Below are 69,205 nucleotides of genomic sequence, written 5' to 3'. Positions count from 1 at the left end.
TGTTCTGAACTTTTTGCGTGTAACACCAGAGTCTAACATGTACTGAATCGATGTGTATTTCTCACGGGGGAAGATTTCAGTTCTCAAGAATCTTACTTCTGTATTTAAGAATAACTTTAATATCATGCTAGCAAATAACACTAGGAGAGTTTGTAGGCATAAAGTACTTGTCTAATCAAACGGCACAAACCATTTGAACTATGCGGTTGTTAAAACTATTAACATTTTAAAGGAAGCAAGAAATAAAGCCTGCTTACAAGTGGCTATAGACTATTTTATTCATCAAACCCTAATAGCAATCCCCAAATTTATGAAGCATTTTACTGACCCCCTAGCTACACAAGTGTGGTTAAGTAAGCCATGCTTTGGAGAACACTTTACTGGACATTTGGGTTTAGCAACAATGGCTTGTTTTAAAAAGTTAGTGTCAGTTATTCCGTTTATAGCCATGAGTATGATTCAGGTTTTTCTTCAAACTGGTTTAATGCTTGGACTGAATTCCCCTCTGAAGCACACCCTCAAAGTGAACTACATGATTTGTAGTTTGCTGGTTTAGATTTAAAAGAAATAATCTGTGACCTCCTGATCTAGTGGCCATCCTCAGCATGAAGTCAGCCCAGCCTTGTTTGTGCTCACAGCAGGTACAGTGAGTCTCTCTCACAGACTGTAAGAGGAAACTTGGGGGACTAACTTTGAGCAGACAGTAGATGTTTGGCGTGCTGAAGGGGAGTCTCAGCCCTGCAGGTGGGCTGCCTGGTCTTTTTGGTGTATAAGCAATTTGCAGCAGACATAGCCTACCACTCTCTATGTGTAGGAAGTTCGTTATAAAGGATCTTAATTTGGGGTTGTGCTAAGCATGCTAACAAGCAGCAATGCTACGATGGATATGGAATAGGAACCTGGCGATGTTCAAAATGCTCCTGTGAATGCGACCGGTCAAGCACTTTTCAGTGCTTGTGGTTGTCTTAGCTGTGGGTACTGAAAGCAGGTATGACCATCAGTCACTACCTGCCCTGAGCCTTCCATGGAACTCCTGTCTTATAGGATACAGGCCTTGGCATTTATATCTCATTTGGAACTAAAATTTGCGAATTAATTAATTCCTCTCTGTTGGGGAGACAGTGATTCACTGACTTTGTGACTCTGTGCTGTACGGAAGTAGCATATGCTAAGAGCAGATAACAAGTTTCCTTGCTGTCTGTGTAATGGCAGCAGTGTAGATTATTATGGCTATTAAATGCTTCTCATTGCATTTTTCTTTTAATTGAAAACATACAATATGGAAGACAGGTTAGCACAAAGTAATTTTGGAAGTTGCTGGCACATAAATGTCAGAGGAGAGATCTAAAATATTAGAGACACCTTGATTAAAAAAAGAAGGCAAAAAACCCCAGTGTGATAAATTCATACTAGGTGGAAATACTATAGCAGATAGCTGGGTTAGGCAGAAGGAATGCTCCCATTATTGATCCAGTTGGCTCTAATGTGTCTCTTACCACTAAGAGCAGCAAAAGTAGTCTGTGGGTAGAGACGGGTATTCATTTTCCTGTTAGCTTCCGATCCAGTAATTAGGGCCATGATGTAGCAGATGCCAAACATGAAGGTATCTAAACATAAGGTCACTATAAAGTTTGTTCTACCCACTTTTAAGCACCCTATCTCAGAACTATCTGTAAGCTGTTGTGCCTGGCTAAACCTTCTTCTGCCAGGCTCATGGGCATCCCATGGGAATTCCCCTTCAGGGCCTCCTGAGCTGTGCTCCTGCCCCATGCGTGGGCACGTGGGCAGGACTCCGACCAGTGCTGGTCACAGCAAAGGGATGTCTCCAGGGTCTTGGGTTCTCTGGGAGCCCCAAATGACCACATCTGGTAGAGCTGTGAGAACTTTCCAGGCTCTTCAATCCAGCTACTCAACAAGCAAATTGGTTGCCTCAGAATCAGATGTTCCTGGTTCAAGGACCAGAAGTGTCCTGAGTTAATTTTAGCAGGTTCCTTTTTGAAAGAATTTGCTTTACTTCACAGCTTATGTTAAGGAGCAGGATCTCTCATTATAATTTACTTTCCAGAATATTTTATAGGATATATTTTCTCTGTTTTCTTTTGCATACATTACCCTTTACAAAGAAAAACTTCAGTGCAAGACTGCAATCATTCTTGAGGATTACTCCCTCTCCCCTGTGATTTAAGAATGTCCCAAGATTTCTGTCTGCTTTTGAAATGTCTTTTTGTCTATATTCATTTCCATAACTAGAAAAATTCTCTAACTAATCTATTCTGTTACAGATTACAGTTTTATCAGTGTTGGACCAAGAAAAAAGAATAATCTACTTTTGCCAAATTTATTTCTCTGTTTCAAATCCTTGTTTCCTGTTTCCTACTGATCTTGAAGCTTAATTTTACAAACAAAGTATTTATTATTTTTTGTAAACTATCTTTTGCAAGCCTCTCAGAGATTCAGTAAACATAATGTATAATAAATGTAACTAAAGTAAAAAGTAAATTGTAAGCTTAGTCTGAGTACTACCAATACTATTAACTGTAGAAATATAAAGGATGGAAAACTAATTAAGTAGGAAAAAAAAATCAATGTTAAATTATATTTAAAAAAATAACATGATGTTAATTACTTAGAGTTTAAACAAGGAGGCAAGTATAAAATAATTATTGAACTGAAAGCAATCAACATGCTGTTTTGAGAAGATATGACTAACATATGACCTTTTCTTAGAACAGGTAACATTTCCAAGTTGTTTGCTCCCCTTTTTCAGTTTTAGTTTCAAATCAGGTAAAGCCAATGGTCTGATAATAGCATAGTTTTTCACATTGTCAAAATTGCATTTTAAATGGCCAGTGGCTGACATACTAATAAAATGGGTGCAAATGCAAATGGTCACTGTATGCAAAGTGGGTGCCAAGGACATGTCATACCTTTCTTATGACCTTTAGCTGCTTCCATGGCAGAAGAATGGCCACCAGCTTCGGCACTCCCTTGTCAGCCCTTACTTAGGGTGAAGCAGCTTTCCACTCCGTAGGGTTTCAGTGCAGCAGCACAGCCCTCCATAACTGGTGGTAAAAAGCTTATGAAGAAATGAATCAACACTTCTCTCAGTCGTGGCTTTTCTTCCCCAAGACTGCATCATACCAGCTGATTCAGAAAGGGAACAAGAAGGTAACGAAGATGCAGAAGACCTTTTGCTTTTTTTATTGGGCCACGCACATGTGTGACAGAATTGCAGAAAATTTGCACTCCCAAAGGCAGTAGGTCCAGGTGAAGAGTGGGAGATACCTCCTGACTCTGCCTCAAAACCGGACCTTGTTGGCTCATTAATGGAAAACAATGTTCTCTGCTCCAACAATAACAGGAGCAGTGGGCATTTCACACCTTTGGGCTCTCAATGAGCTGTTATGTGTCACAAATAGTGAACATCTCCTGGGGTCCATCCAGTGGCAAAAAGGCCACCCACAACTCATTTCTCCAGGCTTTGTCCCTGTGGCTCATTTTAATCTGCACCCAAAATAAAAAGTTGTAACCCACCTCTTTGGTTTCCACACACAGCTTTTATGCAAACCACCAACTTTGTAAGTGCTAATCCAGCCAGTAGATAACTAACAAAATAACACACCTGTCAAGGTATGACAAGATTTGCAAATTCAACTTCTTTCACTGGTAGTCCAAATAAGAGACTGACAGAGAAATGAGCTGATCTATGCTTAAGGAGATATACACTCGGGTGGCTTACTTTTCCTTAAAATAAATAAAAATTCTGGCCTCAGAAATGTCTGTGTGGTAATGAGGGTCTCGTTTTTCTGTCTTTAAAATGAAGAAAAGGCTCCTCATTCTGCTTTCTCATCTATTTAAAATCATTCATCTATGTGTCATAGACCATTGCTTATTTCCCAACGGCAGACACTGTTGCACTTGCTCTACTAACCAATCTTCTTCCAGAAAAAAAATAATGCATTTGTTTCTAAAACCCTGATCTTTTCCATAACTAATGTTTATTTTCTACCTAATTTTGACCTTTTCACTACGAGCCAGCATCTCCGTTCCTTCACTAAATGGGCATTGGCTGTCCTTCAATGCCCTTGCCTCATTTCAATGTAGCTGCAATATCTGAGGAAAGGATCTCTTTCTTTAGTAACCATAAATAAGGCCTGGATGCTGAAACTCCTTTCTTCCTCATAAATACTTTCATTTTTATGAAGAATGCTTGTGGTTTTCTTCCTTTCTTCTGGAAACTGATTTTTCTAAATAGGTTGTTTATATTGATCTTCATTGATTACAGGTAGCATGTTTTAATCTTACAAACCTTAGATAATTGATTTATATTGAACAAGCAGGTTTCATTACTAAACTAGACTTGGATGGGATAAAAATTAGGATCACAGAATCATAGAATGGTCTGGGTTGGAAGGCACCTCTAATGATCATCTAGTCCAACCCCCATGGGTGGTGGGGACATCTTTCACTAGACCAGGTTGCTCAAAGCCCTGTCCAATCTGACCTTGAACATTTCCAGGGAGGGGGCATCCACAGCCTCTCTGGGCAACCTGTGCCAGTGTCTCACCATCCTCAACATCAAAAATTTCTTAACTTTATGTCCAATCTAAACCTATTCTCTTTCAGTTTAAAACTGTTGCCCTTTGTCCTGTCACTACAGGCCCTAGTGAAAAGCCTTTCTCCATCCTTCTTACAAGCCCCTTTTAAGTACTAGAAGGCTGCTATAAGGTCTCCCTGGAATCTTCTCTTCTCCAGGCCGAACAACCCCAATTGTCCCAGCTTTTCTTCATATGAGAGATGTTCCACCCCTCTGACCATCTTCGTGGCCTTTCTCTGGACCTGCTCGAACAGGTCCATGTCCTTCTTGTAAAAAACTCCTGTTACAGATTTGTTGTCACATTATTTTTTGCTGACTTTTTTTCTCGTAACTGAGCTCATCTTCAAAGCCTTTATTCATTCCATGTTTTTTTCTTTTCCTCAGTGACTCTCCTTTTCCATTTTCCTTGCTCAGACATTTTTCATCTTTTGTGGCAGCTAATGTCATCTTCCTCTTCTGGCAGGTGGAAGCAGTGGATCAGAATTCATGTTGCAGTCTCTGTCATTACTTTGTACATATCAAGAAAACAGATTAGACAGTCATTGCTACAGTTCTTTCCTTCTGCTGTTGCTACAATCCAGATCTCCAGTGCATTCCACTACAGGGAGCCATTTTTCTGCATCACATTTATCTTGAAATGGGAGAAATTTCCATGCATGTTTAACTTCCCTGAAGCCAGTTCCTACTTATAAAATCTCAGCTCCATTGAAACTGGAAGGTAGGACACCACTGTTTTCAGAATGTTATCTTCTTTTTGTCTCCAACCATAGGAAACTGGTTAATTTTGAAAGTATGCCATGACTGGCAGCACCATAGTCTTATTGTGCTATATACAGAATGCCTACAATTCAGAAGGTATCAAATTGCATTACTTGTTTTTACGCAAAAAGAACAAAACTGTCACATGTATCTTTCTGTCTGTCTCTCCTAATGGCTTTTAAAGTCATTGGCCAATATTAACCCAGCTTGTCAACACAATAATCAAAAGGATTTAATATATGTGAGATGAGTTTAGTGAAATTGAATGGTTGGATGGAGAACAGAGCACACATTACAAGCCCCATATGAGGGAGAGGCTGCAGGAGGAGGTTTTAAACAGGACAGGAATTGTTTCAGTACTGCTAGGACAACTTATTTTATTTTTAAAGCATTTGTGAGTTCTTAAAGGTCTCCATGATGATCACTGACCTGGCTTGGCTTAGATTGGTTGTCTGGGGCACAGTGCCCTATTTCATTATTTATATCAGGAAAGTAGAAACTGACAGAAGTGATGTACACCTAATTCCTTCCAAAGCAAGTACACTTAAAAATGTACTATATGATGAAGTGTCTGATAAATTTGTGCTTTCCAAATGTTGGTTTGAGTATTATTTATCCACTTGGAACAATGCATTTTTGCCTGTCTATTACTGCCTCTAAGTCTGTGATTGAGTGGTTCTCTGGGAATAGCATGTTGATTAACTTCAGTAGCAACATGTTGTTCTGCATTTTTCTCTACAATGGTAGCATGTCATCTCTCTATAATATATATAAACTAGATAGACTATTATGCTGGTTTATAGTTTTGCATTCTGGATTAGCCATGAAGATTATGTTAGCCTCACTGCAAAATAAATGTTATCTGTACATTTTTTCTAGTATTAAAAAATACCACTTGATATCCATCCTTAGTCCCCCTTTCAAATATTACTTTATTTAATCATGTTCATAATCAAAACAGACTTGAAAATTAAAAAACCCTCACCTTTCATACTAAATGAATGTTATTTTTCCTTAGATATTTATGCATGGTGGTAAATTTATGTAGATTGAATTAGAAGCACTCAAATGCCTGTGTAACTGTCCTTCCAAATTCAGAATTTTTTATTAACAGCAAAGAAGCAATTCACCAAATTCTTCTTGTAAAAACTTATATGCAAGGTTTTTCACGTAAGAGCAAGGTGAAAAACTCTGTAAAGATTTTTAAAAAAGGAAGGGTATGCAGTTAGGAAGAATTCAGTGTAGAAAATGTCCAATTTCCATGTACTAAAATTTTCTTTTTCTACATTTATGAAAACTCACAAATACTAGAAATTACAGATACAGTCATGATGGTGAAGCAGTCAATGGGTGTTTTTCTGTTGACTGGAAAATGGTCAGGATTTTCCCCTCTATTTTTACTCTACCTTTTACAACCTCAGTTTTATTAGTCTTACTGGCTACTGGAAGTGACTATCTGGTTTACTGAAAATGAAGTAGTGTCTTTCTCCAGATACTTTCTTGGGCCAAAGACTGTAGAGTTTTGAGGGTAGAAAACTGGAAAGGAAAGACAGAGGACAGGGAAATAAGCCTTCAATCCAGGGTAGATTTTCTGCTGTTTTGAGCAAATCTTTGTTTTGCTCATGCCAAAAGAGAAGTTAATTTCACAGTGGTGGCACTGAAGGTATTCACGAGTAACAAATGTTTATCAAACCGATGGTTCTGCCTGAGACAGTGTACTCTCATGGCTGTAGAAGATTCTCCATATCAGACCACAGAAAAGCAGGTAACAAATAGGGTAACAAAATGACCCCACCAGATAACAAGGATAGTACCAGTTGCACTGCTGAGTATCTGCAGACATCGGGGCAGTGAAATAACTGAGAAATGGACTTCAGAGGATCCTTTTTTTTTAAGTCTAGTTTCAATTTATTTGGCCAATTTACTTCAAAGCATCTTTTTTTTTTTTTTAATAAACTTATTAAATATGATTGTAAAAGAGGTTAATTTTCTCATCCACATTGCAATGAGGTGGAAAATAAGTAATTTTATTATATTTCCTATGGAGTCCTGAAGTAAAAAGGCAACATGGAGGAAAGCAGGAACATAATTAGTGGATGCTTTTGCTTGGGAGTTGTCCTGCTGGACATTGCTTGTAGAAGAAAAGAATGAGCAGTAAGATAGACTGTAAAATGGTAGTAGTAGTAATTCCCTGTAGTAGTAATTCCCTGTAGGCTGACTTGGAAAGCCCTGAGACTTGGGTTTGCTCCAGGCCAGACAAACCAAAGCTTCTGAAAGTTACTACCCTGTGGCTGGATTCTGGAAAATCTTGGGGAGATATCAAATCTGTGCATTTTCAGCTGGATTTATTCTATGTTATTCAATTATTCGTGTGCTGACTGGATATGCTACAAAAGAAATGCTAAAGTGGAACAGGCAGAAAAAAGTATTAAACTGGTAAGAACTACAATGTTTACTGTCTCTGTTCACAAGCTAAAAAATAATCACAGGCTATTTTCCTAGACTGCACTTTCTCTACAGATGTTATAATTAAACCCCAGATTTTCCATGTAGTTTCTACAGTTATTATGTCTTGTTCTAAGTAAAGGTAGCAGGCCAACAGCCAGCTGCTTTTGTCCGCCTCTGCCTCTTTCTTTGTCCAGTCTCCCCATCCTTATAATCCTCCTTTCCTTCCTTTCCCTCCATGCGTCTCTTCCTTTTCCTCTTCACTGCCTCAGCACTGGGGCAGGACCTGATGAGCTGAGATTGCTGTGTTCAGTTGGAGTCAACCTGCTCAGGGCGAGCAGACTCTATGGAGCTGTCCCCTTCCTATGGTCTCACAAGACTCCTCAAGGCACTTACTAAGTGAGATTTTTCAAAAGCTTTCAACATAGCACCATTTGGGGAAATGTCCATATGATTAGTGCTCTTGTAGTTGAAGCGGGAAAATTCTGAAAAATATGAAGTCTTCCTGCTAAGATATGTTAGTACCAGAGGGCTTCAGCAAAAAGACAAGGTAAAACCAAACTGCCTAACCTTGTTATCCAAAGTGGCTGAATGCTCTTTGCCAATTTCTCTCAAAATCCTCAAGCTAAAGGCTGAAAGTTAGCATAAAGAAAAAAACCTAAACAGATCCAGTATTAAAAGTTTGTCTGAAAACTGAAAAATAGTGTCTCAGAGAGGACAGTGGTTGAGTGTTTCTACCTGCAGCAGCAGTAACTTCTTAAAGGCTGATTTAAAACCTTCTGGGAACAGCGCTCCACTGGGGGCTATGGGAAGGGGCAGGAGCAGACTTTCTTTGCTTGTTGTAGAGGAAGGTCACTCATTTTTCTCCAGGGATTGCTACTGATGCCTTTTCGTTGGCTGCTGTGGGGCAAGGCAGGTGGGGCTGCAAATTTGTGCTTATTTTGCTGAACTTGGTGATTCAGCAAAGTGGCTTAATTCTGCCAACTAATTGTAGCCATCAAAGTAATTTGGAACATTTTTCAATGGAGGCATATTTTTTCAATGTTTATTCTGTTTTTCCAATTTTCAGTGAAAGCATACTTAAGCCGTTAGGTTAAATATGCTTTTAAAATATTATTCATCCTGGAAGTATTCTCCTTGCTAGCCAGGCATTACCTGTCTTTTGTGAGTTTGATGATTTCTAACTACTGACAATTTGACTTTACATGCAAAGGGAAAAGATAGCCTTGGTAAAACTGTATAAACTCTCAGAAGATGTTTTATGTTGCCTCTCAGTGATTTTTTTATATATATATAACTGCATTTATGCTGCATAAATTAAATACTTGATGGGTGTAGAACATTTTTTTTTTTTTTTGAGGAAGAGTCGGTAAGATCATCAAATTAGGACAAATTTGGTATACCAGAAGATAAAAAAATCCAAATTTGAACTGGGGAAGCTATTATCCTACCTTATCTCATATTGTGTCTTCTACAAATGTCTATGTCTGTATCTCAAAAGACAAAGTAGGTATGTAGTGGAAGTTAAGTTTGGATCTCATGGTGAAGAGATTAGTAGTTATATATTCAGAATTTAGTTGCAGCAAAGTTGATTGAAAAGAAAATATTTCTTTTCTGCTGAGTGCAAAATGCAGAAAGACAAAGTAAAAAACTATCTTAAAAATAAGAATGGGAAAAATTTAATACCAGTGCAGTCTGGACAGATGATCATAGGAAGAAGTATATGTCCACCTATAGTATGTTAGGAGCAAAGATATGTGCATCTTCTATTGTAGAAGAAGAGCTATGGAGTCAACTATTTACCAGTGAATAAACTACTTTGGAGCCATTTTTCAATTTTGTTTTAATATCTGATAGCATTTTAAAGCCCCCAAACTTGAATCCTCCCCAAGAGGGGTAAATTATAATTTGACAGTTGTATTTCATATCTATGGTGGTTGCACCTTATAGATATATCAGTGTCAGAATTAAATGTATCATCTTTCTTATTTTCTGGTTTTCGTATTTCTTGGTTGCACTGAAAAGGTCATAAGGCTAAACCACTTAGAAGATTTGTTCTCTCTCATGTATCAATTCATATTTCCTAAGAGATCTTTTTCCAACCGCAAAGATGTACAAAGTCTTACCAAAATGTAGGTTTGATAAGATCATGTGCATTTCATTTACCTCCTGGGAAGTAAAACAAAACCTAGAAAGGCAAATGGCATATTTTGGTTTTTTATGGTTGTAATTAATTGTTGCTTATATCATTCAAAGGAAAGTGGCAATGCAAGTGTTAATTATCAATTATATATGTATTGAGTATATACTTTTATTTGTGGAAACAAGTTTTTTTTAAGAGTGGTGGCTGAGGCTTTAGTTAACTGCTAGTACTGCTGTTGCTTAGTTTCTGAAACTATTCTTGTGCACATTAATTAATAATTCTGTCATAAAGTTACAACACCAATAGGATATGGATTTTATACCAGTAAAATTCCTGTTGCTCCAGAGCTGAATGGCTCACATAATCCTCTTCCTTCTCCTGATTGGTAAAGAACCACATTCAGACAATGAAAGCAACCCATTTCCTGAATATGCAGGTAGTGTGAAATATTAAGGATAGATGTTTCCACACAATATGGTGTTAGGTGTGCTTTTATTTTCTATCCTCCTCATTGATCTGGAATAATAGAAAAATAATCCACTATTTTAAAAGGCCTGTCCTGTAGGACCTTATTAACAGGGCTAATTGGACCAAGTCCTGCCAGCCTTTAGTGGATAGCTTTTGATACAGATGGACTATTGGACTCACAGAGAGTTCACAGGTCTGATGCATAGTAGGACAGTGATATTAACACAAGGAAAAAGCTTGAGGAACAGGAATGACAGGAAAGCTTGCAGAAAGGCCAGGCAGATGATCTGGTAAAGGAAGAAAATAAGTAGAGGAAAAAAGAAGGGACTTTTGAGTCTGCTTCTGGCCCTCTTATTGATTCCTTCTGTATGTCTGGAAGCACAGTACAACCTTTATGTGTTTTCTCCATCTTACAGATGGTGAGCCTTTTTACTGTATATGCCTCACAGCAGTATTGCGGTCTTTAAGCAATTTCTAAAACAGTGCGTTACAATTAATCAGAATGCAAAAAATGCAGAAAGTTCCCATCAACAATGGCATTTCTCTTCTTCCTCCACTCAGGGCTGGTTCAGACAATTTTGCTGGCAGAATTTATTTAATCATGTCCAGTTATGCACAAAACAAGGCCCACAGGGAAATAAAAGAAGAGTTGGGGGATTTAAAAATCCTCTACCTACCTGGACATATCTTTATAATAAAAAATGTTTTAGTGGAGTGTATCCCCAAAATCCATTTAGTGCATTGCTATAAAGCAACATGGGGCAATCACGGAGGGAAAGCAGTAGCTGTGTGTATACACGGCACATAGGTTCAAAAATGTTGAACCTGGATCCTTTCCCACAAACACCTTCTCTCCAGGAGGAATTATTAATCTGGAAATGGTAAAGTCTTAATTATCCTTTCAAGTGACAAAATCTGCAAAAGAACAATATTCATGAACATGGTCTGCAAAATACTAAATAAAACTGGCCTTCAATTTGTTGAAATAAGTTGCTGCAGAAATGGTGCCTGTAGAAAGCTCACATTATATAGATAAGATTACTATTTCACCTGATAATCACTATCTTATTACCTTAGGTATGCAGAAATGGTTGAGTTATAACAGTTTATCGTTAAATATTTATTGTATTTCTGTAAGATTTTTTCCTTAGTATACAGTTGCTTGGCATAACATACTAACCCATAGGGGTCAACTAGCAGCTATGGAGTAGGAATTACAGAGAGAACGGGTGACCAGGAAAACCAGCAGTTTGAATGGAGGACTAACAAGTCAAGGCAAACCATAGGTGCATAGTACCAGTGTTAGCTGAAACACTCCATGGGTCTTAAGATTAATGACAGTGCTGAGGGACTGCAGGCTTTTTGAGCCAAACTGCCAGCTGGTGATTGCACAGTAAAGGCTTATCAGAGCTGAGTTGCTAAAAAGCTTCCATGGCAACATCTGTGAAAGAGGACCTTCACCTAAAAGCTGGCATGCCTGCATGAAGGAATTCCAGGGGCCGTGGGGCTGATCTTGCCTGCGGAGCTGGGCTGAACAGCAGGGATGACCATGAACTCTGAAGGTCCCTCGTTATTTTGTTGTCATAGACAAGCAAAAGAAGAGAAATCTAATTATAAGAAGGGTTTATCTGCTTTTTCCCCCAAGACACTTATAGAAGCTCAGGAATATAAATCTTCGCAGCAGACTTGGACTCATTTAAATTTTTTTTTCAGAGGCAACAAAGGTACAAGAGCAGAGGCCTCTGCTTGATTCTGCCTAATATCAAATGGTTCCTTGTATTGTCCAGACTAGATACAAAATTTAGAGTGTCACCTCCCTGTAGAAGAACAGCTCTTCTCTCATCTTTTATCCTGTTTGGTTCCTAGAAGCCAGTCCTGTATTTTTGGTATTTCTAATAATGGAGAGAAAGTTAATGACAAGAGGTATCCTGCATTGTTCTGAAAAGCGTAAAGAAGAACCCCTCATCATGATCCTTTGTACTCAGTAGACCTGCCTATAAAACCCAGACCCTCGTTTCCTTGGAACCAAGTTTCACTCCTGCAATTGTCTAAGACGATCTCTGAAACTCTCTTCTGATATGACATGTGTATGTTGTGACTTCTGAAACAATACTGTGTGGGTCACTGCCATACAGCATGAGAAGGATACAGATTTTGCAATGCTGCAATTAATATGTTAATCTCGTTACACTCGCCTGACTATTCCAGAACAGTAGGAAATAATTTATAAGTTTTTATTTATAACTTTTAGCCTCTTTCATATAAATTTTTAATATCATAAATAATAAACCTATCTTGCTAGAGGACCCATAATTGTGTCTGAATTTATTGCTGACTGCTAACATAATAATCTGAATAGCTTTTGAGGTTTTTCTGACCCTTCATCAATATAAGAGGTGGATTAAGTATTCTACAAGCATTATGTGGCTTTAAACTATACAACATACCATAAACACTCGGTAAAATTCAAGGTAAATATAACTCAAAATCTACAGTCAAAACTTCAGATCTGAATGACTGAAGTAAGACACCTAAAATACAGTGAGATTATTTTATAATTCATGTTGAAATATTGCAGGTTTATTACTAGAATTTACAGGTTAAATTGCTATTGGCAATTTAGATGTGAATGTTCCAGATGAAACCAAACACATTACTGGTGGAACCCAATAAGGACAGGCGCACTTGGCCAGCATGTGTGAGATCACCACAGTTATTATATCTGATTTGGAACAAGGAGGTGAGCCTTGGCTTTCTACATGTCTAGCAAGAGTTTTGGCTACTAGACTAGAGAGCAATCTGTCTTTCTCTGAATATTTGTTTATCTACAATGAACTGACTCCAAGAGGAAAGGCTAAAGCCTAAAGATGGGTTGTTTCTGTAACCCTAACCACCAACTCATCTGCCAGCCTCAGCTGCTGGAACTCCCTCTCTCTCACTCTCCTTGTATGTGTACATACACATCCATATTCCATCTTCAGCAGTAAGAAAGTGACATCAAAAAGATAGTTTCTACAAAAATTGTGTTCAAGAATGGGTTATTTGCAGATCTTGAGCTTTTCTGGCTTGAGGAAAACCTGCTATACAAGACAGCTGATCACAGGACAGTCTCAGGGAATTTGTCTGTTTGTTGTGCAAAATTACTCAGAGCCATTGGATGGCACACCTACAAAAAGAGTGTACATTCTGGTTTCCTATAAGTCAATTTTAGGAGTAACATTTGTTTTAGTTATGATGCAGATTTTCTTAGAAATTGCATATCTGCGTAAGAAACTTGTTGGTGGGCTCAGTCCCTCTAAAGTGAATATTTTTTTAGGAGAGTTTCTGCCTGTAGGATGCAAATGAGTCGAAGGGTTACATGTAGTCAGGAACATAACAGGCTGTATGCATGTCTTCTGTTTTTCAGAGCTAATCAGTGATTTGTTTGTGTCGTATGGAATAAGCACTTCTATGCATGTTTAATGCCTTGTCCTTAATAGCCTGTGTGGATAAAACCCAGATTGTTCCATCTTCCACAGCCAGCTGTGTAAAATGCCTGATTGGCCAACTCTCCCTGCTGGTAGAAAGCAGCAGTTTCTGCCACTTTGCATGACAGAGCAAGTAAGAATTCACAGGCAGTAAAGACACACTGGTGTCTTCACTTAAAGCATGTTATTGAAACAAGGAAAATAAAACCATTGGGCACTAAAATACTTTCTATTCTTGAGATTTCAAAAGATCTTTGCATTTACTAAAAAAACCCTTCAGTACACAGAGCAATTAGCAACCTAAAGCAATTAGTAATCTTCTTTTACCACAATTGAAAAGTACTTTGGAAAATTAGCTGGTATGGGATTCTAATTTATTCAAATAAAAAGGAACTGCCTTGGTGCCATTTACTTTATGAATATGCTGATAATTCGTAATAATAGGCAGTTATACTAAAAGAGGTGGAATCAGAAAAAAGATGAAGACAACCTAGTAACGGGGTATACTTCAGTGTAATGTCTAAGTCTTTCATGATTTTCTTTGTTCCCATGCCAAAGTCTTAATTTACACTTGGCGTTTCTTTTTGGTGTCACTTGCTCACACTAATGATACCTAGTCAACACTTTTTCCTTCTGTAGGTTTTGTTCAGCTTGGGTTGCTCTTCTCATTTTGTGTTATGCTTCTAGTAATTTCCTTTTTTTTTCCCCTTCTCCTTGTCTTTTAGAAATGGTATTTTTGCTCCATGAGCAGTATTACTGAATTTAGTGGCACTACACACAGAAAGTAATGGCAATAAAATTGGGCTTTCGTATTTTGTGTGACCCACTTAGTCACATAAAATACCCAAGTGAAGTATGAGTTTCTCAGTTTGATACCCACCTTGGCTGTAAGCAACTGACAAATTGATCCCAGACTAATTTTCTTCTTGCATTGCTTATTTAAACAAGTATCTCAAAAGGCACACTTCCATATGCTGCAAAACATTGGCACGAGTTTTCAGATTAATTTTCACACTTAGTAATCTGCAGTTTAGTAACAGCATCAAACAATACAGTGTAAAATGCCCGTTGTCCTCTTTGTGACATTTTATACATGAGCTTAAATGTCTTTTTGGCCATTATCTTCTAACAGATGTTGCTGCTTCATCCGCTGAAGCAAATGGCTGCAAAAGGCTTAAAATACGTGCCTTTCTGTGACACCGCGGAGTAATTATAAATATGATCAGGGGGAAAAAATGACTACGGTAGGTGACAGCGCCAGGCAGAGGGGAGAAGGGAGAGGGCTGCGAAGGGCCTGCGGCACCCCCCGGGGCCTGCGGCTCTCCCGCCCCGCACAGGGCGGCGGCAGCGCGGGAGCCCGGCCGGGACACCGACCCCGCTCCCGGGGGTGGGGAGCCGGGCCAGGCGGGAGGCAGGGCCCCAGGGGGCTGCAGCGCAGGCCGGTGAGGCGGCCACTGCAGGTGCTCGGCGCCGCCATGTCGGGGAACCGGCACCCTCTGGTGTTTGTGCTGAACACCGGGCGGAGGGCGGGCGGCGGCTCCTCCGCCCCTGGGCGCTCCGTCCCGCACAGGGCACGGGATGTTTTTCTCCGGGTGTGCTTTAGCTAAATGGGCTGTCTCTGCAGTTTGACAAGTTTTGGGCTTCTCCCTGAACCTCGTGTTTGAGGAATTGCTTGCCGGTTCTTAACCCGTTGTTCGGTGGTGCTCAAATAAACTCTAATAACCTCAAGTAAGTCAGGGTTTGTTTTGTAAGTATCGGTGATACGCGTGTATTTAAGTAGTCCCTCTTTCACTTCACTCCTGCTCTGAGGAGAGCTTTGTCCTCCAGGCCCGATTTTTTTTGCTACTCTTCCCTCTCAGCATCTCTATTAATGTGCTGTTGACCTCTGCGGCTCAGGTGGGTTCTCTGTGGCCCCAAATGAGGGACTCACAGGACTCGGTTAGAGGGGAAGAGGGAAGGGGGAACGGCTAAGGGGGCTGTAGCCTTCCCCACTCTACCTTGGAGTCAGCAGAGACTGGTACAACCCCTTATTCGGAGCGCTAAATTCACCCCTGTTTTATCAAAACACTGTTGTGTTTAAGCCATTAATTATGTATGAATGAAGATGCCAAAAACAGGAGGCAGAGGAGGTAGGAGGGACAAGGTTTAGGGTCTGCATGTGTAAAATTTACTTTTCTCTAGCTTCAGCTACATAATTTTTCAGTCTGATTATTCTGCCAGGCATCAGTAAAAGCGAACAACAATTCAAGTCTGAAGCAAAGAAGATTAAGATTTAGGTATCGTTGGCACATAATCAACACAATTCTTACCTCCTGAAAATGAATCATCTTTCTTTTCTTGTCAAAAAGGTAAAGAGAAGGTTCTGCAGGAGCTTGAGGTCTTTGGGGAAAAGCCAGTACTTATCCCACACAATCCACAGGGATTATCCTAAAATGAATCAACCAGGCTAATCTTAAACTGGCTTTTATTTATTCCCATAAAATTTAAACACCATCTTGTGTCTCAGAGCCCAAGCTGGGTGGCAGTTTGGATTGTGTTAGCTGATCCCCATTCCGTCCCTGGAGCAGCGTACCACCTACCAGCAGAACTGTGCTTCCACATGCTGGGAAGCCACCTTGCTGTGAAAGATGATTAGTGCCCCACCGGAGTGGGTTGTAAGTAATAATTAGAAAGACTTAATTGGGGTTTTTTTTAGTTAAGAAAAAAAAACTGTATCAGATGAGCTAGTCTGTAGCCCAGATACCTGTATCTGATCTATAGCTATCTGAAGAATACTACAATTTTTTCTTTTAAAGAGAAGCACTAAAAGTTGTTTTGTAGCTCACATTCAGCTGCTCTCAGCATCTTTGTGTCTCCTCCAGGAGTCACAGCTGTAGCCTGCTCCAGAAAAGTGGGAAGTTATAAAACTTCCAGCTGAGGACCTTGATGAAATGAAATGCAGGGAAGCTGGGAAAGTGGTGACCTGCACTGACAATTCTGCCTCTGCTCCAAGGCAGGTGCTGACCTGTGTGCCATGGTAGTGCTGCCGGAGGGAGGCAGAGCAACAGCAGAGCAGAGCAGCTGGCCTCCTGTTATGACCTGCTGCACTCCTTAATCCCAGCCACTGACCTCCTCACTGTCAGTTAGCTCTTGTCTGTACGACACCCCTCCTTTTTAAAGTCTGAGGGTCAGAAACCTTTCAATGCCTGCTCAGCACATTCCTGCAGTTTGAGGGTGCCTTGTCTCTCCATATGCTCCCAAGAACCTTCCTTTCATGGAAGGTGGACATGTCTTGGAACAGACCACACAGGCTGTCCTGTTGCTCAGGGTTTCATTGAGTTGGTTTCTGAAGATGACGAGATCTGTACTAGTAATTTATTTTAAAATGTAACACAAACTTCTGCCATCTACAAGTAAAAAAACAAAGCACAAGTTTTATGCTGAATATTTAGTCTGCTATGAGCAAAACGTGTACAAAAAACGTTTAGAAAGTATTACACATACTTTCCTGTCTCTCTTTTTTCCCTTCCTCTCCCTTGCTTGTCTTTGTAGAGGATAAAATACATCATATCCCGAGAGCTGCATTCACACAGAGCATTAACATTTCTGGATGCAGACAGACAGGAGAACTTTGTTTCCTTGGCAACTGAAGCCACCAGAAAGTGTTTCCAGCATCTCCTCCCTTTACTCATGTTCACTGTTATTGTAGCCTTTGGTCAATCAGGTAGTAAAACCAACTACGAACTAAAAAAGCATCTTGATAGTGTGCTCCACTTAACTCATCTGGCCTCCCTCCCCACCTCTAGAATAAAAAGTGACCTCTGCAAACAATCCTGTATCAAAGTATCCAGCATTACAATTCATGGCTGAACTTCAAGGTCTGCTCTATCCTTCACGTTTAACTTATACCTAGAAAGTGTCGTGGTCTTCTGGGAAACAATGTCGGCAACTAAGCAGCTTTCACTCAAAACCTGCATATGCTGGAGTGATGGAGTTGGGTCTCTGCTGCAGCACAGAGAGCGGGTGCTGCACAGAGTCGTGCCAGTGATTCAGTGCGGTTCATTCTTACCTCTGAGTCAGGGCTGAATTAATGTCCCAGCACATTGTTAAGGTTTTGAAGCAGTGTGCTGATGGAGGCAGCTCTTTACTTTAGCTTTTGGTAATAAAAAAGACAACGCTGAAGCCCTTCCCACCTGCTATTGTTAAATATCACATATCTCCCTCCCCCCATGGTCCTTATTCATTCAAAGAATTTCACTAGGATTGCTGAAGAAAACACTTTATAGATACAAAATTTCCAATTTATGGTTGACCTTCCACTTAAATGTAGCAATATTGTGTAGCTGATCTGTGAATGAGGCAGAGAGCCTGGGGAAAAAAGAAAGGTTGTGTAAATGCACATGTAGTACCTAGGTATTAGACAGCTGAATGTGGTATTTTTTTACCTTTGAGGACTAGAATTCACACTTAAACAATGTTCCCTAAATATAGAAATTGATATATAGTTTTGTATTTTTAATTAAAAATGTGTTGTGTTTCCCAAAGTCCAGTGAAGTTAACACTGGCTCTGCAGTATTATAGTGAAAAAATTGGGGGCATGTGAGCCACAGGTTTGTAACAACATGTCCTGGTTTAGCTAGGATAGGGTTAAGTTTCCCCAGCAGTGGGGGGAAGCTCTAGCCGGGTTATTCCACACCATGCTGACGTCACCTCCTGGTGCCCAAGCGCGGGAGCGCGGGAGAATCGGTGAACGCGTGTGTTATGTGATCTCTCTGCTCTCACTGCTGTATCGGTACATATCTTGCTCTGTTCATTGTTATTACTGTTATTGTTATTGTTATTGTTATTGTTGTTGTTTGTTGTGTTGCTGTTGCACTGTTGTATTAAACCTCTCCTTATCTCAGCCTTGGGGCTTTGTATTTCACTCCCTTTGTGGGGGAGGGGCAGCGGCCGCGTGGTCTCAGACCCCGGCAGGGCCTAAACCACCACACAACAGTGCTGGAGGAAATTTATAGCTGAGTGCTGAGACTGCATTTATGTTGTTTTTCTTACCTAAATCTTTCCCTGCTTTCCCTGGAAAGGACAGGGCCTTTTGTCTAATGTGAGCCCTCAGAGGGAACAGGGACTTCTAGCATCAGTGTGTGGACAGTCTGGGTTAGGTCACTTGCAAACCCTTTCTTTCTCTTCCCTCATGACTTCAGGAGACTCCTGTCCTTTTCTGCAGGACTACTGGGAAGGGCACAGAGGCACTGAATCGTTACGTGTTGAAGGAGAGGAAGATGGTGATGGAGTGTGGTGCGCCCTCTGCCCTTTGTTTTTCTTTGATATTGCAGGTGTTTCCAGTATCTGCGGTGAGACCAGTTACTGCTGATAATCCAGATATTAAAGTTTTCATCAAGAAAGCAAACACAAGAAAGGAAAATATTATTTTTAACAGTTTATATGAATTTGACGTTCAGAAGAAAAAGCATTTCTCTAGCCTAAGAACTTGCTTTCTATTGAATTGCAAAGGCCTACAGCAACAGAGAGTCAGAACTGAGTCTCCAACGTGGAGCACACACAGACAGAAGGCACCAGGCGACCTAAGTGTTGCTGCTATCTCACCCTATAATTTGCAGTGTTCTGGTTAAACTCCACCTCATTCCAGTCCCACACAGTTCCAATGCACACTCCATTAAGGGTCAGTGACTGTAGCTGTGAGCACATCTTTTTTGTGCTAGCTCTAAGATCACTAAAGAGTTTCAGCACAGAATTTAGCTAGAGAAAGAATAGCTTACTGTCCAACCACTGGTGCCTGAAAAAGCTTTGAGTCTCCTATTAATCCTACTGAGTTTTTTACATCATCTGTGCTTTAGATTTATGCAGAGCAATAATAGACTTCTCTTCCCCATATAGAAGTTTCTGATCTACCTGTAGCAACTGCAGAGTGACAAACTGTTGCTCCTTTCTCCCTCAGTTCAGCCTAACCCTTAGAATCCATGTTATTGATTATTTTGCAGCTCATATTTAAGATACTTATCCAAACAAAATGATTGCTCATAAGAGATAAATAATCAATGAATGCTGAAATATTGCTATCTTAAAGCTCTCCTGTATATTTTAATTCCAGAATGTGGAGAAAAGTTCAGGGAAGATGTTAACAAGAAGTTGAAAATTGCCAAGTAAAACTATGTATGAAAAGATGTAACAGTAGTAATTCCCTTCAGTACATCTGCAAGAGCCCATGGATTGTAGAGGTTAAATGCAGGATTGGGGTATATTTTATGTTACGCTCTCATTTTATCTTCCAAAAAATTATTATTGTCCCAGGTCTGTGTTCCATCCTTAAAATGCATTTGGCTCAGGGGTGTTTTTGTCACGTGTTTGCTATTTTGCATTTTTATCCATCTTCATTAAGGGTGAAACTTTTTGACAGCTCTATGCAGATGATAGTGAGCAGATGCTGATGTTCTGGAGAAAGCAGTGACCACAGTCAAAGACATCACCATGTTTGCACAAGCCTCTGCCTCTAAGAGAGGGGATTCTGTACCTTTGAAACCTCCTACATGACTTTTGATTCTACAGCTGACATAATTTCTCATCTTGATTATAGGTTTAGAAAAAAAATTGTTTTAGAAATAGAAACTGCAGCCTGATCACAGACACTCAAAAAGAGGAGCACAAAGTAAAGTTTCAACATTAGAAAATGATGAAGGAAACCCACAGGCCCTTTCCTGGCTGTCTAAGCTTGACCAAATGCACAGAGAGGCAGGGCAGTCTGCTGTTCCCTGCAGAGACCTGCTTTCCTGCTGCATGCTCTGAGATGCAGCCAACCTGGCTGTTCCCCACCTCTTCCAAGGCAGTGGGAGCAACTCAGAGTCTTGCCTCACGTCTCCCAGTTTGCCATTTAGAGGGACTCCTGGTGGGGATTTCAAGGTCTGTGTGCCAGTTAAGGGATATCTTGAACACAGATTGGTGCATTCCCAACCGCTGCTTGGTGGAATATATTAGGGATAAGATCTGATTTCTGCACACTCCATCACTCCATCCCTGGCTGCAGCTGGAGCCTAGGGAGAATGGAGCTCCGTCAGTGGTACAGGGAATTTTTGACTTCTCCCATGGTGTGGGACAGCTTAAATAAACTGGGGACAGCAGTCAGGGTGCCTCTCTCTGCTTTGATAGCTGTCTTCTGACTTTCCTCCAAGCTGCAGGTGTAAAGAAACAGGGGAACAGCCACCCAGTGAAAAGTGGTTTGGATGCACAATTGTGGATCTGAGGCATGAAAGAACTGATGGACTAGGCAAGGCATCTAAACTGAAAATTCCTGTTTTATTCAGCATCTACTAGTCTGTAAAAGCCTGTGAGATTCAATAAGGCAGAGAGGATCATTGCTTGAGGCCTGGGTGTGCAGACGGAATGAGGAAAGGCAACTTGGAAAAGTGTATTAAAAATAAGCATTCATTCATTGCAGAACTTATGTCTTGCTTTTCTTTTAATTTATCTGCCTCTCAGTGTTTAGACAGAAGTCATGTGAGCTTCTGAGCTGCAGGGACGGAGACAGAGGAGAACGTGTGCATCAGTGCAGAGTGCTGCTGGAGCCCTGGCAGAGTGAGAGGGAGGCAGAGGGAGCCTGAGAGGGAAAAGTGGTGGGAGCTGGAACAGCAGCAACTGCTGCTACCACGTTGCAGCTCATGCCCGGGAATCGGCTCTGCTGCCAGCACGCCTCTCTGAAGGTGCAGGTGCCTCAGGTTCAAAAGTCCTAGAAGGTCGGTGGTACTTTCAGGAGCCAAGTGGATCTGCTTTATTTTTTTCATTTCCTGCAAAGAACATCTGTTTGAGGACTCCGCTCCTTTTCCTGGACTGAAAGAGGTATTTTATGTCAATAATGTGTCTCTCCTTTGAAAGCAGGTATGAGATTGGGAAGAAAGTAACTCAGTGCAGGATGTCAAAGCAGATGTGCAGAGAGGTGGTGGGTTTCTGTCTCTCCCCCTTTATAGCAGAGCTTAGGCAGTAAGGGCCCCCTGTCATTAGGATATGGTTTGACTTAAAATATGGAGGATGGGAGAGACAGGGTTAAAGTGTGGGGGTGGATCTGAGCTGTTTCTCATCTGATTTGTTTCTCTGTGCAATCTCTGAAAGTGGAGGAAAACTTTGCTTGTGCATCTGGAGGAGCAGTGCTTGCCCATTACATAGCGAGGTGTAAAACTTGTAATTAAACTTGTAATTATTTAATACGAATGTGGTTTGCCTAAATCTCTGCTTGACAAATTACAGTTCCCATCACAGCAGAGCTCCCCTTAACACATACAGATTTCAGAAGTCTTAACATTCAGTGGCTGTGACAGCACTTCTGTTTCTTTCCCTCTCTTCCCCCTTTCCAGCGTAATTGCATCCTGCTGTCTGCACTCTCCTCCCCATCTCCCTCCTGCCTGTGGGAACTGTGCCCCAATGGATGCCCCCGTACAGATTTTCCGGGAGGAGCTGGACTCCACCTGTTCCCCAGGGCCCTGTCATCCCCCCAGCACCAGCAGCAGCTGGCTCCTGGGCTGGGGGGACTACGACAGCAACGCCACCGGGGCCTTCGGGGATGCCCAGCACAACCACACCAGCATCTCCCCCGCCATCCCCATCATCATCACTGCTGTCTACTCGGTGGTCTTCGTTGTCGGCTTGGTGGGAAACTCTCTGGTCATGTTTGTCATCATAAGGTAAGGGGCTTTGGAGTACCTGCTGGTACAAATGGCCATCCCTAAATTTGGGGAGGGGGTGGTTTATGGAAGCTCTCTGGGTGCGCATACATGAGGAGCTGGAAAAAAGCAACTGGAATGACTGAAACCTTTTCAGTCCCAGTGGTTTGACTGGACGTGCAGTTAGAGACCGAAGGGAGAACCTGGTTAAAAGAGATAATTCCTGCAGGCTGCGGGAAAGGCGCTTTGTGCCTCGGAGCTGCGTTCATCGGGTGCCCTCTAGGGATGAGAGGCTGCTCGCATCCCAGGGAAAGCTCAAGTCAAAGAAAGAAACTTCTGCAAGGCAGCTTTTTTCCCCTGTGAGGACACACCGAGGGACAGCTTGTGTCCAGTCATGTGGACATTGATACACTCCTGCCTTGTCAGCTGGTGGCTTGTTTAACAAGGTGGGGAAAAAAAAGGAAATGATAAAGATAGGTGGAAATGCTTACTGTAAAGCAAGGGATGTTTTTTCTCTGTCTAGTGGTGTTTAAATCCAGTTGTTGGTGCTGGATTGAAGAAAGCAAAGCAGATGCTGAAATACCTTTCCTATTCTTTTTCAGGAAGCAGGAGAAAGCTGTGTATCTGTGTTAGTTTTTCATATTAAACCACTTAATGAAATGCACCAATACTTACACTTGCACTTACACTTGTGTATTGTATATTTTAGCTTGTACTATGATTTCTCTCTGTTTCTGTCCTTTGCATTTGCAGTTTATAATAATGTTTGGACAGTGCAGATCAGCAGGGTGATAATGAGCAACGAAGGGACTGAAATCGTGCAACTTTTTGGACTCTTGCTTCACAGTTCATTTGAATCCTGCAAAAGATTCTGAAAAAAAAATTGTGGAGTATTAATTGCTCGAATGAAATCAGCTGTACACAGAAAGAAAAATGGAGGTATTTGAAAGGATCTTGTTAGCAAAGCGTGCATGATAAGGGTCAAACAATGGCAGGATGGTGAAATAACTGTCAGAGTTGATATAGGAGGAAGTTAACTAGCAGCAGTGAAGTTGTTGATGAGGTGCTTTATGAAAGATGAGTTATAACCAGGTGAATACTCTTGAATAATGGAAATAAAATCCCCTTTAATAGTCAGTGCAATAAATAAAGGTGCCTGTGGTCAATTTGGAGAAACTGGTTTGCTCCAGCTTTGTGATGCTGTAATTCTTATACCCCTGCATGCCCTTTTCCCTGTCATAGTAGAGATTTAATTTCTTTTTGTATTTCTCTTGCAAGAAGAGAGACATACACAGATGCAAAGGCAGAGATTTTCTAAGCCATCAGTCACTAACAATGATAGTTGATTATCTTGCCTGGACAGTGGAAATTCAAATTTAGCCAGAGCCCTAAATGTTAGCATGTATGAATTATACTGGTGTCTCTGTGTTTCCTTTTTTTTCTCCTTCTTTTACCCTCCTAAGATTATTTTTGTGAGGGTCTAGGTAGCTATGGTTCACTCTCCTACTAGTTCCTACATTAGCCTTTTGATTCAGTTTCTTCTTGCTCCATCTCTTGATTACATGATCAAAAAAATAAGTATGAGAAAACACCTGTTGGTTTTTCTTCTTTCTTTTTTTTTTTTCCCAGTATCCCCTTCTCCTGTTTTCTCTGTGACAACTGCTTTAACCATGACTAGAATCATTAGCTGAAGTGCATGTATACACAAACCTACAGTTTCAATAATTTCTTAGGATTTTGAAATATTCCAAATGTTCATGCAAGAGGTGTATTTTCTTCATTTTCATCCTAACCTCTCATCTCCCTCCCTCTCTCTTTCCCTCATACCCACTCTCTGCATGATTGCATCTCAGGATGGATTTTCATGACCTCTAGCCTGCAGTGATACCCTTTTTTTGTGGAAAGCCAAGGTCTGTGGGAAGTCTGTGAAAGAAGGTGGCAAGGGAGAGGGGGATTGTGTCCCCCAGCCATCCCATGTTGCCTCTCCTCCAGCTGCCACAACTCTAAAAGAGGATGAGGACAGACTGTAGCTTTTCTTTATTCTCCAGCTGAGCACAGGGTTTGTGTGAAGCCCCTCATTGCTGTTTCTCATCTCTCTGAATTCCAGATCTACTCTCCTCCTCCTAACCACCTCTTGACTGGCAGGCAAGGCAAGCACAGCTCCTCCTCCCTTTGCTCTTTTAAACAGCATCTAATATTGATAGAATAATTCAGTTTAAAGGGACCTACAGTGATCTAGTCCAACTGCCTGACCACTTCAGGGCTGACACTGAATCACTTTTTGCGTGATACAAACAAGATCCCTTATATTCTGAGTCTTTCAGTGAAACTGTTGAAGTGTCAGTGCTGTGGTAGATTCAGGAGACTCCAAATAGTATTGAGATGCCTCAGAAACAGGCTTAAATTCAGTCATAAGCTGTGGTGTAGGTAGGCCTTGGCCAATTCCTTGCTTTAATACCCCCACAGGGGTAGTTTTGCTACTTCTGCACAAGGACTGCTAAGGAAGTTCACGGACACCAGCGAGTCAGCATCCCAGCAGCCTGTGCATAGAGTGCTGGGTGTCCAAAATCTCGTTCAGGTGTGGTGGGGTGTGTTTCTGCTGAGAGGGAGAACCCTCTCAGAGTTCCCTCAGAGGGAAAAATAATAGGACAGCACTTCAATCACATGTACAAGCTCCTGAAAGAAAAGTAGCTGAGTTTGATATAGCTCCTTTAAATAGAGATTTGTGCTGAAGGCTGAGTGGGAATGGTACTTTAGTACAGTGATGGCAGCATGGCCTGTTAAACCATGTCTCAGGAGACCTGGATTCTTCTCCTGGTTTTACTACTGGGCTTCAACACTTTGTCCTGTCCTGACAAGGTCAATTCATGGCCCTGTGTCTTGGTTTCCTCACATGTAAAATGGAGATACTGGTATTCACTGTCTTTAAACACATAGCAGCTGTTAGTTTTAAAAGCCAAAGCCCAAACAAGAATCCTAACAGAGCACAACCAGGGCTATTGTAAGCACCCCAGGCTCCTCTGGCACATTGAGAGTGGTTATTTTTAATGTGCAGAAAGAGCTCTGTGTTGAGTACGCAGTGCAGCCTTCACTCTTTGCACGCCAGTTGCAGTTGGCTGTCACGGCGTGGGTGGTTTTCAGGACCTCTCCCTGTGTGTGGATCAGAGCTGTGAGGCACGTATACCAGCTCCGGGGGGTCTGCTGTCGGGCCAGCAGCCAGCCGGGTGGGCTGACAGTGCCTTGCTCACTCTGAGCCTTGACACACGGGATGTAACGCTCTCCTGTGGCTGCTGCTTTTCCTGGGAAGGGAGTAAGAGAGAAAGAGGGCATCGTGTTGCCTCTTGCAGTGGTGGGAAATGCAGATGCTGTGTGGGAAGCACAGTCCTCCCACTGTGGAGGAGGAGAGGAGGCATGAAATAGGTTTCTAGGAACCAAGTGGAATTATCTGGCCTCACCTGAGTGAAATTATACAGCTGTCTGTGTCTTGGCATGACCAAAATCTATCTCAACTCCAAACCTTTTATTTTGAGATTAGCTTTTCCTCTGAGGTCGTAGAAGATATTTCTGGAGGTGAAATAGTTGACTGAAGTTGATAAATAAAATTAATTGTCCTTGGAAACAAAAAGTCTTTTTCCTCTCTTCCTCCTTCCTCCCGACTTTATTTCTATAAAATTTAATGATGGCTTCAAAGAAAATGGTGCTTCCTTGTGACAGCTGGAGAGGAAGAAAAATGTCCTGACTTAAGTTACAACTTTAACTACAGATTTGCCCTTATCAAAACCATTAACATACTCTAGTAAAAACTCTTGGAAATACTTTCTCTTACCCACTCCAGAATCACTTTTTCAATGTATGTGCCTTACCCTCATTGTTCATGAAGTGATTTACTGAGAGCAGTTGCTATCATCAGTATCCTAAATAGCCAACCCTGTATTTCGTTTAACATTATCTTTCAAGCTTCCAGTGAACTGAATAATCTTCTACATTCAAAAACAGTTTTAACAAGAGGCTGTGTCACAGTTATGTAGATTGATTCCTAAGGGAAAAGAGTAAGCTTGTGTTCCTCTGCTTAGTCTAATGTTGAAGAAAAAATATAACTAGCGGTACATTTTTGTTCTTACATTCATCGAATGCCACCGAGTGGCATCTTATATAACAGGACTCTATTAAGAGTCTATTAAGAAATGTCATATGAAGTTGACTCCAGATTGTTTTTAAATCTTCTCCATCATTCATTCCAAACAAGAATGAAAATATAAAAAAAAAGTGTACAAAAATGAAACTGATTCCATATATTTGTTTAAATCAATAATAGATTTTGATAATATCAAAAGATTCCTTGTTAATTTGCTTTAAATTATTGTTCTAATTTTATTAAATGATATTTGGAAAGAATATTGTTCTGAAATGAAAACTGACGCTCCTGTTCCTTATTACTTGCGGTTGACATGATTTCATTCTTTTATGAAATCAAGGATTTGGCTGCTATAAGAAAAGGCTGAGCTGTACTATGCTTTGTGAAGTTTATGGGTTTTTACCTTTTTTAACCTGATCAGACATTTGACACCTTACTATTACCAGTACAGAGGTATCAGATAGATTGTAATTCATCACAGCACCTCAAAGAGCATCTGGCCTTACTTCACTGGGTGGAGGTAATTGTGGTAGGTTCTGCAGGGTTTGGCCAAATTTGGCATAATTTTCATCACAAATTTGAAGACTGATCATTACCAACAGCTTTTACAAATGGCACAAAGACCAGGATAACAGGAAACATGGAAGAGGACAGGTTTAACATTATTGGTAGTTTGACAAGCACAACACGTTTAAACAAAATCTGAATGTTTCTAATACTTTTAATACCCTGCTAGACAATGACTAAGTGAGACCTGGGGTTTATAAGCTGACAAGAAACTCAACATGAGTTCCCCATACGATGCTCTGTTAAGAAGAACTGATACTGAAAAAGCAGAGAGAGCAGAGAAAAGGCTTATAAGGAATATTTACTAGAGACAGCATTAGAGAGAGGCTATAGCTTATAGTGAGTAATCTGTTTGGCTTCTGAAAAGTAATTTGGTATCCATCCAGACACTTCTGCTGGGCTAGCAGCCAGGTAGTCATTTATTTCAGAGAAAGATGTAACTGAAATCAGTGTCTGGAAGCAAGACAAATTACAGGGAGCCCTTTCGAACTGAGAGAAAATGAAAACTTCTAAGAACTTTCCAGTTTGACTGCTGGCAAGGCAGAACGCTTGAGTTAGCTTGCCTGCCCTCAGCTAGGCAAGTGGTGGGGAAGCTTATGTTCCTGGATGAAGCATGGGGAGGGAACACAGCACAGAGATGGGGTTGGGGAAGGCAGGCTGGCTAAGCCCTCTGGTGAAGGGGGCAGAGAGGGAAGAGTAGGAACCCTCCATTTTGTTTTTCCCAAGAGATGATTTTGAATTTGCTGAAAGGGTGTTGTGGCAGGAAATTCTTAACCTGGTGATCTGGATGGCCTGGGATGCACTAAGAGCAAGGGAGGGTAATCTTCCTGGTTTTCCTACTCTTACTGTCTATTCAAACTGTGCTTAGTTTGTCCCTTAACTTAAATTCTCTGAAACATATGAGTTCCCAAGGAGAGTTTTGATTTCAGTTACATATTGCTTTCTAAAGGAAAAACATCCAGAAAAACTTTGATAAACACTACTTGTAGGAAGTTTACTTCGTATCTCTGTTTTGGTCCTCCCATCTGTAAAAATCGGGTAATTCTTGCAAAGTGTGGATTCTGTGCTTTCCTCCTCAAGTAAGACTTTATTCTTTGTTTATTGTTATTCTTTTTTGTGGAATTTGAGAGGCCTGAGGAAATAGCAGTATGAATGTAATTTTGTCTACAGACAGGCATGAGTGCACAAACTGAATTATCTGTGGGGAAGAGGTGAGTACAGATGGAACGGGGACACGGAAAGAGGAGTGTCTGACCATGCTGGCATTCTGCAAAATGTAAAAAGGATGTAAATAAAGAATACATAAAGTTGCACAGCATTTCCATGGTCCTATTGGGAAGTTTGCATGCTAGCCTATGTATCATCTTTGAAGTATTTATTTCTCCTGAAGCCAGTGGGTTCAACTCTCATTAGATTCACCTTCTGATCCCTAGGGAAGTGAAAATTAATTCTAGGCAGTTTGCTATTTTCAGTGTTGAGACATTATTTACAATGAAACCTCTGTCTTCTCTGCATGAATATGAGAGCTTATAACATGATTTTCTTCAGTGCGTGAGCTTCCACTAGTACATGGCAAGAAAGTGCGCAGAACCTTTCTGTTTTCTCCATTCCTCATACCAATCCAGCTACGCAACACATGGTGCTCTGCCTGGCTGCTTGTCTCTGCTCCAAAAGTCAGTGCCATTCAGCAGTCCATTATGGGTGAATATCTAGGCTTCCCAAACAGCTGTACTGCACCTGGAAGACAGGAATTTATATTTGCTGACTGACCACACAGCTAAATCCACTTCCCACTGCATTGTAGGTAGCCTAGCCATTGTGGCTACCGTAGGGCAACTGGGAAGGGCCTCCTTGAGTAGTGACAGATGGGAACCTGCATGGTAGGATTAGTTTGGACAGGCTATTCAATGTTCATTTAGTGTTCAGACTCAGAAAATTTTTTTACCTGCTGACGGACAGCATCAGGACTTACTGTTAGACATGCCTTTCAGAATGATTGGTTTGTTAAAGTACGCTGCGCAGGAGAAGATTTTCACCATGGAAGCTACCAGCTATGCTGTTCAGTTGACTGTGTCTTAAAGTTGCCTGCATTTCACTTGAATCATCTCCTTTGGGAATGTGTGTGTTCAGTTGGTCTGTGCTGTGGGCTTCTCTGAGGTAGGTGAGGAAAACAGATGGTTGGGTAGAGTCCAGAGGAAGCCTCCCATCTGCCCCCTAAGAGGAACTGATTGACTTTCCCTGAGCTGGCTCGCTACTGATTTATGCATTTGTTGCCTTACCACATACTCATACAGAGTGAGGTCCCTTGTCTCCCATTCAACTTTATTACAGGAGTGCTGACCAGATATTCAGGTCTCTGCACATCCAAGTGTGTAGTTGTCCTATAAAACACTCCCAGCAGTGGCAGTTATTATTCATCCCTGTGGCAAAATGGAGACCAGGTGCCTTGTTTTGAGAACAAGAGTGACAGCCACACCCCAAGACCCCTGTGTGAAATGAGAGATTTCGAAATTAATTCTTTATTTTTCTTCTGCAGAAACATCTAGGGGAAGCATACGTTCAGTAACATTTGGCTGCTTCCGACCAACTTCTGCATACATAGCTACCTGTGGAGTTCAGAGCCTCTCCAAAGAATAAGAAGTAAAACACTGAAAAATCTTCTACTGAAGCTGCTATCACTGTCCCCTTGAGCAATGAGATTTGTTCTCTTTGCCAGGCAATCTCTGTACTACTTGCTTCCCTCTTCCACAAACACATAGGAAGCACTTTGCTCTGCTAAGGGAGATCATGTCCTTCATGAAAAAAAAAAATCCTTCCAGGAGATAAGAACAATGGGAAAGGTGGATGTTAACAGAATCCGAGACTCAGCACTCACCAGGGCAATGTAGATGTGGCAAGTAAGACAGATTAGGATGGGCTGTGTAACACCCTGGGAACTCCCCGTAGCATGACTGGTCACTGGAAAACATCTGCAGCAGCATAAAGTTTCTCAAGAGACAGAGTCAGCTGCTTGACAAGGTCTAGATTCATCTTGCTTACCAACAGAGGTCAAAAAATTACCTACATAGTCTAAGCTAATTGTCTAGGTTCTCTAGTAATGTTAGACATACTGGTTTTGGAAAAAGCACAGATTTTGTAAAATTCTGCATTCTCACTATTTCAATTTAAGCCACAACAAATCACAGCACCTTGACATTTCTCTGAGCTCTCCAACCAAAGTCATGGAAGGAAAAATTTTGTGGTATTGGTGTTTCTGCATTAAGCATATTTATTAAAAAAGAGGCTCTTAAGCTCACATAAAAATACTAAAAGTCCTCATGATAGAAGGAGGAAAAATAGTTCATTTTGTTAAGTAGTGTGAATTTTTCTTCATTTTGACCTTCATGTAGACATGAACTTCTCTAATTCAGAAGCTGGTTCTTTAGTTCAAGAACAAAAGCTTCCACGTCTAATCTAAATCTGCAAGATCTTGTTCAGGCTAGTTCAAAGGAGTAATGGTAATGGTAAATTGTAAGGATTTTAATGACACCTTCTGACATTCAGGTAGATTATGTTCCCTGAGGGGAGAATAAAAGACAAGATCATGCTTTTCTTCTTTAAGCTGCTTAAAAATAGGTACCCGCAGGTGCTTATTAATAAAGAGAATTCCACTTTGGGATACTATTTTGTAGGCGGCATGTACAATTTTTTGTAGGCTCCTAACAATTTTGATGTTAAAGACAGACAACCTTTAAATGTGTGCAGTAACAATATTTGCCTTTATTTAAAGTGTGTTCTGCTAAATTCTGGCTGTCATTCAAAATGTGATAATAACGTATAACCAATATGAACATAGAAACTGCAGTATATTGATTCTTACAGTCTAAATGACCTCAATCTTAGTTTCATATTGGCATAAGCCTTTTATATTGAATTATGAAGATCCAAAAGATTGCTGAGCTATCCTTTTGACATGGTATGTGTTTGGAATAGATCCTCCTGGGTTGTATTTTTATTTTTATTTTAATTTTTATTTTTTTTGCTGTTCTGACGCAGTATGATATTGAGTGTACCCTGAATATAGTCTTGAGATTTAGAGCTTTCCTGACTAAGCTTTTCAGCTGCTTGATCTCCATATACTTCATTCAGAGGAAACCAGTGGAACAGAGCCTGCATCCTGCTGATAGGTGTTTTTGCAATTTGCTTTTAGATGCGTTTTAGCTTTCATTTTCATTCACTGACTCAGGTATCTGCCAAAAATATGTGGTTGTTATACCTCGTTGTATTTCATGCTTCTGTACTTTCACTCTGCTACTGGAGAATGTTGTAGTATATTTGTTAGTCTTGCTCCCCTCCCCATCCTTTATTTCATACTGCAGGGAACATTTCAGCCTGTTATAGTTACATGAAAAAAAGGTGACCAGAGCCTCCTTCTCAGCTTTTATTAGCTTTACTAATATTATGGTGTACTTTAGAATCACACTCCTTTCCTCTGCCTGAGATAATAACTTTAAGGAGCTCTCCTAGCAGATTCAGTAATGCATTTCGATTTTTTTCTGAAAGCATACCAACTCCTTAATAGCATGCTTTCTTCTTCTGTTACCACAATTTCATTGATAAGCTTAGGCTGGAGGTGTGATTTCTTCCTATTTGCTGTCTTAAAAAAATGTGCAAATTAAATTCTACTCCAGAAGGAAAAGTACAGTAATGGAGTCAACTGAGAAATGGGAGGAATTTTTTAAGGGTCAGTCTAAAGTCAATCTCAAAAAACTTTCCACTTTTGGAAAGTGAACTTAGCCTAAATTGTGATAGTTTTGAGAATTTTACTTTTGACATGTAAGTTGACGTAATTTAAAACTTGCTTCTTAAAATCCTTCATCATATGTCCATCAAAAAATACATCCAAACCAAAGTTTTATTTTTGATCTTGACTATTTTTCTGCAGCATTTCCATATATCTTCCACTTATTTAAAGTCTACAGAGACCTGAGGCCTGCTTATAGCTTGATGAGCAATCTCAAGATCCACCAAACAACTTAAATCATCAGAGGTGTTTCTGACTCTTGAAATTAGATTCTAGCACCTGATTTAAGAGAGGGACTTTCCATTCCTATGTAGTATTAGAAAAGTTGCCACCTTGTAATGAAATCCCAGTATTTAACAAACATGTTCTACATGGGATTTCCCATGAGCAGTTTATACAAGAATGATTTATAAATATTTGAATGGTCTTTGAAAGTTTTATCTCAAAGACACTAAGAAAATGTTTGTCACTAATTACCACTGTGCCATCTATGCTGTAATTATGGCCAGGTGTCCCCTATCTGTTCTATTAGTCTAATTAAATCATAGAATCATAGAATCACAGAATCAGCTAGGTTGGAAAAGACCTTGAAGATCATCTAGTCCAACCATTAACCTAACACTGACCTGGTGTCCTGCCTTCTTGTTCAAAGTCTGGCAGAGAAGGGGTCAGGCGCCTATTCTGGCTCAGAGTGAGTGGTGCAGGGAGGTGTCTGTGATCTGTGAACTGAGGTGGATTTTGGGCAAGGCCAGCTAGTCATGGGACTGGCAGGCTGGTGAGCTGTGGGGAACCACTAGGTGCACACCAGGTAAGGTTATCAAAGCTGGGATTGTTATGTGGACATGTGCCCCTGAAATGAGCCAGATCTCTCACTGAGCTTTATGGGCAGAATGGCACACTGTGGGTTTTTCTTTTCCCCATTATATTTTTACTCCCGTATACAGCTTTGATTTGATTACACTGGAAGTTGTCTAAATGCTGATGATGGGATAACTATATTTCTTACCACTTGTGAATGACAAGACAGCCTTCCTGTTGGATCAATAGTAGTGAGGAAAATTAATTTTCTTATATGTCCATGTGTTACATAGTCAAAAAAATCAGAATTGCTCAATTTACATGTATAATGTAAGCAGTACATATACAGAGAACGTGCATTATGTTGCAGCTTCAAAAAACTGAATTTTGAACTTAGCTAAAAAATTATTTATGTTTTGCAGAGGGTCTTTCCTATTCTGCCACTGGAAGGCTGGGGGGAGAAGCGAAAGGGGTACTGGGAAAATAAGGTATATATGGTCACAGTGCCACACACACAAAAAAATTGAATTAAGGTTTCAAGGAACAGGAAATGCCAGATATAAAAGCTGTCAGATATTTGATTTTTCAAGGCTAATAAAATCCTCTTAGTTACTTTTTACTACTTTTCTGATTTTCTTTAAGGAAAAAAGGTCAAACTAATTCTTCTATATGTGAAAGCAAATTTTCCCTATCCAAACCCTTGGGGAATTTTTTAAAGATCTACAGAAGTAATGATTCAGAACTATTACTTACTTCACCTCTTCTTATCACAAGCCACTGCATTTTATTTAAATATTCCTGTATTGAGTCTGGTAGCTTGTATTTGAAGCACACTCTTTGCATAACAGCAGACATTGATTTGGAGACATCAAAAGATGGAAAAATTACTCCTTTCTTGTGTAATTTTTTCCCAGTAATAATCACCTCAGCTGTTAGGGAAAATCCATCACTGTTTCTAAGCTGAGTTTGTCTGGCTTTTACTTTTACGTATTTATCCTTGTTATGCTTTTCTTTGTAGTCTGAAAGAGCTCTTCAGTACTTGCTATTTTCTCCCTGTGGAGTTCTTCAGACAGTGTAATCAAGTCACCTCTCGGTGTTCTTTTTTATAAACTAAATGTGCTGAGCTCTTTAAGTTACTCACAGTAAGAATTTTCTCCAGTCCTTTCACTTACTTTTGTGACTCTTTTAATGCCTTTCCAACTTTTCATAGTCTTTTTTTGCAATATGAACAAGATAATTCCAAATATCATCAATGATGTCTGTAGAAGTAAAATCACATTTCTAGTACTCCTTTCCAGACATTTAATGGCAATTAGTCTATTTTAGCACAGATTTGCAAGTCTGAATGTTTAGTGAGTTTTTGTTGTCTTACAGATGAGATGTACTTAGAGCTGCTTTTTTTTTTTTTTTTTTAATCAGGAGGAAAGTTCCTAGTCTGTTAATGTGCCTTACATTTGTTTCTTCTAGCTGTATACTCTCATATTTGTGTTTGAACAGTGCCTTACAGGCTATAATGTGGCCTACAGGACAAACTGCCTCCTCTGCTGAAGGGCCTGTTGAGGAGGTTGACCACAGAGGGAGCAGAAGCCCAGCTCTGTCTGACAGGTGCCTCCTTGCTCTGCCTTTGATCTTGGAGAAGCTCAAACTGGGGCAGAGGGAGTCCGGACCATGGGGTCATGCCATCAGTGTAGAGATTTTGATGCTGCTTCCTTTTCTCTGTCTTTGCTCAGAGATTTCTAATGCTTTACTGGCTATGGGTTTGTTCAAGATGTGAGCCTGGATATGGTATCTGGGTGAAGAGGGTTTACTTTTTTTCCCCTTGCAGTTCTCTTTTTTTTATGCTTCAAACCAGCATCTGGTTTCATTTTCTCAGTAACTCGTAATTAGAGTGTTTTAGAATAATTGATACTATTTTTAACATTTCATGTTGGTCATAAAATGACATTTCTGCCCATATTTAATTAATAGCTAATTTACATATTGGGCACATTTTGTCAACACTGCTCAAAATTTTTTAACATTATTTTTTATTTTGCGCATCAAAGTTTTAAAGTCAAATAGACACATTGCCCTACATGTTCATTAGCTGAACAGATCACATCTTGTACTTCCACTGTAAATTATTTATGACACATAGCAAAATCTCACTAGATGTGTTTCTGTGTGTGTTACATGTATACATTTTAGTTTGGGCACACATTCAAAATATGGGGCTGAAACAGTTTGAGAAAGAAAATCTGTCACTGAATCTCATAATAAATTAACAGCAATGAGCAAAAGTAACTAGATGGGGGGAAGCATTTCAGAAAGCAGAGTTATGTATATCCCTATATTAATAGGCTCTCCTTCATCCTTTGTGTCCATAGCAGAGCAGGAAGCAGTCCGCCATACCTTGGGGCACAGGCTGTCCCCCCAAAACTGTCATCATGGCAGAACAAAGCAGGGTGCCACCTCAAAAAAACCAGATCCTATTCTTCTGTGTAAGCTGAGGTTCTTACCAGCTGGACAAAACAAGTGCTTCATTTTGATGAAATTAAAGGATGCAGAAAAGGTATTGATTGCAATCACTGACAGCTATAAGAAAAGGAAACACAAAACATTTTGATCACTTGCAAATGTAACAATGATATTTTCTTATAGAAGGATTTGAGAAGATAGAATTGAAATCAGCATTTGGCTAATTAGATTAAATGTATTCATATACCTGGTTTTGCCTGTGGTGGATAGTTCTATCTGCTAAATGCAGGTGCTGAGAGACTGAATCAAATGTGTTTACTTTTATCCCAAGGGTCTTGCATTTGTGTGCACTTCTGTCATAAATAGGAAACAACAGAAAAAACCCAACTATGGCAAGCCCTGTCTGATAAACTTACATATCTGAATGTGCATAATCATATTTTGACATAATAAAGCCTTACTTTTTTTTGTTCTTCAGGTACACAAAGATGAAGACAGCAACCAACATCTACATTTTCAATCTGGCTATGGCAGATGCGCTAGTTACCACAACTATGCCTTTCCAAAGCACTGAGTACCTGATGAACTCTTGGCCCTTTGGTGATGTGCTGTGTAAAATAGTTATTTCAATTGACTATTATAACATGTTTACCAGCATATTCACGCTGACCATGATGAGTGTTGATCGATACATTGCTGTATGTCACCCTGTGAAGGCTCTGGACTTCCGTACGCCTCTCAAGGCGAAGATAATCAACATCTGTATCTGGCTATTGTCCTCATCTGTTGGTATATCTGCAATAGTTCTTGGAGGTACCAAAGTCAGGGAAGGTGAGTGTGAGCATTTAAAATTCAGTGGTTTTGTTTCTCCAATGATATAAAATGTAGCTTTGAATATTGATTAAATCTGTTTGATTCCTTCTTCAAAAAGTATGTCTAAATTTCTGACATTTTGAAATATATTGTAGAACATTACAGGATGACATATAAATCATTTAAGCTTAGATGTCCTGGACAACTAAAAGAACAAAATGCATTTTGAAGCATTGTCTGTGCTAGAGTGAGGCCATCAAAAAATACTAGCAGATAGCAGGGGAAAATAATCAGGAATTTGATCACAATGGACACATCAAAGATCAGTTTAGGATAAAACTTGAAATGTGGGCTTAAGGTGCTTTTTGTAGGTGTTGTGAGAGTAATTGTGATGAAGTACCAAGAGCAGAAACTAGATTACTTGTCATTAGAACTAATATTAAAACTATCATTAGTATTAAGACTTGGGAGCTTATTATCAACAGCCATTTCACAGAACTTGAAGGCATGGTGAAGAAAGGAAGTCAATAGCTGGAGAGAGAAAATAAAGATAAATTATATATAACAGTATCTCAAATTCTTGTTTAAAAAGGGACGGGGATGTATATGGAGGTGTGGAAAAGCTGAGAATAAGGATCAGCAGAAAAACTGGAAATACAGACCATGGCAAGGAAGCAACTACAAGAGATCTGTACACAGACCACCTGTAGGCTCTGCTAGAAATTTATAATACACAAGGGACTCTGGATTTAGCCCCTATAACTGGTGATTCATTACCCCATTGCTGCTACGAGATTAATCTTATTTTGAAATCCTCCTTGAGAAGGAAAGGGGAGAAGCATTCTCACACACATGTACTTCATACCCACAGGCTGGACTGTGGTGCAGGAGCACCTCAGTGTCTTCAAAAGGCTTGAGACCTCTAACGAAGTCCTGGGGTTGGGGCCATCCTGTTAATGGATGGCTCGATAAAATACAAGACATGCATATGTATTTAGTGGTAGTCTTGTTTGAGATACAAGTAATCTTTTGAAAAATGATTAATAATTTCCTGAATTAACAACCTTTTCTATTAGAAAGGTTTCACTCCTCCCAAGAGAAATGGAAAACTTTACATAAGGACACTGTTTTAACTGGCAGAGACAATAAATGCTATGGGTTGAACTGTTTGGCATAGATCAATGCAAGCAGAACATTTCAGTTAACAGTTGCTCAAAGACTGATTGATTTGGCTGAAGATGTATAGATTTTGTTCTTGCTGTTGTTCTTCTGGTGGGTAGGTGACAGGAGAGTCCTCTGGAAGCTCTTCTTTCAGCTCTTCAGGGGATCAAGTGTCCTGGTTTTCAGTGCTGTAACTCTTCTCCCCAGGAAAGTTTGACAGCCTCTTTAAAACAATGTCTAACTCAGGAAACATTAACTTCCAGGCATCTTCATTTGGGAAGAATGATTGCCTCACTATGTATGAGATCTTGAAAGCCATGGGACATTGGCTCAGTCAGGTGTTTTGTTGAAGCGTGCTTAACGAGCAGAATATTCCTGTCATTCATGTAAGTGTCACATTTAGATCAAGGGGCTGCTCTGAGGCCAGCAATGATTAAACGCCTTTTCCATGCCATGTGTCAGGCAGCCTTTTTTTTTCTCCTGAAACAGAGCCTACAGCTCAGCTGGGCCAGTCGAGGTTGGAAATTATTGGCAAATGCTTGTCAGACCCTACTGTTCAGCTCTGCTTGTCTGATTTAAGGTGTCTCTTGAACATTTACTGCCAATTATCTTGTCTGGTGTGTTCATGAATTGTGCTGATAAATGCTGAAGGGGAAAAGCAAGGATCCTCCCTTTGCCTGACAGCTGGAGCTCAGGACTGAAACTTTATGTTATATTGGTCCAAATAGTTGTTGTTTATGTGCTGCAGGGCCTCTGTTGGATTCAGATTTAAACAACAACTGAACATCAAATGGAAAGTGATTATATTTAAAGTTCTCACCTCATGCTCAGTTAGTCCCTTTGGTTTTCACAGTACAGTATTGCTCTCAGTGGTGTCCTTCTGCATACATTTTCCCCGCAGAATAAATTTTACATCTGTGTAAATATTCCCTCTCTGGCCTTAATGGAGCCTTTCTTGATGAAGAATTGTCCAGTTAAAAAAAAAATAAATTAGAGGTACTATTAGTATTCCCAATAATAGTATGAAGGCTCCATTTGAGTACAGAGGAGTATGGATGCCTGAAGGTGACATAATTAACAATGTATCTAACAGAAGTATACTTCCTATGTCAAGATTAATATTAATCTTAAATGGTAGCTTGTCAAGCACATTTAAAAATATATTTACAATAAAATACCATACAGAATGTGGTATTTTAAAATATATTAAATATATCAACGTATTTGGATTATTTGGCTTTCGGAGTGGAAAATGTCAGTATGAAATTTTAAGTACTCAGTTTGTGACATTGTACTTAGTTCTGCATCTTTTCAGGCAACAAGAATAAAATATAAATTGGATTTGATTCTCCTCCCAAGTTCCTGAAAGTTATTGTGATATTGTGCATTATAACAAGGACCTTTGTTAATGTTTATCAGCTCTAAACTGGGAAAATGTAAATGGATTCCATAAAATTCATAGCATTATATATATCAAATAAAACACATGAATATTAATGAATTTAGAATAAGATTTTTCCATAGCAAGTAAACTGAAACAAGACATAAGACAATAGTTAAATTTGTATTTGATAATTTGGAATTCTAAAATACCATTTCCAACTACAAATTATATTAAAATGTAACAAACATGACCTAATTATTTTGATAAACGTATGAAATTATGTCAGTAGATCTAGAGAGGCAGTTTCCTCTGGGAGGGGATTTCAGTGAGTAGCTGGATGTGGTCCGGAGCAGTTATCCTGATCACACCTCACTTTTATCCAGAACTGCACATCTGGATGCAGCTTTACTAGTCTAGATATTATAGCTGCATCCTGATTGTATTGTTGCTGCTAGGCCATGATCTACTACAAATAACAGTAATAATCAATCTGAAAACTTCTTTGAAGATGATTGTTGACATTTCTAGAATAAAATTAAGTAAAAGCAACTACACTTATGAAAACCTAGATCACAAAGGATTTAGAAAATTTGACTGTCAAGACCCTGTTAAGTCATACTTGTGCTGTCAGCTTAGCATCCTCCATCAGGCTTGAAAGATATGTCTTTTCACTTTTCAGTTTTCAGAATCAGTCATTAGTTGTTATATTGTTTAAATTAAAACTTAAAAATATTTAGCCTTGATTTCAACTTTTTTTTATTTGAATGTTTTAGTATTCAGTATCGCCCAGTAACATCTTTCTGATATCTAATCACGGAAATGTCTGTATGATACCATAATGATAACTTCCCCCCCAGTTGTTTTTCAAAACATTCTCTACAATATCATCTTGATTTGTAAAGCATTTTGATAGCTGAGAAATATGGCTTGATGGAAGTTTTCTGACTAGTTCTGCTGGAGACAGATATGAAAAAGTGATGTGCAAGACTCTACTGAATCACTCCACCCTTAGATCTGATTCAATAAAAACCAATTCATAATAATTTATAGAGAGATGACAATTTCAGTAGGGAAAATGAAAAAAAAAATCAAAGAATAATGCAGTGCTCAAGAGGATAAAATCTAAGCTACAATTCAGAGTGAAAAATCCCTGTGTTACCTTGACTTGTCTTCAGTAGTTTAACTGCTGATAGTAGTTGTAAATTTACCCCTTGTCTTGTCTTGCCATTTAACTTGTTTCTTGTTTTTTTTTTTTTTTCCACATGGTTTATATGCTGGAAGGCTCCAATGAGGTCAACAAATGAAACCTCCTATATTTAATTCCTTAGCAGCCTCCTGTCAGAGGGATTATTTCTGAGACATAAAATCAAGTGACAGCCTGTGACTCTGAATCTTGGCATGGGCAACCAGAAAGAGAGTGGGGTGGTGTCAGTGGCCCAAATCCTGCAGCCTCTGCGCAGGCTGAATTTTCAATGACATGATCTGCAAAAAGAGCAGCTTCCATTTGACTCTGCGCACACACATATCTTATTTGCTTCTATTTAACTGAAAATAAGCTGTTGCCAGGAAATAAGTTTTTCTGAATGCAAGCACTTACGTGTATTCCATTTGCGCTGAAGAAGGCACGTGGGAAAAGATTATTACACAGTTATTGGCAAAATCTTCCTACGATCAAAACCTCATTCAGCTCCTACCATTTATGATACCAAAAATCTGTCTTCGCCCACAGACAAAAACATACGTAGTTTGATAATAGTTATGAGATTTCTACTCCATTGAACATAGTACTCATTCTGGCTTTAAATCTCAGAGAGATTCAAATGCAAACATCTTTACAAATCTTTATTTTTGTGCTCTGCATTTTTAGATCCTCCCATGGGAAACAAATTTTATACAATATTGTGCATTTTGAAAAGCCCTGATCTCTCTAAGTAATTTCTAGATACAGCTGCATGAAAGCAGTTTCAGTGGTAATTGAAAGCTGTCCTTGGAGTGATTTAATGATAACTACATTTATTAGTATCACATTACATGATAATCACTTTTCCTAGTTTATGCTATGATAACTACATTGTTTAGAATATCTAATAACAAAACAATTTTCTTCTTCTTGCTTCTTTCATTCCTAGATACTACAAGCACTGAATGCTCCTTGCAATTTCCAGACAGAGATTACGTGTGGTGGGACATCTTCATGAAAATCTGTGTCTTTGTCTTTGCATTTGTTATTCCAGTTCTTATAATAATTGTTTGCTATACCTTGATGATCCTGCGTCTTAAAAGCGTACGGCTTCTCTCAGGGTCTCGAGAAAAAGATCGAAACCTGCGCCGCATCACCAGGTTGGTTCTTGTGGTTGTGGCAGTTTTCATTATCTGTTGGACTCCTATTCACATTTTTGTGCTGGTTGAAGCGTTAGGGGATGTGTCCCACAGTACTGCTGCTATATCCAGCTATTACTTCTGTATTGCTTTGGGTTACACCAACAGCAGCCTCAATCCAATCCTTTATGCTTTTTTGGATGAAAACTTCAAGAGGTGTTTCAAGGACTTCTGCTTCCCCTTTAAGATGAGGATGGACAGGCAGAGCACCAGCAGAGTCAGAAACACTGTGCAAGACCCGGCTTATATGAGGGAAGCAGATGGGACAAACAAACCTGTATGACTAGTCGTGGAAATGTCATCTTACTGTCCTCAAGAGAGAGAAGAGTCCAATGACCTAGGACTGACGCAGATTACCACTGCAGTTTGAACTAGACTCACCCAGATGGACATTTCTGGAATATTTCAGAAATACTAGTAGTTTGAACTAAAGCAAGTTTATTATCAACAAATAAGAACCTCCTGAAAATAAGCTCAGATGAAAAGGACCTGGCTGGTGGTCAGGTTTTGGCACCATGTTTGCCGTACTTGAGCAGGCACCCTTCTGGGGAGACAAGACATAGTGTTGTACCAGTTGATTCTGGATGGGGAAGGTTCTGGCTTTTCTCTTTACGTAAATTTATATTAAGCAATGTTGGGTCATAACACTGAGTTATGCCAGGAACTTTTGCCCCAACAGTGTTTGCTTCTGAAGTATGTAGTTTGACAACTTGATTTACCATACTCTTTTACAGTGAAGAGTGTTTAGGTTTCTGCAGAACAATGCCAGAGCTATAATCAATATTGTCCTCAACTAATATGTCTGTAACATTTGTCTGTGCTGTGGAAATCCAGTTTAAGCATGATCTGCCTACACACCAAAGTGATTTTATTGTGTCTGTGTATGGTAAAGCATTTTGGCATTTAAAAATATTGGGATTTAAGGAGAATTGTTAGTATATTTTTAGCACGTGTTTAATCATCTCTGTGTAATGTTTTCTCTGTGTGATTTCCCAAGGTGATTGTATATTTATATTGATTGTGAATAATATAATATTCATTTGCAGAGTGTATTTTGAACAAGAGGCTAGAAAACTTCAAATACTTCACTTGTTACAAAACTGATGAAAAAACGTGCCACATTCATTACATGGGGGAAATGATCGCATTCCATTTTCAGTAAAGGGGACAAACAGACATAAAAGCAGTGCTGTACTTGTTTTCCTGAACAATTTGTAATCAGACTAAAATAAATATTTGATGAATTAGAAACTAGTGAATTAGCACATGGATTAACTGGATTGATACAAAGGAAATGAAGATGAAACGTACTGGATGGCACTTGATTGGAAAAGTTCCCATTTTATTGATGATACATTTTCTTTGATACAGTCCTATGAATTCAGTAAATTTCTCTGTTTTCCCGTGAAGATGGAGATGCCAAGGCACAGCTACACAAGTTACTGACTTGCTGAAGGTAAGTTTATGGTAAAACTGAGGCTAACTTTCAGTCTGTAGTCTTTTGCCTTCCTAATTGTTCCATGTTACTACCCTCACTTCTGCTATTGCTGAAGTTTGGAGGAATGCTCTCATTATCTTCACTGGGAACAGATCTGGTCACCAGATGTCATCCTGGTAACTTTGTTCTTTATACAAAATCATGAATAAGGTGGGTGCCTTCATTGCATGGCAAATTTTCTCAGAAAAACAGTCTGGTTGGGTCATACTGGACCAAAAATACTTTATGCACACCAGTGTAAATCATGAGATTTGCTCTTGAGGCTGGCAGTACATTTCCTGTGGGAATGCTGTAGAGATTCAGCCCTCTGCAGAACTTACACATCCTTTATTGTTAATACAGTCACGTATGTGAAATATTTTTGATATCAGGTTGATAAATGCAGTGCTCCTACATTCATCTTGCAGTACTAAACAAATCCTGAACAGTCAGAGGTGTTCACAGCCTTTCAGTGGTGCTGCTGTGTGGAGTAGAGCCATGTACTGGAGTACAGACCATGGAGTCTGGTACTTGAGAACTTGAGAACTAGCTGCTCTAATGCAATTATCTTTGTTAATGAAAATATTCAAGATAATCCTTTCTGGACAAATCCAGCACTTTCTGTTTGTTTCTACATGATGAATGAATAGCTGACCTCAGGATAATTGATTTACGTGGGGAAATGAATGATACACAACTGATTGAGTGAATCTAACTTCCTACTCTGTCCCTCTTTTTTTACATGCATACACCTTTCTAAATAAAGGTCTGACCTTCAAATGGTCACAAAAAGAGAATGTTTAATATAAAAAGTGACAATCCAAGGTATTTATCAAGTTAGGAACAAATCAGTGTAAAAGAACTACACCCTAATGGATTATTTTCATTCCAAATAACCTGTGTTCTTGTTCATGATTTACTGTTTGCATATGTATATCTGTGTTTCAATAGAGTTATTACTCTATACATTATATGCAGTGCTCCACATTGCAATAAAAAAATCAATGTTCTTAATTTGTAAAAAGGAGCTTTATAATATTTTTTTTTTTTGTGACTATGTTTTTGGTAAGGAGACCATCTTCCTTATCATAGTGGGAGGAAAATAACAGATCCTAGCAATTTTTCTGTAGTAGGAAAATATTAGGCTTGAAAAGTAATATAAGAATGTGTTCTAAAGATTTATTTTTTTCATGGAACATTAACAGCCAAATTAGTCTGGATGCAGCAGAAAGGAGTCTTGAAGGTTTTCTTGTCAAATTAGGCAGTTTACCACACTCTGTTGAACAACAAAGAAAAGTTGACCAAGATTATTTTTATAGCTGAGAAGGTATATTAAAAAGTAATGTTATGTTTTTGCTCACAGAATCTGCTTCCAGATGATTAAATTCCCATTGTTTGTTCACCAGTTCCTAGACTGGAATGACTAACAGGCCAACCCAATTATTCTCACAGGAACATGCACGGTGACTTTGGAAACTTGTGTTTAAGCCTTGTAAAGCACCTCACTTTCTGTGTAACTCCAGACAAATGACTTGCCTTCGCTCTTGTGTCGTCACCTATCTCCAGGAGGCAGCGAGAGGTGGAGAAAGGGGTGAGAGCTGCCTGGCCCAGCCATTGTAGTGCTGGGTAGGGGATGGGGCAGCAGGGACAGGCTGTGCTGTCCCATGGGCCCTGGCGAAAGGCAACATGGGGCAGACACGTGCAGGCAACCTGGGAGTCAGCTGTACTTGCCACAGGCAGTCTCACCTCTCTTCCTTTTGGGAGGCTCCAAAAATGTGGTATTGCAAAAGCATGGTACACAGCCATTTCACCTGCCTGTGGGGTTAATTTCCAATCACCTAGTGTGGCTATGAGGGTGTCACCTTCTGTGTTCCCTGCTTCTTTTAATTTAGAAATCTTTTGTATGGAAAACATACCAGGTGTTCCGGTTCAGTGCTTTTGTCTCTGCTTTGGAGAGCAGAGCGAAAGAGCAAAAGAGAGTTACTGAAGTTTGCAAATCAAGCATCTTCTCTGAAATCTCATACTTTTGCAATGCAGAGGTACCAGATTATCTAGAGAGTGGGGAGCTGTTTCAGTCTCATCTCTCTCTCCACTCTATGTTTAACTATCCTTAACATTTAAATACAGCTGCCACTAGACAACCCCTGTAGTTAATTTTGTGTGCTTTTTAATATGGATTGCAAAAGAGCAAATAGGTGTAAAAAAAAATAACTAGAAACCTTATTCAATTCTCTCTGTTCTTGGGGTTTTAACAGTCTACACGTTTGTGCATTAGAATTGCACCACAAGGAATAATAGTGGGTTTGTTTTTCTTTTTTTTTTAATTGGGGAAAAACCCTGGTGAAATCCATGTGTGTCAAATATCCTTCACTTTCCTTAATGCTAAGTATCTTCTTCAACACATTGTAAGTGTTTTTGTTAAAATAAGAAAACTATTGCCTAGGTTTGACATTACCCTCTAAAACCCAAGGCGGCCACAAGGTCTTCTTCCCTTTGCCTTCAGTGACAGTTCTGTAGTGCATTGTTTCTTATAGTCCATGACAACATTATACCAGTTTGGTTTTTTGTTTTTTTTTTTTTTTTTTTTTTATTTAATGACAGTCATGGTTTCCTCCTAACCTGATGAAAGTAAATAAGCACTGAGATGCTTTACGTAACTAATTTCCATGACAGAGGCAGCCTAGAAATGGAAAGAAAATTGTGTAATTGAAAAGCAGAACATCTCACCTATGGTGCTGAGAATGTGAGGCTGGTTGTCTGCATGAGAAATCTTTTCTTCCCATGCATGTGCTCGTGCATGTGGAAAACTGTTCAGTGCCTCACTGTTAGTACATTCAGAATGCATCAAATTGAAGAGGAAATAAATATTCAGCATTATGTTTTGTAGCTACATGTATAAATAAAATATTAAAGTAAGATTATGTATCATTATGCAAAAAATAAGGTATGTTCTGCTACTGTTTGTGAATAGGAAGAGCTAAGTTTTCAGGTAGTTTCACCTAGTTTGAGGTGATTAATGCTGAGAGATGCTATCTTGTTTTGGATTGGATTTAAACATTTTTGATTTAGCATCTGACGAAATAGCTAACTTAAGCTGGCACTCGTGCTGTCTTACACTGAACAACTGGACACAGAAGGGATCTTTAGAGTGGCATAAAATAGATTCCTTTTTGTGTTTTTCTGTGCTGACACCAGACAGAATCAAAAGAGCAAGTTTTACATACTGTGAGAACAGTCAGATTTTGTATTGTTTCCAGCTAACTAAGAAAAACTTGCGATCTGTGTTGCACACTGTCACGGAACTAAGTATGTGATAGTTAAGGTGTTTCAGGGAAAATATATGACTCTTAAGTGTCCTGGGGGAAAAATGATGTCACACGAACATCACAATTAGTTATCCTCCTTATACTCAGTAATAATAACTTTTTAATAGAAAGTCTAAAGATGGATAATGACTTTTTTCAAACAGATGTTTTAATTTAAATTCCGTATTTTGTCTAGCTAAATCAGTGAGGCTCAGCTAATATTTTTCAGGCCAGAGTATCATTCTCAACTCTTCAACTGTGACATTCAAGAGGAACTTATGTCCCAAGGGGCAAAGAATCTAATTTCAAAAATATGCATGCAGCAGTGTATACAATTTGTAGTAGACGTTGGATGTCTGATCTCACTTGTGCCTTTAAACATCTCCTCCACACATCCATATTTTAAAGATAGACTCTGGTAATGAATTCAAGGAAAGACAAGGTTCATTATTTTTTTAAAAAGAATCTTAGACTTAAAAAATACAGATGTCAATGAAGTGATGCTGTATTACCGCAGATGAAGAAGCAGCCCCTGAGATGTTGCCCAGCGTCCAAAACTGCTTTTCAGGTTCAAAGAGCATGTCTATTAAAAGCAGCCATCTCTCAGTAAACAGAACCTTCCCTAAAAATTCAGACCTTTTTAGTTCTGTCAAGGTATGGTCAATGTAAACAGACCATTACTGAAATGACACACTTGTTAAAACATGTTTGATAGTCAGACTTCATATTAAAATATTGAAATGCCATTTTTTTCTGCTTGCAGCTGTTGTAATCAGCTAGGAAACTTCTACATATATTAGCTTTCAGGTCCATGTGTTGGTAGAAATTGGCTTCCTTTTATGCAGCCTTAACTGTCTGATAGGAATAGTAGCAACACATTTTTGAGGGCTTATGAACTGGTGAAACAATAGAAGGAAAAGAAGGAAGTGGAGCAAAGGCAATTTAACTCACAGAATGATGAAGACTGCCTCACCCGCCCCGTAAAATGCAGTTAATCTTTCCTTTGTAGAATTTTTTTGTGAAAGATTGAAGAATTTTTTTTTTCTTTTTCTTTTTTCTCCCCCCTCTCTCTCCCAGAGGATACATGTGGGACATACTGCCAAGAAAGAACAAATTGTTCTAACTATTGATTTTGAAGTGCTGGTTTGAAGGCTGATTAGTGTTTCTCTCTGATAAGGAATGGTTACTCTTTATGCACAATGATAAAAAGCTCAGTGGTCACAGAAATGACCATCAAAGACTCTCACCTTCCCCTGTCTCACCTCCTCACAGAAATGTGATATTTTTGAATTGCTAGAATTTTGTTCCAGCTTTAAATACTTGTGATGCTGCCTAAAAGAGAGAGCTCAAAGGTGAAAGCTGTGTGGTAATGGGATGGCACAGCATGAGTAAAAATCTGTTTGAAATGTATGAAAAGGTGAGACCAGCAGATGACAGAGAAATGATACTCAGATGTTGAGAAACTCCAAGTTTAGTGAATGAGCAATATCTCACCATGCCAAGAAATTCGGAGGAGAATGTAAAGATTTTGTCCTGTGAAAGACAAAGGGAAAACTCTCACTGATTTGAGCCAGCATTTCTTTTGGTGCTGGTAAAAGAATGTATCTTTATCTGTCAAATAAAGAAATTAATTTTGCCTGGATAATATCGAAGGCCTTCATTTTTAACTGTATCTTGCAGGTGTGTAGTACAATATAGTGACTACATCTATTAATGGCCAGAATGATAGCCTAAATGGAGATGTTTGAACTGGCTGAATCAAGGTATTTGGCTTGTTTTGTTTCTTGAAAACTCCTGGAAGTTTGACTTCTAAGGCAAGATTCAGAACCAAATGGAAAGGTTCGGAACAGGGAATTTGCTCGTTAAATATGGTCTTTACATTGCCTCTACCCCTCAGGAAGAGGACCCTGCTGCCACGTGTGTGATAGCAGCCACCAGCGGAAGAACTTGGGGGAACATGGGGCAGAGAAGACCTCCCTGAGTAGATTGTACACTGCCAGTCTGGGTATAAAACATGGCAGCAGTGACTGTATAATGCTGCCCAAAAAGCAGAGCTTACTATAGCAGCATCACAGCTCAGTCAACCCAATAATTGTGCAGAATGCAACTTTACACTATGTAAATTTTTCAGCTTGAGTTTCTATTAGCTAAGTTAAGGAAGGGAGCTGGGTGGGCCACAGTACACACGGGTGAAAATGGACATTGAGAGGGGATGAAGATGATGTGTCACCATAGCAGAAGAATAAGGATACAGCTTTTGAAATTGAAAACAAATTGAAAACTCATAAATAAAAGTACTTTTGTACATATAACAAGTATTGCTAGCACATGAAATTAATGGCTATGGCTTAGTTATAGTCCAAAGAATTATTTATGTAGTTGAATCAGAAAGTTAGGAGGATGAAAACCTTCAAGTTTTCAACCACCATTTCAGCCATTAAGCCAACACTAACCTTGCCAGGTATTTAGAACAAATTTAGCACAAATTCCAAGTATTTAGGACACATAACAGGTATTAACACAAGGGAAGCTGGTGTCCAGCTTTGTTCCAAACCCCTGCCCAGTGCAGCAGAGTATTTTGGTAGATGTTGCTCTGGGAAGGATACCCAGGAATTTTAGGCTGAACTATAGTGTCTGATGGGAAGGGAAACTAGTTTTAAGAAGCAGCTTTTCCTTAGGACTGAGAAACTACAATTTTAAAATGGAATCTAAAATGAGAGCTATTACTCAGGAAGAGAATAGCTGATGATGTACTTTGGTGTACCTGCCAAGGCATTCTGTATCTGCTGGATAGTAAAGAAGTGCTATTTTAGAAAGCTAAAAAAGGAAACGATGGACATTTTCATAAACTAGATTCTGGGGAATAAAGAAATGCAACAATGCTTGACCAACCAGCTAATTTTAAGAGCTAATAATATTTTCCTTATATGTTTATATTCTGTGCTACACCTTGATCTACATACAACTTTTAAAAACCTTGTTACCATAATGCCAAGACTCTATTATGTGTGAAATGATCTAATTGTGAAAAATAAAAGAGGTGAAAACCATGTTTTCCCCTTCAGTATCTGCAACGGTGCTTCACATGTTTGACATGCGGATAATTGACAAAACAATCCTGTTTTCAGAAGGCACACATTTTGCCCACATCTTCAAAATCAATACAAATATTTGTCACAAATTACTCATGTGCCTGATTATAATATAACTGGGAAAATAAACAGTTTCCTCCTGCTGCGTTTGTACCATGTGCAAACAGCAGGATATGTTGCTCAGCATTACTTGATACCATATTTGATGAAAGTATCTCAGGAGGTGAAGCTTTTTTGTTGTGATGGCAAGTAAAATGCTATGGCTGAAACTTTCTTAGAAAACATGTAGTTAGATATGACTATATCAAGGAGGTAAAAGACTAAGATTTTTTTGTCAGTATGATTTATCGTGTTTTCAGCCCTAATTAGAAATTCTGGGGACCTTGCCCCCTATGCCACCTAAATGTCAATTTGATGGCTTTGAGCATGTCCTTGGAGTAGATCAGGACTGTGAGTCAATTGGTAATTAGAAAGCTAAGATTTAGCACCAGTTTCAGAGTTTTCTGCTCACGTTAACGTTTGGGGTCTGAGTTTCCTTGCTTTGCTAGCAAGGAAGAAAATACTCTTCTCTTCTGAAGGGAAGTGTAAAATTCTGAGCCAATATGCAGCAGTTTTGGTAAGTCAGAAGCATAATGGTATCTTTCTTCATAAACAATTAGCTGTGATGGCAATGTTGTTTTGTAACTGTCCAGAAAACAACAAGCTTTACCTGCCTCTTCAGATATTTGAGTAGCTGCCTGATGGACAGCATGTGGCTTGGTAGTGGCTGTTGCATAAAGCACTGACTTGCAAGGTATTAATGATCTCTAACTGCAGATTTTGATCACTTACTGAAAAGCGTTTTGATGCCCAAAAAGAATCCAACTATTTGGCTAATGCAAGAAAATTGTCGTTCAAACACTGAGAGGAAAGTGGCTGACTGCAAGAGCTGTCTGCTGCCATGAGCAGCACTGCTGTGCTGGGATGCTCCTGTCTTGGGCAAGTCCTGGCCTGTGCCAACTTACCTGTCATAAGCTGTGTGCAAGGACTGATCAGCTTTATGTTACACCCCTTATGGAAAATAATCATGGAAGTAACCAGCCTGTTCAGTGTGCTTTCCCTCAAATGCTGATTTTAACTTGGCAGCAAATACAGCTGCCATCATCCAGCTCCCAAAGCTGGAAACACCTCTTACGGGTTTCAGAAGGGAGATACCCATCTCCTTCGTAAGTAATCAAGTCCTGGGGCAGACCGATGGCTGTAGGGATCTAGATTTCTACTTTCCTGCTGAAAGGAGATACTGGAAATACCTGCTGCTTTGTACTCCACTGCAAGGTTGCACTAAAACCTGTAACCTCCTGGAGGTGTGTCTATTAGTGATTTAATGGTGTGAAAACTTGGTAGTGGAGTGGTGTGTACATGGTATGAAAAGGCTGTATTGACAGTGACAGCAGATGCTTAGGAAAAGAGTGTAACAGCTAGGGGACATGAGAAACTGGGTGTGTGATTGTGTGTGTACCTATGTGTGGGTGTACAAGATCTCTTTTTTTCTGGTGAAAAACTATATCTGTTTTACATGGGTTACATCAAAGAAACAGCTGACTTTTTCATCTGTTTCTCCTCAGAATAGAAACACTCCACAAGACTCCAGAATTAAAGATGGATTTAATCTTGGTCTGGCTTAGAAATGATGACTGCAGGTAAATTCAGATTTCACAAAGCATGAAGGTTAAAAGGTCTTAAGTTTTAATGGATTTCTCTCCGTAACTTCAAATATAATTTTCTTCCCAGTGCTTGTTGTAAATATTTGGTTGTAGGTGTTTCTTCATTCATTGCAGCATGATTACCTGCTCATCTGTCTGTTGAAGTAAGACTCTCTGGGAATTTGGTAATGGGAAGGCACAGAACCCTGATCTTACAGTTTTGGAAAGGTACTATAAAACATAAGTCAGTAGCTCTGGTATAAAGAAAGTTATAGGTGGCATCACCACTGTAGAGCTGAAGCCCTAGGGAAACATAAAAATGCCAGGTGAAAGTGGCCTCCCTTTGACCTATACAGATGGGCAGTATGCACAGGGATGGAGGTCCTGGGTGACTTCTGTGTGCAAATCAGCTCCACAAACCAGCTGTTAGCAGAGTTTGAGTGCTGGGTCTCTGTATCCATCCTAAGGCAAACTTTATTAATAGAATAATTTTGTCTTAAAATAATCAAGTGTTATAAAATGCTGGTTTGCAGAAGACTGGTCCTGGAATATTAAGTTTTAAGATGAAGTGTATGTGTTGTGGAGAAGCTATTAATGGTCACAACACCCGGCAGGACTGGATGAAGTATTCTGTCCAAGGCTGAGCTAACATTTCAGTACAATAGTGCATGTTCACCATTCTGAGGTCATTTCTAATCTGCAAAAAGGAAGTGAAGGGTATAAAAAGTGGAGAAAAACTGTTACCAAAGGAAAATATACAATGTGGTTTTGAGGACTAATTATAGACATGGGATGGCACTCCTAAGTGTTATTTATATCTCATTTTTAAAGATTTTAATAGAAGAAGGATTTTATATTTTGGTCTGAAATGAGAATTGTTTAATTTGTATTTTCTCTTATGTCACAGCCAAAGAAAAATAAAAATATTTCTGTTTCAAACAAACTCACAATTTAAGAAAATTATATTTGAAAAATAATAGTTTTTCTGAACAAAATGGAAAGAATTTTTGTATTTTCTGAAAGATGGAACTTTGTATTTCCTCATCATTTCAACAGAAAAGCAACTTATCTCTCTTCAAATCAGCTGAAGTAATGTTCTAAAAGGTTTGAAAACACAAAGAATTTGGAGGCCCTTGGTGTACGGAGATAAAGTAGAAAAGATGGGTACTGAAGTACAAAAGATGTGCAGGGTAAAAAGGGAGTTTGGAAACTTCTGTGAGATACTGCAGAATTTCTTGGTAAAGGCCATCATGCCTCGGAAGAAGAGATGTCTTGGAGGAAGACTACTTATTACTGCTGATGCATTTTGTTCCAGACTGTCTCCTGTCAAAGCAAATACTTATCTGCCTGTCTGCAAAAAAATCATGACCATTGTTAAAATATTTTGCTGTACAAGGAGGTTTTCAAAAAGCAACTCCAGAGAGCAATCATGAAGGCAGTCTGATGATAGACCTGGGACTAAATGTTGCTCTTTAGTTATTGCTTAGTGTGGGCAAGAAACCTATTCACTGTATTAATTTTCTGTTTCTAAAAATCTAAAACACAGCATTGAAATTCTGCATCTGTTGGACAGTTGTTTGATTGATCTGTGGAAATACTCTTGTACTCTGAAGTTGTAATGTACTTGGCAAAACCACTGTCAATTAGCCACGAAAATGGCAGGACGCATTTTAGGGATACATACCTCCGCTCTGTCTTATTTTTCTTCTAGAAAAAGAATTTTGTGTGGCCAAAAATGCCCTTATTCCAAAATGCCTTGTTCAGCTCAAAAATGGCATTAATATACTGCCCTCTGTAGTAGGTAAGCTGGTATTTTATGGTCTCAGAGCACTTTTTTCCTCAGTCTGGTGATGTTTCTTATCTCTGGTTTGTGTCATGGTGCCAGAAGTGGCCGGGGTGGGATGGGGAAAAATATGGGCCATTTGATGCTTAGCAATGGGTTAAGGCACCAGCTGAGGAAGGAGGTGCTGCTGAGTGGCCACAGGCAGCACAACGCCTGTCCAGTGATTGGGCTTACGTAGTGTGTCATGCCCACCTCTTCTTGACACTCCTGCTCCAACTCGTGTCTTCTTGGCTGAAAAAAAGGAGTAAAAAATTTTATATGTAGTCATAAAGCTGTTACCTGTACACCCATATCTTTCTTTTTTTTTCTTCCCTTTTTTTTTGTTTTTCCATCCTATATATCCTCCAAACTCAGTGATTGCCTCCAGCTATATGAATCACATTAAAAATATAGTGCTTTGGCCTTATGTGCACTATAGCAGGTATTACAGTTCTGCCCCACATGTAACTACACACATACAGTGCTCCCTGGCAACTGTGTCTTGGTGTGGAGTTTCCCTTTTCTTATCTGACAGGGCAAAGTGAAATTTAGCCACTCTACAGCACCCTGTAGATATCAGCAACATATGATGATATAAATGATTCTTAATTGCATTTATGTTTGTGCAGTTTAAAAATGTTTTACTGTTGATTGCACCATAACACAGAGGTACATACAAATTTATTCCTCAGTGTGGTGGCCGTAAGAGAGTAATAATAATAATAATAATAGTAATAATAAATAGATCGTATAAAATGTTATGAAAGTAATTGAGATATTTTTCTTGACAAAATGAGACCTTTGAGAGATTTAATTCATTTAATGAAAAAATGCATGTACTGTCTCTGGGATCAGGTGGAGAACAGAAGCTCTTCCCATCCCAGAAGAACACTGGTTATGGCCAATGGGCTTTATTAGGTTTTATACAGCAGAAAAGCTTTTGTTTTCCTGCTGTATAAAACTCTCTGCAACTTCCACTGTCAACAAACCTTCTGCAACACAGAGGACTCTCCATTTTCATTGTCAGTGTGTTTTCAGCTGAGTGGGTGATACAAGTTTGAACCTCATGTAGCTACGTCTGGGGAAAAGGAAGGGGCGGAGGGAAGGTGTTTTAAGATTTGTTTTTATTTCTCATTACCCTACTCTGATTTGATTGGCAATAAATTAAGTTACCTTTCCCAAGTCAAGTCTGTTTTGCCCATGACGGTAATTGGTGAGTGATCTCCTTGTCCTTATCTTGACCCACAAGCCCTTCGTTATATTTTCTCTCCTCTGTCTCACTGAAGAGTGGAGTGATAGAGTGGCTTTGGTGGGCACCTGGTGTCCAGCCAGGGTCAACCCACCACAGGACACTTGGCTGTTTTCCACCTATGGCACTGCATGGTTGGGAGCATATGCAGTGCTAGAAGATGATGTACAAAAATTAGGGCAGGCCACAGCTTTCACATATGTGGTCTATTGCTGCCTATTCGCTATTTACTAAGCATTTGTTTTCAGAATAAAACACAAAGTGTGTTCTATTTTAGCTCCAACACCTACTTTCATTACTCTTAAAGGATTGGAATAAATTTAGGCAGGGCATAGAGAGTAATATTTTTAAAGTGATTGCTTGGGGAAAGAGGTCTTCATGAGATGAGCACTGTGGAATGAGCTTTCTTCCCCTTGCAAACAGAAACAGGGGTCAGAATCTGTCAGTGAGAAAAATATTTGTGCATCACTGTGACATTAACAACTTTTTATGAATTTGTAAACTGTCTTGTGGTTTGGTTTGATATGAACATTTCACACATCCTTGGTGCTTCAGCCTTACAGGAACCCTCTGAGGTATAAGATGAATCATTGCTTTAATAAATTGAGGAAAGAAATGGAAATTTGCTGCTTAGCAGGGAAGGAGTATTTAGATGGGGAAAGCTGCCTTGTTTATTAATACAGCTGATTTGAATATGGAATTCCTTTCAGAAAAGCGTTATGATGGAAGCTGGGGGGGGGGGGGGGGGGGGCAGGGCAGGGAGGGACCTAATAGGAAAACAGAGTCTTTTTTTCTTCTTTTCTGGGGAAAAATAGTGTATTGCTGATGGCCTGGCGTTCTGATCCCCAGCCCCAGAGGAGGCTGGTAGTGGGCAGATGTTCTTAGAGCAGGGATGAAATGGCTCAGGAGTGAAAAGTTGCTCAAGGAGCTAAACTGGCATCCTGAACAGCTTTCTGCTTGTGGCATGTGACTGTGCCCTATAGGCACAGTCATGTTAGTTATCTCACTGGCAAACTAAGTAGCTTTAATTTTAAAATTTGTGGCTCTTAGAAAGAGCAAGGTAAGGCAAATGATAAAATACTAAGCTTTTTTCTGGTATTCAGTGTTAGTTTCTACACTGCATTCACAGCATGCTCTTAAAAAGCTAGGACAATGATTTGAATGGAGAAGATGGTGGGTTTGAATGATGAGGAAGAAATCATGATATTGCTGAGTAAGAGGAGTCTATTAACAATACTCTAATTACATCCTGGGCTGTGTTAGGAGAAGCATTGCCAGCAGGTCAAGGGAAGTGATTGTTCGCCTCTTCTCAGCACTGGTGAGACACACCTGGACTCCCCAGTCAAGAGAGACATGACCAAACTGGAGAGAGTCCAATGATGGGCCACGAATGTGATTAAGGGGCTGGAATGTCTTTCCTATGAGGAAGTGCTGAGAGACCTGTGACTGCTTCACCTAGAGATGAGAAAGCTCAGAGGTATCTTATCAATGTATATAAATAACTGAAGGGAGGGTGAAAAGAAGATTGAGCCAGGCTCTTTTCTGTGGTGTCCAGTGCCAGGGCCAGGGTACCTCAAAGGAAGTTTCAGTATTTGTGGGCTACATATAAACAGAAAATTATTTTGCCAGTGTAACTCCATGAAAAGCTGAATGAGACAGTCCAGAAGAAAGTATCATAGTAAGCTTCTGCCTAGAAAGAGCTGACTAGAGAGGGAGAGACAACCTGAAGGTGTTACAGGCAAGGTGACCATTTGAAATAGCCCATCTAAGCAATGCTGGGTTTATAATCTCTGACTGGTAATGCATACTGGTATGGTTTCTAGGCAGTTTCCCTCTCAAGATAAGAAAGTACTTTGGAAGCAGAAATTTAAACACAAACATTGTATTTGACACAGGTCCTGGAGTCTTAAGGATGGTGATGGGGAATTTTTCAGAAATTATTTTCTGTCATCAGGAGCAAGACAATCAACCAGTTGGTAGGCAGTTTTGGGAGCTGCTCTTTTGGCCCCCTTATCCCACCCCAAAATCCTTCCAGCTGCTGCCACTTCATTCTTGGGCAGTAGTAGCTGTTGTGTAATGGAAATATTTTCTCTGTTAATTTGTCCCTTGGAGGGGCATCCATCCTTGATGTGCCTTTAGGAACCATCAAGATTACCTGCATCTTTAAAGTTGAATCTGAAAAGCCATTCAATCTAGCCTTTGAGGAATCACAATATTATCTGGAGGGACAGAGAAGAGAACACATATTAGCAGGGATAGAGAGTCAGTCTTCTCCCTGTTGATGTTTTCCATGAATAACACCCACACTTCAAATTAAATGCACTACTTAGTAAATTTCTGCTTTATGGTATTAGTCTGGTATGAATTTTCCAGATGGTTCCCGCCTTGCTTTGGACATTGAAGAAGGATTCATATGGGAATACAGAGGCAATTTTTCTTTATGAGGGAAATTTTCTTACTGAAGTGTGGTAAGCAGCTCATAAAAGCTGTTAGAGTAATCATGCCATCTTTTTTTAAATTATCTTGCTGACTTTCAGTACATAATCTCCAAATACCTCATTCTGCATGTGTCTGAAATGGGGAGACTCTCTCCATTTCTTGACCCTGCCCCTCTGTATTCCTCTCTCACCTCTTCTCACTCATCTCAGGACAGGCATGTCTTATCCTGTTCCTTGTTACCGCCCTGCCAGTAGTAAAAGGAGAGTTGTAGAGTTCTGAAGGGGGCTTAGATTGCTTTCATCTGGATTGTTATTTGTAAGTCTTGCATATATTCCTGACATGTCCCATACTCTCAGTGTGAAGGCTCTTTATAGCTGTTTACCTCAGTAACATATTCTTGCTGTAGTTACATATGCTAGAAAAATAGTATCTGATATCACGCTTCAGAATATTTATCAGTGGTGTTAAAAGTCCAAAGAAATTAGAAGGTTAAGTGCGAGTTTGATATGTAGTTGTTCCTTAAATCTGGGTTCAGATGTGTTGCGTGTTTCCCTCTGCCAAGTCATTTGTCACTGCCCCTGGGGTAGAAGTACACTGATCTTGCTAGAGCAAGAGTCCAATTTGACATGGTGACTCCTACAAACTTTTGTGGCTTTTTGATTAAGCATTTTGCAGTTCAGCATTCTTCATTTTTCACAGTAGAGATAGAAACACTTCTGTAGCAAGTGTAAGGTGAATTTCCTCAGTAGATAGGCAAAAATGGGCAGATAAGGAAGGGCTTCTGCTATGAACTATATCCAGAAATTTCCAACGTAGTAGACAAGATAAACTACATGCTTTAGACCTTCCTGCAAATTCCCATAACACTTTCCCCCTTGTCAGCTAATCTCTTCCCTTCCTTGTCTCTCAACAGATACACATTTCTGTCTGTTTCTACTCCACACAGATCAACGGTATGCAGTGAAACCAAGTCTTGCTTTAAGCATGCTGAAATGCTACACTTGCTTCTTCAAGTCTGATAAATGTTCTCTTTCTGATTTTCAATTTTCTGGTTGACAACTTGCCAGGGACTTTCTTCAGTGAACACTAGCTTATTGCTAATTATGACAGCTGACAAAAAGAGTTCCTGCCCATGCTTTCATTTTTGTAAACAGAGAACAAAGCTCACCACATCCCAGTAATTAACATACATGGGTGCAATATGATGCAACTGTGAGAGCTGTACTTGTCACTAGGAAGTATTGTTTGGCAAAACTGAAATTCTTTGTAAGTGTATTTGCTCTGATAAAACTTTTCTAGGGGAGGTTTCTTAGGGAAGAGTGTAATTTTTAGTGAAAACAGACACAGAAGGACTGCAGTTCAGGTGCTGCGTGCTTACTGGGGATGTAGGAGATGTTTAGTATGGCTGAAAAGGGGCGTTCAGGGGCTGTAACATAGATCTCCCATGTCCTAGTAGTGGCTTCATCCCTGGACTAAATGAAATCTTTTGGCAGTCACTTTCCAGTTGTGCAGACCTCTCCTCTGGAGAAATGTGAGACCAGGAATGGCTCATGCCATGGATGACCTGCATGGGGGGCTTCAGACAAACTACATCATCGCAACGGGTTATGAAGGCAGGACACTCAGCCTTTTAGCTGGGCTCCTTGGAAAGTGGGCCCTGCCCAGGCAGTGTCAGACCTGCAGTGTTAGACCCAGATACCTGAGGCCATGTCTGGCACGGAGCAGGAGAGAGGCCGTGACACTGCACTGCAGAGGAGTGGGATACAGCTCTGCTCAAGGAGAAGCACAGGACAGGAGCCAGCTGCATAAGTGTTTTGCCTGGCATGGAAGGCTTGTCAGGTCTGTATTTGAGGATTTCCTCTCTCTCCCTGAACATTTTCAAGTGGCCTTGGTTTTGTTGCTACAAATAAAATTATTGTTTTTCAGACAGCCTGAGGAGTTGCTTTCAGCTGAGAAGAGAGTTATCCTCTTTTTACAGTTCTTTATTTCCTTACTCTCTGCTTTGTTAGTAAGAGTTCATATAGGCAATGCTTTGACTGATCTGAGATGTGATCATGTAAGAATTAATGTTTTGGTGTATCATATGCCAAATCACAGGATGTTGGGCATAAGTGAATGTACATATGCCAGCTCTGTTCCACACTGTATTGTTAATTTGCTTTCAACAAGTGAAGCTAAATAGTATCCATGGGAAACTTGTATTGGTGGAAACTGACTGTGAATTCCAAATTTCCTTTTAACAGAAGCTATTGGTATATTTGTGGCACTTATCAAAAAAAAAGATGGTAATATTTTGTCCCTTACAAAGCTTATAGTTTAGCCATTCAATTAGCAGCTCCAGGAGTGGAAAGATGATCCTGTAGGTATCCTGAACTAGCATTTGGCAGACTGGCGCTTGCTCCCAGACGCTGTCATAGATATTTGTTGGAAGATCAAAGTGGGCAAAATTTGCAAGGTAGTTGAAGAAAGATTATTTTGGAAATGCTAAGGCAGCTAACTCCCTGAAGGAGTAGGGTGCCAGTAGGTTTTAGAAATAAGGTATATCTGCAACTTCAGATACCTTTACAAAGATGGTCTACAGGATTTAAGTAATTTCACAGCTGTAATGATACCACTTCTTCTTGCCTGAAGAAATCATCTTGCTATAGGTCTGACTGCGATGAGCAGGTCGGAGCAGGAGCCCTTTACCTGGGGTATGTGGCTGCAGACAGAACTAGTTGGGGTCACGAACCAAGACCTAATATGAGACACTCGTAGAGACTGAACCGTGAAAAAGCCTGTTTCTACACATGACAATCTTGCATGACTTAGGTACTGCAGTGATAGCATGGGGGTAAGTGGGTGCCTAGAAAATAGATCTGATGCTTTAAAATCTGATTTTTTAACTAGCCCAATTAGCTCTAGAAGTAAGTGTGAGGATATAGCTAGCATATGATGGGATAAAAAATAGTAAATAGAGTGTTTGCATAACCTTAAATCTGCCCAGTAAACATGGAGCATGAATTCCCTGGGTAGGACAAATTGTGGTTCGCAAGCATTTGAAATACAGCAGAAATTCTCTTCTGTAATTCATGTTTAGGACTGAAATGGTGCTTGAAAATAACATTTCAACTTATGTAATTTTGGTAATTGTTTGAACTAAACAAATACAATTTTATTCCTTTTAAGAAATTACTGAAATCAAATGACAGTGTATTTATCATGTAAGTTAACTAGCTTGATATTTGTTTAAAATGCAGTAAGACACACATCTCCTTGAGGGCTCCTTCTGGTGTTTATTTTCCCAAATGCTGATGAGTTATTTAGTTTGTCATATCTCTTTTTTTTACAGAGCTTCAAAACTGCATAATTTTATCCAATGTTTTGGCTCCTTTGGAAGTGTTTCTGCCATATGTTGTAGGTGCAACACTTCAGATGGGCCATAAGTGTAACCTTTGACCTTTCCAAGCACTGAGGTGGCTGTAGATATATTTCGGGTAACCCTGAGTCTTCTGTAGGCATGTTAGGAACCTTCACTCTAGTTTGATATTGTCTCTCGCACTTGGCTTACCCTTCATATAGTATATGAGAATTTTGAGGTATGAATCAGAAGGTAGCCATTAGAAATTGTTCACAGTTTTTTACAGAAACCTTCCTTAAGACTGAAGGTTTTAAAATGCTACTTGTACTCCTTACCTCACCATAAAGATGGGTATATGCAAGTGTGGAGATAAAGATATGGGTAAGCTGATGAAAATCATATGGTTTACACATACTGTAAAGAACTGAACATCATAAAAACACCTATATTTGCAGCTGAACACCTTATTTTCATTAAAAAATAGATCTCTGTAGGCTCTGTAGACTCTACTGAACTGACGACATCAGAACATAGGGATTAATGCTTTTTAAAAATGGGAAAGGCACTCTTTTAAACCAGAATACAGTTCTCACACTTATAATAAGCAGTTTCCAAGTATCTCAGTCAGAAGCTACTCTACTTTGCCTTCTTTTTTATTGATTCTTTGCTTTTAAATAATACACCTGACCAGGGAACCAAAGAGTCATCAAACAATGTTTGGAAAATTCTCAGGACAGCTTGCCAACTAAGCAGAACAAAGACAACAGCTGCTAAGAAACACCTTCAACACAAACCTGTGGTTCAGTAGCAGAACAGAGAGAGATATTGAAAACCAATATCTTAGATTTTTTTTTTCCGTACCAGTGTATACTGTCATGAGTCTGTGGTCATGAAACTGAAGTTAAATTAATATGTGACGTGTTAATAAAACTAATTAAAAATCACTTTAAACCCACTTGCCTGTTTATGTGCTGCTTTTTATGGATTTCCAAGATTTATCACAGTTAGACGCATGTCAAAAGTGACCTCCAGGAAGCTGATATTTAATAATAAATGTTTATTTTTGCAGTTCTGCTACTCAGATTTTACATTTATCAATAACTTATCCAGAACACAAGAAAAAAAGTTATACTGGTATTTTTTTCAGTCTTCGGTCTTTCAAATGATATATTATGCTGAATTATGTATATCATGACTGTAATGACATTAATTAATTCAGAAACTTTTCAAATTTTTATCCATTATAATAATTTGTACCTCCTGACAAACATTCCTTACTCAAACATAAATTTATACTTTGGTGGAGGAAATTTTTTGCTAAAGCTTGCTACTGTTGACTACAACCTTCCCTGGCTATTCCCTATTCCTATCTTGGGCACTGTTTGTTCCATGATCTGCACTGTCAATGTTCTTGGGATGCTGGTCCAATGGAAGGAACCAGAAAGGAAAAGTTTCTCTTAACCTTTTCATGCTTTTTAGTTATAAAATTCCTGTTCTTCACAAGGACAAACCTAAAACCTCACCAAAGCCAAAATGAGGCTTCCAAATAGGCAAAGGGAGTGGAGTATGAGAGAACTATATGATTAACGTAAAAAATATTACAGAAGACAAAGTCACAGTCATATCTCCAGGGATTTTTTATTTTGGGGCAGTAGAGCTTATCACAGGCTGTGCTTGTGGTATTGTTTGTGTTTTTTATGATTCTTATTAAATATAAGATGGAAAGAAATCAAGTTGACCTTCTTGTTGCTGGTTATGTATAGGGCTAAAAATTAGAGAAACATTACTTGTAAACTAAACACATCCATATGGAAAATATTGCATCAATGAACATGACATGACACAGAACTGACTGTGCTATCAGTTTTCAGAAAAAACCCTGTAATTTAAGGTTATACAAACAAACTTCCCAGTTGGTTTTCAGTGGTTGCATGAGAGTGGAGCTTTGGAAAGGGCTTAATCTGGCAAGGAAAGCTTTAAAATCATTCTCCTGTATTTAACAAGCCTTTGGAGTAAGAGACATGGATGATCATAATTTGCTTGGGTGGAGACTGGGACTTATTCACAAAGTCTAACTTTAGTCTGTTTGGGGTCACTGGCTCAGGTTTCCTCGAGGCAACAGAGGCAGAGCCACTGTCACCCATCCATGGGAGGAACGTTATCTCCCTCCTTTGCCTACAAGAGCAATATAAGGAAACTGAGCTCATTAAGGCTGGCGTTAGCCTTGGCCAGCTTGCGTATACAAGCTGAAGGTGAGGGGTGGAGCTGCCAATCATCTCTAGAGAGGGCTATGTACCATACACATGCAAGTCTATCTGCTGCTGCTGCCTAAAGAAGAAAGTGATTAAGTGCAAGCTGTCACAGCCAGTATCACTGGAGGACTTCTCATGTCTTGAGTAGTTATACAGGTTGCCTAGGCAATTTTCAATTGTTATTTATGTGAGAACAGCTGGCACTTTGATGAAATAAAACATTTAGTTTTAAATTATGTGGTTCCTTTTATTAATACCAAGATACTATGGGTAAGAAAACATGCATTTATCAAGGTTTAAATAAAAATAAGTTCTCAGAAAAAAAAATAAACATGAGGGGGGAAAAACCTGAGTGTACATTTCCCAGCCAAATGGTTTAGCAATATATTTTTGTGGTTTTTGTAATGAAGGTCTCTCAAGAGGAGGGCATGGCAAGGCAAGGAAGTCTTCCTCACTTAAGGATAAGGTAGATCCAAGTACCAGATAATTCTGAAAACTTCAGCTGCCAGGAGGTTCAAATATTGTGGTTTAACTTCTAGGGTCTATATCTGCTGCTTCATGTGTGTCAAGTGAGGGACATGATTAAAAGGCCTTTAATAGAAATGCTAATGATGCATTGATCCCTCAGACTAGCAGTGATGATATTGATGTTACTGTGACTGAATTGCTGAAGTACCTCTCCATGGATAATAGAGTACAATGCAACCTGGGAAATATGACTTTCACAAAAATTAGAAATTTGTCCATCAAAATCAAATGTATCTGAATGCTGTAAATTTTGATGGGAGGAAATAATTAGTAGATTTTTCAGTTTAACAGTTGCATATCTATCTTTTCTGCTGTATTGGAAAAACATTTTTTCATGTGACAGCATAGGTATAAATAAGCTCACATGTTGCCTGCAGAAAAAAAAAAGTGACATTTTCTGAACAGTTGTAACTTTATTCATACAGTATTAAAATATGAAGACTTTATATAAGAAAAATAAAGACATACTTTAAACAGATTTTTTTTCGAGCTTGTGTACTGAAATGAAACAATTATATATGTGAACATCTCCTAAGTCTAAGTACACATAATTAACAAAATCTAGATTGGAAAACAGCTGCCTAAGCAGATACTCTGAAGAAAATTCCAGGGTTATAACAAGTCACTCACTGTATTTCACCAAGTGATGTAATGATCTTGCAAAAAACAGGCATAGATCTTGCTGGTGATGTGCAAAAGAGTATAACCTGATAGTATTCAAAGTAACTCTTCCTGCTCCAACAGTGGTAAAGTTTCTGCTGATGACATTATGCAACATTACAGATTTTAAACTAGGTAGCTTCATACTGAAAAGCTGGAAGTATCCTTAGCTGTTAAAAATGGATGCACATTAGAGTTGTATTGAATTCCACGAGGAAATAGCCTAAAGGATTCTGCTTTAAAAAATATGAAGTGCTATTTATTGTGATTATTTTAGATAGGAAATTGATTAAACGGTGTGAGATTAGAATAAATGGTGGATTTGCACTGTTTGGCAATGATGGCCTCTGCTCTGTTCATTGTCTGTTCTAGACACACAAAGTAAATTTCACTGGTATTAAATTTAAGTACATGCTAACTTTGAAAATTTTCTCTCAACTCCCATTTCAGTGACTCATTTGTGAGTAAGCTTGCTGTTCGTTTGAACCTTTTGACACACAGCATCAGTGTTTGTCATTTTACTTACAAGTCAGTTTGATTCTGATCTCACATAAAGTGCCGTAAATAGGCATTTTAGTTGTACAGTAATGTAAGAGAAATAAAAATTAATCTTCCTTGAAGAGGTCAATGGGATAGCTTTGTGTATTAAATGGCCCTATCAAAGTACTCTTATCAAAAGAAACAAGTAAGTAAAAGGAAGGTAAAGTTCTCTAGGGAGAAAAGTTAATCTGTATTTTCCAAGGAATTACAAGAAAAAAATGCGTAGCTGAAGCTGAAGTCAAAGAATCATTGTTCTCTAAACATAATTCCATAGGATAAATTCCGAAGAAGGACTAGGGTAGAACATCTCATAATAGAAAAATGGCTGTGTCCCACTGAATTTTATGCACTAATATGGAAACACATATTTGCCAGGTCTGCTGTCTTCATAAACCTGAAACTTCTGTTTCTCAATCAATAAATTACTTCATTAGTTAATAATCTTTATTTATTTGTTAATTTGAGTAGTTGTTGCTAATTTTGTTATCCTGTGGAAAAGGAAGATCATAAATTGAATATCCCTTATGATTTTTATGATTTATTAAGTTTCTGGGCATTTGCCTTGCATAAAGAATACTGGATCTGGCTTGAGATTTTTCGTACATTATTAAAATTCTTTCTGGGTTAATTCAGGTAAGCCCAGAGAATAAAGATGACACTAAGAAAGTGACTTTTAAAATTGACTGCTTAGATTACAGTGAACATCTACAGGGATTTTTTTTTCTTAGAACTAAGACAGCCTTAATTTGGTTTTGTTTAATTCACTTTGAAAATGAATTATGCCATACCATATTGATGTCACTTTAATTTTGAATGAAACTGTCCATTCAGAGATTTAATTCTGTTTAATATATTTAAATTTGAAGCTAATTTATCTGATTCAAATTAAATTTCCTGAGTAGCATTATGTAGTCCAGCTCTCTTTTAAAGCTGACTGTGGAAAGTCAGCAATAGTTTCTGCAGAAATTACTGACTATAATGCATATTCATATATGCTTTTAGATGACCTTGGAAATGCTTTGCTATCTCTGGTACCTGCTGTGATATTTGCAAACTGCAGTTTGTCAGCTTTCAGCCTTTTCCCTAGTATGAATAACATTAGCCTTGACAGAAATGTGAATTACAGACTTTATTGCCAGGGTATTATGTTATTGCGAAGTTTACCAAAGCATTCTTCATAGTCCTTGACCTCCTTTGTCGATCAATGACTTGTAGGAAAATCAGCATGCATCTGTTTCTAGATTTGAGATTCTAGACTTCTATGAATTTATTTTTTCCAGTTACCTTCATTCTTAGTTCCTGTAGACATATTTTTTCTGTTGTTTATATTTTTACCTAACTAAACAGAGTAACGTGCACTCAGAAGTCCACCTTTACTTTGCCCCCTGTATTTTGACAACTCCAGGTCCTTACATAGGCCTCATAACTCCAAAATGTCCTCTGCATAAACATGACCCTGATTAAGATCAGTGTGGTGCCATTAACTTCCAGCCAAGTTATTTCTACTTACATCCGTATTGATGTAAAGAGAACTGATTCAGACTGGAGCAGCTGTGTCAAAATTGTCATTCAGTCATGAGGTCGTGAGTTCACCTTTGTTTATATTTCCAAATGACTGATAAACCTCAGTGCTTGCAAGTGAGCTTATTCTAAATATTACCAGTTTTATTTCCTCCATGATCCCCAGAAGTCTTATTTTGGTCCTCAGAAGTCTTCACTATTTTCACTTCATTTTGGCATCTCTCCACAACTTGGCACTCGGCTCTCTCTGCTTACCCTGGGCAGAGAGACCCAGGGCTGACTGCCCAGCTGACCTGAACAGAAAGGTCGTCTACAGGCTTGCACTCACCCCTTCAAGGTGAAGGAAGGGGCTAGAGGAAATGGACCTTATGTTTGCTCTCTATCACATTTCCCATCATGTAGACTGGGAACAGAGAGGCTCAGCAACACTCCCTCAGCACTGCATACTGAGCTAATGTCCTGGTTTTGGCTGGGATAGAGTTATTTTTCTTCTTTGTAGCTAGAATAGTGCTGTGTTTTGTATTCAGCATGAAATTTGGTATGAGAAGGATGTTGATAATGTACTGATGTTTTCAGTTGCTAAGAAATCAAGTACTTTCCACTCCCTATGTCCTGCCCATGCACATGTGTACAAGAAGCTGGGAGGGGGCACAGCCAGAGCACTGGACCCAAATTAGCCAATGAAATATTCCATATCATGTAACGTCATGCTCGGTATATAAAGGAGGGTCAGCTGGGCAGGAGGGGGTTCTCTCTTGCTTCTGGGATTGCGTATTTCTGATCTTGGTTTTCTTTGGGATTGCTAGCTGGGAACGGGCTGGGTATTAGTTGGTGAGTGGTGAGCAATCACATTGTTCATTACCCATTTCTACTTTCTATTATTGTTATTGTTTTATTTTATTTAAATTATTACATTGTTTTTATCTCAACCTATGACTCTCCATTACTCCTCCAATTCCCCCTCCCATCCCCCAGGATGGGGAGGGGGAGCAAGCAATTGCATGGTGTTTGGCTGCCAGCTGGGTTAAACCACGACAGCTAACAAAATGTTACATTATTTGTGACATTCACTTCTAAGTTTATTTAGTATGGATATGTTAAAAAATAACAATACGCTAACTCCGCAAAATAAGTTTATCATGAAGGAAAAAATGATCTGCAGTGAGCATGCAAAAGGATTATGCCATATACATTTTTGTCTATAATGTTAAGCTAGAGCCTAGAAAGGCTAGAAGTTGTCTGCTGTAGTAGACCTATTAATTTCTCAGGTAATTTACGTTTTTGTTAATGTTAGATCTGGCATGGCTATAAATCGCTTGATTAAGTTAGAGTTAAATCTGAGATATTTATATACTAAAACATGGGGAGTTTGTTACAAAATGCCAGTTAGTTTAGATCAAAACTGTTTATGGAAAATTATTGTTCTCATTGACACTTCTTCCTTTTTGAGCTATGAAATTAACATATTTGATGTCAGATTTTAAAAAATGAAATAAAGTTGGGAATCAAATGGCTTTTTATTATGAAATATAGGCCTCAGATCACCTTTCCTAGCTGTATGTGTTTAAATATTACTTTTCTAATCTAAATTGCAGTTCTAGGCTACTTCAGTAACCAGTGGAGTAGATCTTCAGGGAGTAATCTATCCTATCCTACAACCAGTGTCTGAGAACAGTGGGATAAATCACCATCTCAAGCATGTGTTTGTGAAAGCAATCTATCTTTTATATGGTTAAAAATAAATGAGCTGAGTCTCACTCGCTATTTCTAACATACAGAAAAAATCCCCAGACCCTCCCACAGAAACATCCTCAACCAAACCCAAGATGAAACATTTTATTTAGATAATTTCAAATGTAAATAAGAACTGAGTGGAAATATTTTAAAGGATCTAAATAGCATAGATGATTTAATCAATTTTAATGATTTTTCAGGATCAGAGGGTTTCTTCTAATATGAGACAAGAAATTCTTCCACAACTGGTTCTAGAGTTAACTATGTCTGCATTAGCAAATAGTGTGGCTCAGTATGAGTGGATTTATAGAGTGAAACAGCTGGTGCTGAGAACTTGATGTTCATGACATATGTCTTTCAGGGACGTTTCCCTTGGTTTTGCCCTGGGGTTCTTGCCTGCATCCTCTACACCCGTTAGCAGCTGGAGCATAGAGATTTGCTCCTGAAACCATCTGGCAGGTTGCTTGCCAGATGCATCTTCTCAAGCCTGAGAGCTCTGTGATGTCTCTGTGAGGTGAAGCAAAGGTGTGACAACACTGATACTAGCTTAGAAAGCACACTCCTTTCAGGAACTGAAATGCAGTGTAGTCATATTGGCAATGTTCTCCTTACCAAGGTCTAGATACCCTCTGTTTAGCTTTGGGCACATCACACAGTGTTGGCTATATGGGGAACCTAAGACAGTGCAGCTATGTGCCTTCAGTTAAGCCTGTTGGATCTAGGTGTATAGTTTGCTTTATTCTAGGCACTGTTGGTGAAAAGTCTGAAATCACAGGAAATACAACAGGATTGAGCAGCAAGAGAAGGGCTGTGCCAGGCCTGTGGAAGTCCTTCTAAAGATGCCAGCACCATCAGGTATCTCCCAAAAAAGCACATCAAAATCTGACTTTTTTTGCATGTAAGTCTCTGAAGTCACCCAAAGTAAAGTGCAATTCATTAGACCTCCTTTTTAAAAAATTGGGTCCATCTTACATTTCTATGGCAAAGGCAAGTCAGAAACTTATTAGTTTTAAGAAACAACAGACTGGTGGGTGTTCTTCTAGGATATAAAACCTGATTCAGTGATTAGTGGACAATGGGTTCTGAAAAGCTATCAGATTCTTATTTTGAGAAAAGTGATTTGTTTTGACCTGGAGTCTGGAACGTTAGATTGAGGGAGCTGTTAGATCCCCTTTCTAATGCCAATAGTTGTTAACTCTGCTGTGCAATCATGCTTTCACTAAATCTGTGTTCACCACTGACTGAATTCAAGGGGAGTTTCTCAGTGCACAAGTAGCCCTCTCAATCCATCTGTTCCTCAGTTTCTCCATCTGCAGAGCTGGGATAAAAACTCTGAGATTCTGGATCTTGCTGTTTTAAAATATCTCTGAAATTGGCACTCTTTCCTTCCCTCTTTGCTATGAATTTCCCAAATGTAGGAGGTAAACTAATTCAGCAAATTAAGCAACTACATTTTGAGCAAATTTTGAAAAAGCTTTGCTCCACATAGGAACTAGGATGTCTGCCTGTTTGCTGTTCAGCCATCTGTCATGTCTTTTGGCTATCAAATTCTCAAAGTTCCTGATGATGTTCAGTTGATTTGCTGATTTCTCATGTCTCCCCATATTGTGCTATGACTATGGTAGGTTTGGGGGTGTGGGCTTATTTTTGTAAAAAATTACTTTTACTGATTTTTAGCAGCATCCTTGCATTAATTCCATTTAATTCAAATTAATGTAATTTCCATGTTACTTTGCTGTAATTTACTTGCTTCTGTTTAGTTTTTATCATCAGTCTTCAAGGAAATGAATTTGCTAGCACAGACTTGTTCTTTTTCATCTTTCCTAGCCTTCCTCCTGCTGAGTAAAGATTCTGAAGTCTTTAAAAATAATTCATATATTATAGATTACTATATACTTTGGGACTTTAAGTTTCTGTAACAGTAAAATGGTAATTTTATCGGGAAATGCTGTAACAACTGACCGAACAACATATGAAAAAGTTTATTTCAAAACTGTTTAAAATCAATGGAAGTCTTCCCTTAGGTTTGTGGGGTTTAGATCAGACTCCTTGCTGATTACCTTTTCCAAGCACATCTTGATTTTCCAAGCACATCTCTGGTATAAAAATGTAAGTATAGCAGCTGGTTGGGCAGTCCTGATGATCTGCATTTATCGACATATATGTGCATTTTCCCACTATAATCTGCAGTGCTCTTTTGTCAAATACAGAAGTAGGCTTGATCCTTCCCTCAATTAAAAATAGCTGTAAAAGAGAAATACAGTGGTGAGATGGAAGAACAAGATAGTAAAACAAGAAATATTCTACTGACTTTATAAAAACAAAGAGTGCAGAAGACACCCAAGACCCTCCTGAAGTGGGACAACAAGGAACTCTACTCGACAGGAGAAACACTTTAAGAGTGACTTCACCAGTGGAGAGAATGCAGGGAAGGTCTTGTGGATGAGTGTAGGCATGCCGTGCATGCAAAATGGAGCAGAGGCATAAAAGAGCAATGTATGAAAATTATAAAAAGGTTTGCCAAAGACAGGAATAAGGTAAATAGGCAGGAACATGGCAAAAG

General features: G+C 39.2%; 1 protein-coding gene across 2 annotated transcripts; it reads left to right on the top strand.

Moving 5' to 3' along the window:
• Positions 1 to 22,285: 22,285 nt before the first annotated feature.
• OPRK1 (opioid receptor kappa 1) lies at positions 22,286 to 41,284 on the top strand. Of its 2 annotated transcripts, none has more exons than XM_074893653.1 (3): positions 22,286 to 22,545; positions 35,743 to 36,095; positions 40,752 to 41,284. In XM_074893653.1, the coding sequence occupies exons 1-3, from the start codon at positions 22,286 to 22,288 to the stop codon at positions 41,282 to 41,284; spliced, it is 1,146 nt and encodes a 381-aa protein (XP_074749754.1). The 2 variants fall into 2 exon arrangements, with proteins under 2 accessions (XP_074749754.1, XP_074749764.1); XM_074893663.1 differs by having other exon boundaries at positions 22,346 to 22,545; positions 35,743 to 36,099; positions 40,762 to 41,284.
• Positions 41,285 to 69,205: the final 27,921 nt, after the last annotated feature.

Source organism: Strix uralensis, chromosome 1 (assembly GCF_047716275.1).
Source record: "Strix uralensis isolate ZFMK-TIS-50842 chromosome 1, bStrUra1, whole genome shotgun sequence".
In the NCBI taxonomy this organism is placed as follows: Eukaryota; Metazoa; Chordata; class Aves; order Strigiformes; family Strigidae; genus Strix; species Strix uralensis.
This window is presented reverse-complemented; position numbering and strand designations above follow the sequence as displayed.

Excerpts from the sequence above, each read along its gene's own strand:
- OPRK1 (XM_074893653.1), top strand. The coding sequence starts at position 22,286 with ATGGATGCCCCCGTACAGATTTTCCGGGAGGAGCTGGACTCCACCTGT. Across the intron at positions 22,546-35,742 it reads GTCATGTTTGTCATCATAAG|GTACACAAAGATGAAGACAG; the intron begins GTAAGGGGCTTT and ends TTTGTTCTTCAG. Across the intron at positions 36,096-40,751 it reads AGGTACCAAAGTCAGGGAAG|ATACTACAAGCACTGAATGC; the intron begins GTGAGTGTGAGC and ends TTTCATTCCTAG.